At 45.9% G+C, this 60948-nt stretch overlaps 1 protein-coding gene across 1 annotated transcript; it reads right to left on the minus strand.

Moving 5' to 3' along the window:
- Positions 1 to 32332: 32332 nt before the first annotated feature.
- Pxdc1 (PX domain containing 1) lies at positions 32333 to 60306 on the minus strand. The gene is made up of 5 exons (XM_047558326.1): positions 59540 to 60306; positions 45531 to 45622; positions 44790 to 44907; positions 36529 to 36640; positions 32333 to 33496 (listed from the first exon to the last, which is right to left on the minus strand). Exons 1-5 carry the CDS (start codon positions 59793 to 59795, stop codon positions 33379 to 33381), a joined length of 696 nt encoding a protein of 231 aa, XP_047414282.1. The 5' UTR covers positions 59796 to 60306; the 3' UTR covers positions 32333 to 33378.
- Positions 60307 to 60948: the final 642 nt, after the last annotated feature.

Consider the following 60948-nt stretch of genomic DNA (forward strand, 5'->3'; position numbering starts at 1 on the left):
TGTCTGACATTTGTGTGCAGTTCCTAGAGTCGGCAGACTTACAAAGAAAGTGGAATGGTGTTTGCCAGGGGTGGGGGCAGGGAAATGAGAGTCATTATTGAATGGGCACAGAGTTTCAGTTTGGGAAGATGAAGACGGTTCTAGAGATGGACGGGGATGTTCGCTGCACAACAACGTGAATGTACTTAGTGCCACTGAATTGTACACTTAAATATGGTTAAAACAGTAAATTTTATGTATCTCCATATCTGTAGGTAGAGATACACAGATGCATATTGACTTAGGAGGGGGGTTACATCCTTCCCAATAAACTCATTTTAAGTTGAAAATATCAGAAGAAAAATGCATTTCCTGCACTTAACCTGCTGAGCATCTAGCATAACAACACAGTCACTCTAGATGGCCAGTTATTTTCCCTTCTGATCACAGGGCTGACTGGGCGCTGCAGCTTGCTGCTGTTGTCCAGTGTGGCAAGGGGGACGTGCCTGCCTAGGAACACGTGCAAATTCCAAGTATGGCTCTACTGAGTTTATATCACCTTTGCTTCAAAAATATCCTCGGATGAACCATTGTATAAGGGTGGGGGAAGAATAGGAGTTCAATGGAGTAGACAAAGGGGAATGAAGGGAAGGGAGGGTGGATGGGAATAGGAAAGACAGTGGAATGAATCTGACATGACTTTCCTGTGTGCATATATGAATACACCACAGTGAATCTCGCCATCATGTACATCCACAGGCTGGGGTCCTAATTAGAATAAGATATAGTGCATGCTTGTATAATTATATTAAAATTGATTCTACTGTCATGTATAACTAAAAGAGCTAATAAAAGAAGAAAAGATATATATTTTAATATGCATGTATAATGTATATGTATTATATATGTATCTATATATTTTATATTTTTATAAAATATGTTTATTGATATATTTTATACATCATACACAATTTATGTATATATATATTTTATATTTAACATTATTTACATTTATGTATATGTATGTGTGTATATATATATATGTGTGTGTGTGTGTGTAAACATATTTGATTGCAGTTAGAATCAGTACAAAAGCAAGCTAGAAAGAACAGGAGGTTGCTGCTCGAGGGTGGCATATTTCATTGAATTATTTTGGAGATCGCAGAGTTTCCAATGGGAGTCCAAGACCTGGCTTAGGAGTGGGTGTCTGAGGGCTAAAGACAAAATCACTAGAGACAAGAGAGCAAGGAACTAAGATGACGCTGTTAGCATGCCTATGAATGAGGCGGGACATGGGGGTGATGGGGATACTGAGGGCCCTGGTGGACCACCAGGATGCTCTGTGGAGCAGAGCAAGCCTTAGAGATACTGGCATTTACACAGGAGAGAGCTTGTGTCTGCACACGCTGTGCTCATGGTCTGCTGTAGGAAACAAGAAGCCTTCCTTGAAAGGGGTGCAAGGACCGTGGGAGTGAACCAGGCGGTGGCATTGAGCAAGGGAAGGGCACAGAGGTGCCAGAGAAGCTGCTTGAAGCTGGGCTATCTCTCCCTGATTCTGCCAATTTTCTGTTTCATGCACTCCACGCTGAGATGAGAATTTGTGCCAAAGTTATTCTTCATGACTACTAATGAGCACATTTCACCACAATGATCAAGAGGCAAAAACGGAAGAGATCTTGGCAGAGCTATCGTCAACGAGGTCAACACAGTCTGATCCCAGAAGCCATATCCTGGGGACAGGGCCTGGCAATGTTTCTCCTCCTGGTCCAGAAAGTTTTATCAAAGTTGCTCTTGATACCTACCAAGAGTGCAGCCCTGGAGGCCAAGCACAGGTCGGGGCTGAATGAACCCCTCTACCCGGGCACACAGTGAGTCATTGAGAAGACAGCAGGTCCTGCCTCTTGTGCCACAGACTGTTCACACGGGCTCGTGTTTCACTGGTAAACCCACTGACTGCACGTGGTAATCCATCCACTTGAATAATTAATCCAGCCCATGTGAATAATTAAGGCTCAGCTGAGACCTTTAGCTGAGAAATCCCACAGTTGTTAGGCTTTTTCCTGCCGTGTGAAGGAAGGCACCAATCATTCTTTGACAAGGATAGGTGACAGAGGGTAGAGAGTGCTCATCCAACCTAGTGGGTTCACCGGAAGCTTGCGGAGGCGGTGGCTCTTACTGTGCGTTAATGGCAGGATGGCATGTCCTCGTCATTTCCCAGACAGCGCTGGAGCTGACGATGCCTCCTGCTGGGAGGGGCTTCTGGCTGCCGAATCATCTAGATTCGAGAGCATTCACAAACCTTGTGAGGGGAGCAAAAAATGTGCTAGGGCCTTGTTAATAAGAAGGTTTGTGTTTATGATCCTTGGAAAGAGAAGAGACCTACTATGTGCCCACACTGGACAAGGAATTCCACGCCGTCCTTCTTGAACCAGCTTGGGAAGATGGTAGTAAACCAACGTGTGCCCACTTAGAGTCAAGCTCCTTCTTGCCCTTTTTCATGCTATTCTTGCTCGAGGGCTGCTCTTCCCTACCACCCGCCCCATCCCTTATCCTCTCCCCATATTTCAGTTTAACGTTCACTCAGGAGAGCCCAGCCAGGCCGCCAACTGCACTGGCTTCCCCTCTTTCACATGCTCCTCCATGGACACATAGGTCAGTTGCCATTGGACACTGCATGGCATGTCACTCCAGCTAGAACCTAAGAGATGGTTCTTCATGCCACAAGTAGGTTTTAGCACCTTAGGGTAAAAGAAATGGTGTATTTGCAACTTTCACAGAGGCAAAAATAAGCTGAGATGTCTTGATGGGAGAGTGGTTCTGTGTGCCAGGATATAGGCATGGGAGGACCTTGGGAGCAGACCACTGCTCAGGACTGGATTCCCAGGAAAACCCAGGGGACGGACAGAGGGATGGTGCCAGTGCTCCGCAAGTTCCCACGTGGCAAAGGGCTTTCTTCCAGCACTTTGAACAGAAATGAACAGAGGCTGGTTAAATCCAAACCAACTAGCCTTGCTTGCTGTCTTCACCGCTTCTCTCTGTCCTGTGCCTTGAGTGTATCCCTCTGGTACCTGCTGAGTGTTCTCATCTGAATTATCCATGCAGATATAAAAAGCCTCACTCAGTCTGACCGACGATCCACCCAGCTCACCGTCACCAACATTGGGCACAGGGTTCATTGCGGTTCGTTCTGACCTCAGAAATGAATGGTCCCTTGGGTGTACTCAGTTTCTCTTTGAAGACAGTCAAAGATGTGTACACGCTGAGTTGTTCTCACGCTCCTCACACTCATTTAGAAATATTAGTTTGTATTTTTAAATATGAACCACTTTTTCTTTATCCACTCATCTGTTGAAGGACGCCTAGGTCGGTTCCATAGCTTGGCTATTGTGAATTGAGCTGCTATGAACATTGATGTGGCTGTGTCACTGTAGTATGCTGATTTTAAGTCCTTTGGGTATAGGCTGAGGAGTGAGATAGCTGGGTCAAATGGTGAGTCCATTCCAAGTTTTCTGAGGAATCTCCATACTGCTCTCCATAATGGTTGCACCAATATGCAGTCCCATCAGCAATGTATGACTCTACCTTTTCCCTCACATTGCTGGCCAACATTTATTGTTACTCGTAATCTTTTCTTTTTAAATTTTTTTTTTAATTTTTACAGACTGCATTTTGGTTCATTGTACACAAATAGGGTACATCTTTTCATTTCTATGGTTGTGCACGATGTAGATTCATACCATTCGTGTAATCATACATGTACATAGGTAATGGTGTCTGTTTCATTCCACTGTTTTTCATACCCCTGCCCCGTCCTTCCTCTCATTTCCCTCTGTGTAATCTAAAGTTCCTCCATTCTTCTTTCACCCTCCATCCCCCCATCCCCATTATATATCATCATCCACTTATCAGGGAAAACATTTGACCTTTGGTTTTTTTGGGTTTGGCTTATTTCACTTAGCATGATATTCTCCAATTCAATTCATTTATCTGCAAATGCCATAATAATATTCTTCCTTATGGCTGAATAATATTCTGTTGTGTATATATACCACAGTTTCTTTATCCATTCATCTGTTGAAGGGCATCTAGGTTGGTTCCACAATCTAGCTATTGCGAATTGAGTTGCTATAAACATTGATGTGGCTGCATCACTGTAGTATGCTCATGTTAAGTCCTTTGGGTATAGGCCAAGGAGTGGGATAGCTGGGTCAAATGGTGGGTTCATTCCAAGTTTTCTGAGGAATCTCCATACTGCTTTCCATAGGGATTGCACCAATTTGCAGTCCCACCAGCAATGTATGAGTGTACCTTTTTCCCCACATCCACACCAACATTTATTATTGTTTGTGCTCTTGATAATAGCTATTCTAATTGGAGTAAGATGAAATCTTGGAGTTGTTTTAATTTGCATTTCTCTAATTACAAGTCTTTATAATTGAATTCTGACTGGAGTGAGGTGAAATATCAGTGTAGTTTTGATTTGCATTTTCTCTAATTGATGTTGAACATTTTTTCATATATTTTTTGACCATATTTCTTCTTCTGTGAAGTGATTCTTCAGTTTCTTTGCCAATTTATCAATTGGGTTATGTAGTATTTTGGTGTTAAGTTTTTTGAGTTCTTTGACAATGGAATGTTTCTCAACCATAAAGAAGAATGAAATTATGGCATTGCTGGAATTGGTGAAAATCATGCTAAGTGAAACAAGTCAAACTCAAAAATCCAAAGGCCAAATGATCTCTCTGATATGTGGATGCTAACCCACAAAAAGGTAGGGGGTGAGGGGAAGAATAGAAGTCCGTTGGATTCGACAAAGGGGAATGAATAAAGGAAAGGAAGGAGGGAGGGGTATAGGAAAGACAGTAGAATTAATCAGACATAACTTCCCAGCCTCGTACAAGAACACACAACCAAGGTAACTCCACATCATGTACAACCACAAGAACGGGATCCCAATTACAATAAGTTATACCCCATGCATGTATAAGATGCCAAAATACACTCTACTGCCATGTGTATCTAAAAAGAACAAATAATTTTTAAAAATATGAAGCACTTGCTTCATTTTTAAAGAAACAAAAATAAGTTGTTCCAGACCAAACTCTGACACAAATTGCTGAAAATATAAACCTAGTAATGGAATCTATCGTTTATCAACCACACTTTCTAGACATTGTGCTGAGTTTCCAACCCTTATTTAAGTCTCACAACCACACTGATTGGAGGTTATGGTTATCCCAGTTTTCAGTTGAGTAAACCGAGACCATGTGACTGGCTCAGAGAGGTCATATGACTGACTCAGAGAAATCATGTGAATGGCTCAGAGAGCTTTTTAGTGGTATAGTCAGGATTTGAACCCAGGTCATTTGAATTCCAGACTATTCAACCTCTGTGCTCTACTGCTCCCTAGGAGATTTACAACAGCAACTGTGAAATTTATTTATAAGAGAAAAATTACAGTAATAATTATTTCACTACTAAGTGTATAATAATAATCAAGAATAGTAGGTAGCAATTAAATAGCACCTGAACCTATGCTGGTTAAGATAATCAGGAATGAAAGTAAAAATAAATCATTTCCAAGGGTGGTCTTCAAAACTCTATGTTTGAGAAGGGGAAAAGCCAGACTCAAGAAAATGGCGGACATCCCTGGACCCACTCCACTGGACCAACAACTCCTAAGTCCTGGGCAATGTCAGTGTTTCCAACTGATTATTAATGTAGTGAAGTACATGACGCAGTCTAATCAAGCCTGTTAGATGTTCATAAAAGATTTGTGAACTAGAACTTCTTGGTGATGCTCCTGTCACTTCGTCTCCAGAACTGGCGTCTACTTGGCAGTGAGAGAGTTGGCCACACTGACTGGATCAGGTGGGTTCGGAGCTGTGTGTTTCAGAGAAGCAGACAGATAGACGTGGGGAAGGTACAGTAAACAAAACACACAAAGTAGTAGATCTACTGCAGATCCGGAGCCCCCTCGCAGCCATGCAGTGTGCTGAGTTGGTGGATGACAGAGCCATGGCTGTGCAGGCCCTGGGGTTGGACATGACCAAGAGCCTCAGCAGGGGTGATGGGCCTGGGTGCCTGGCAGGTGAAAGGTGGTTGTTGGGGCTCCACACGGAACAAGGTATATTCAGGAAAGGCCCTTCCCATCAGGCTCCTGGATGCCCCAGCAAACCCAGGCTGAAGTCTGCCTCCCCAGAAGCCCATGTGACAGGAGTTAGAGAAAAGCAAGCCACTCCCCAGGTCCATGTGGCTCCCGGCACCCCAGTCACCTGACCTGCCAGGAACTGGGGAGGAGCTCCTTTCATGGGAGTGCCATCTTCTGGCCAAGCTGGGACCTTCCGATCCTCAAGGGCTCCCATGATAGTCAGGTGGCATCCCTAATGACGTTCCTTTAAACAGCTAAGCCAGACCTGGAGAACAGGCCACAGACACGTCCCCATTCTTCTGTTTGATTATTTTTCTGGGGAGTGAGAAGAGAAACTCTTTCTGTCAAGGGAAAGGCCCAAATTTCCCCCAGGGACTACTAAAGATCAAGTTGAACCTGATTCCCAGAAAAAAAAATGGAGAGTCCCTGGGGACAGCTCTGGCACTTGGGAAGAGGAATTGACCTGTTCTGGCCCCATGGCTGGCTGGCTCAGTGATTGCCTAGCGCCTCCCACACGCAAGGCATCTTTCCAGAGGCTGTAATGAGACTGGTGGGCGAGACACGCTAGGTCTCTGATTTCACTTAATCCAATCCAAGGGACCCTGGAGGAGTTCTGGGACTGTCAAACTGCTCAGTTCTTGTGTGGGTGCCCATCACACACCAGAGAAGTTTAGGTCTCCTGAAAGGAGCTTATGCCTCACTGGACACCCAAGTCCGAGCTGGGAGTGCAGGCTAGGTGCAAGGTGAAGTCCACACAGGCTGGAGAAGGTTGCCCCTACTATAAGATCACCCCCTGCTTAGGTGCCAACATGGTGCTGACCGAGCTTCTCTTCCTAATTTTACTCCTCATAACTTCTTGCCGCAGGCGTGAACTCGCACCCAATCGGCGCTTGACACCCTACCCAGACCCTTAGCAACAAGGCTCACCCAATCACCTACCTTCTCCCGCTGGCACCCAATCGGTGCTTGACACCTCGCCCAGACCCCTAGCAACAAGGCTCACCCAATCAACCACCGCCCCGTCCTCCAGCAACAAGGTTCACCCAATCAACTCTCACCCCATTTCATGCCCCAACCAATCAGCCTCTTCCCGGTCCTATATAAGTGTGTGCATTTTTAAAATAAAACGGAACTTCTCCAGTGATTAGCTTTGGACTGTGGTTCCGTGCACTTCTTTCACCTACAACCAGGAATGCACTAAAGGCTCAAGCTCTCTACCAGCTGACTGCTCTCTTGAGGCTGATCGGAGACTGAAATAGTCCAGGACTTTTCCCTACGATGATTAAAGAGAACCTTCAAATGCTCCACCAGGGAGCTGTCCTTAGCACACCTTCTCCCTTCTCACTGTCCTTATTTTATTCTGATTACTTTATTTCTTCTCCTTGGCCCTCTTCCCTGTGTCCTCTGCCCTCATCTCTCTCTCCTTCATACTACGTTTGAGTGGGTTTTTTTTTTTTTTTTTCATGGTAACCGATGTCCATTCAGGACTGAAACAGCATCTCACATATCTCTGTACCTTCAGTATCTTTCACAGTACTTGGGATACTGTAGATGCTTAATAAAAGTCCCCTCTCTTTCTCCCCCTCTTTCTGCTCCCTGTCAAGGACCTTCCTTGGTTACCAGGCTTGGATATGGATGACAATTGTCAGGTCACAGCAACAGTCATGCCTCAGGGGCTCCGAGGTCATTGTTACTATCTGCCTAAATAATAATTTCATGGACTGTATATTATAGACCTTTCTCCCCTAAACAGCAGGATCGAGGGCTGATTCAGTCAAGTCAACTCTGCTCAAGAAATAAAAATCATAGGTTGGATGAGGGAGAAAAGTAAAGAAGACTGTTTTCAATGAGTCAGAATTTCAAGTCGTTGGGGAAGTTTTCAGTTCAGTCACCCAGCTGTTCCAGTGCATTTTCAAAAACCTTGTCTTGATGTTCTCTGTTTCCACCAAGATACGTTAGTAACCGAAATCAGCAAAGATCAAACCTGCCCTTGCTGGGCTGTGTGGAATGTCAAAGGGATGCCTGGTCATTAGGTTCCTTTTGAATGGAGAAAAGTAAACTGCTTTAGAATATAAAACTCTACTTTCCAAACTATGAATGTCAAGTATATCCCATATTTTGCTGTAGTCCTGCCCCTGGTTCTCCCAGACTGTCAGTATCACAAAGGCTGTCTATCTTTACAAGAAAAAAAGCTTCATGGACAGAGACTTACATTCTAGAACTGAAACTCAGTTGTGTGGAGGATCTTTGCCAATCCTAGCAAAATGCCTAGCTTTATTAATAAAGGGGTTGAGAATAATAACCCAAAATACGTGAAACAGTGGGTTAAGATTGAGCTTTTATGGGCTGTTTTGGATTGATTGATTCCAACAATGACTCCAACTCCTTCATGCCGCCTGAGTTCATGCCCCTGGGTAAGTCAAACTATACTGACTCTGGACGTGGTCGTGTGACTTGCTCAAGCAAAATGGTTACAAGTGGGTTGCAAACAGACTTGAAAAGCACTTGCATATTGAAGTTTGCCTTCTAACTGCTCTTGGAACCATGAGTTACCACGTGGAAAAAAAAACAAAAAACAAAAAACTAGCCTAACCGGATGGTGAATGAGAGATTACATGGAGCAGAGAGGATAAGTCATTCCAATGGAGTTCTCCTATGCTAGCTGATCTCCATGGACCCCACCAAGATCAGCCAAGCCTGGCCCCAAATAGCAGAACCACCGGTTAAGTTCAATCCACATTATGGGCTCACAAAGTGGAGAGCTAAAGAAGTAGCTAATTAGTCACCATGTTTGGAGCTTGGTATGCCACAAAAGCTGACCAATACAAGGTATCATTTCCTTCCTACACAAAGAACTCCTACTTATCTTTCTCATGCAAAGAATCCCTAAAAGTCAACAAAGAACTTCATTCTACAAATGCATTTTTGTTCATGGGAAAGTTTGTATATCCAAGTGCTTTGCTTCATACTTTGCAATAGAAATATATATGAAACGATCTAACTTTCAATCAATGGAGGCCTAACAATATTCACATACATTGCATACATTCATATGCAAACTAGAATGACCCCCTATGGATGGAATTTTGTCAAGATTCCCAAATTATAAGTTAATCTACCCTCTGACACAGAAATTCACGTTGGGGGAAATTGTCCTATAGATATACCTACATGTGTGCTGTGAAAGGCCATTCACTGAAGTACTGTTTGAGCAATCAAATAATAATTAAAAAAACATTGGGGTGTTGCACACATGTCCATCAACAGGGGAGCAGTCACAAGATAATGACAATGAAGCATTGTGCAGAAAAACAGAGAATGAGGAAACTTTTAAGATAAGGATCCTCAGGCTATCCTACAGAAAAACATCAGGGTATAGAGGAGTGTGTACAGTATGCTTAGATGTTAAAAAATGAAGAATAAGAATGCATATTTTCATGTAGCAATATCCGCATAAAAATTCTTGATCTATGAATAATAAATAAATAAAATTGCTTATTTAGGTGGGGGTAGAGGGTTCTCAGAAAATGAGAAGATGGTTTACAGGAGTGGGAAGAATTTTTATTGTATATTTTCTATTCCAATCATGTCTTTGTCCTCATCATTCCACTAAAACTGCCCTTATTAAGGTTGACAGTGACTTCCACTGTGCTCAGATCCAGTGATCTTTCCTCCGTCCTCACTATACATGATTATCAGCAGCAACTGACCCGCTGACTTCTCTGCTCTTTCAAACTCCTTCATTGGCTTCCAGGTTGCTATTTCCCTTGGCTTTGCTTTTACTCCCTGGCCTGTCTCAATCTACATTGTGAGAATCAGTAAAGGAATCCATAAAGTTCCTTGTGAATTCCTAGTGGTTCTCTGTAGGAGTTCTTTGTGTACGAGTCAGCTTCTGCTGTGTAACACAAGTCCACGAGCTTCTTGCCTTCCATTGCTGGTATCTGCTGCCATTGGAGAGCCCCAGGGCTCAGACCTCAACTTTTTCTATCTCAACCCTCTGTCTTGGTGTTCAAGTCCAGTCTCATGGCTTTACATATTTTGTATTTGTTATGACACCTTCCAAACCTCTACCTCCACATTTATTCTCCTGTCTGAACTCCAAACTCCAAATTACTAGTCACCTCAAATTTAACATATCTAAAATAGAATTTCTGATCTTCCTTCCAAAAACTTCTCGGCCATTGCAGTTGGGGTAAACTGAATGATCTTGGGCTCATACCCTACATCTCGTTGTCACCCTGAGTCCACCCCTTTCATGCCCATGGCAATCCTACAACTTATTATTCACAAAGGTTCCACCATGGTCTGCTTTCCTCTCCTACCTGGATAACAGTCTCCTAACTAGTTTCTGTGGTCTAAGTGTTGGTGTTTCCCCCAAAATTCTCATGTCAAAACCTAACCCTAGTGCAATGAAGAGGTGGGGGCTTTCGGAGGTAGTTAGGTCACAAGGGTGGAGCCCCCATGAACAGGATTAGCTCCCTTATAAAACAGGTCAGAGAGAGTCTGTGTGTGCCTTCTGCCTTGTGAAGGCACATAAAAGGTGCCATTTATCAGAAAAGGGACTCTCACCAGACATCAAATTTATCAGTGCCTTGATCTTGGGCTTCCTAGCCTTTAAAACTCAGAGAAAAGCTTCTGTTGTTCATAACTTACCCAGTTTGAGTCATTCTGTTATAGTAGCCCCAAGCAAATTAAGGCACTAGTCTCCCTGTTTCCACTCTTGCCTCTCTAATCTGCTCTCCACTCAGCAACCAGAATAATCCTTAACTGTGGCCTATACCATCTCTCTTCTGCCCATACCCTACAGTGGTTGCCTTCTCACTCAGAGTAAAGCCAGAAGCTTACAGTGGCTTCAAGGTCTCTGAGGCCACTCCAGATACCCATGTGACTTGCTCCCTCACCCCCTCTCAGTTTTTATTCAAACATCACCTTCTCAGATGAACCAGTCTCATCACCTTATCTAAAATTATAGTCACTGCCTCAAACTCTTCATTCCTGCTTGTTTTCCTTCAGGGTCTCAAGTTTACCTTCAAAGCTCTACATATATAATTTCCTTGTTTGTTTATTATTGCTTCCTCTTTCTAGAAATAAGTCATTGCTCATTGCTATGTCCCTGGCACATGGATCATCATCTGGCATGCTGTGGGGACTCGAAGTATTTTATAAGTGAATAGTGAGTCAATGGGCTAAAAGTTTGAAATATTTGCATGGTCTACCTATTTCCAAAATTACATTAAAATAGTAAAAGAAACAGAGAAGGTCTATGGGGAAACTAAAATAAAAAATAAAACAAAATGTAAAAGTAGCTTAGATTAAAAAAATGTACATAAGTAAAAAGAATGAGAGAGCTCTATGAATAATCCCCAACTAAATCATTAAGTGAGAAATCCAGGTGCATGAAAGTGTCTGCTACCTTTAAAAAAAAAAAAAAAACTGTATGCTTATGAAGTGTTGCCCAGGAAACTGATAGTAATGGTTGTCCCTTAATACAGGAATTGGGTGACTGGGGACAGGGATGGGCAGAAACAAGTTTTTCAATGAGCAACTCTTTTTACTTTTAAATTTTGTATCATGTGCAAATAATATCTAATCAGAAAATAAAATAAACCATAATAAAAGATTATATTTGCAGGTTATACTCTAAAATTAACACTCAATTGGAAAAGAGCTGTGCAAATTCTCTTTGAATTGGAAGAATGAATCCCAAAACATTAGTGTAAAACCTGTATGAATGTATTAAGCATCTAGGAAAGAATGTGCTGAAGAAGGGCAGTCAGCCATAGCAGCTTTGCAGAGGCAAGTCTGTTCAGTACCTATCAAGCGTCAGTTAATAGAGAAGAGATCTTGACCAAGCCAACCACCTTTTAGTGTCTGATCCTGCAGTTGGCCCCAGTGACTCCATCTAAGATGACATGGGTAAAGCCCCAAGACAGAGAAGTTCCCATTCTCCCACCAACACGCTCCTGGAAAGGCATTTCCCTGGAGAGCAACAAGAAGCGCATCCTCCCTCCCCATCCTCATCTGGACAATTCAGTCACAGCTGCCTTTAAGTAAAGCCACCCTGACTCAGGAGATGATAAAGTTTAGATCTCCATTGGTGAAGTCATCCCTATTGTCTCTCTGTTCAATTCAGGAATTTCCAATAAATTCATTCCCTATGTCAAATTTCACTTGCCCACAGAAAAATAAGAAAAGCACAGTTCTGAGATGTGAAAATCCCTTCCATGAAAACTCTAAAACCTTGATACCAGTGGTATTTCCAGTGGTGTTAATCTAATTAATGTCCTCTGTTTCAATTTCTATATTGATGAAGCCAGCTTCAGATCATTGTTTGACTTCCCAGTTGTAGGGATAGTGAATGCACTGGCCAGCCATAATTTCTACGTATTCTGATGTCTGAGTGAGTTGTGCCTATTGTAAAATAAATAAATGGGCAGCCATCATGGCATTTGAACATCTGCATCAAGATCATTTAAGGTGTGTGTGTCCACAGGAGAGGGATTTGCTCTTAAGTTTACTACCTGTAAGACCCTAAACTGTAGCAAACTCCCAACCTCTCCCACATTCTCTCCTCCACCCCCAAAAGATGGGAGCAAATAACAGAAAATCTAGCTTTATCTAGAACCCTAGCAAAATTAAGCATATCTGATATGTTATGCTCCACATCAGTCAAGCCCTTAAACCTTTCACATTTTTTGATTAGAAGCAAAATTTCTCAAATCTGAACAGATTACTTATTTCTGAAGTGCATATAGAGAACTTCAAGACGTATGGTTATTGACCACAAATGCTGAATTACATAGACTCCAGAGGAATTCATTCAGCTGTTGTTTGAAAAGCATATGGTCGTGCTTATTTGGTGTTCGCATGTATATAAAAATATAAAAATATTAGGAACATATCAGGGTTGGTGTTGGTGGGGACTACCATGGGACAGAAATGGGAGTGGTACTTGCTGTTGAAAATCTTTTACTTCATCCTATTTATTTGGACCATGGGAATATCACTCATTCAAATAAGGAAAAGCAGAGTTCATGTATTTATATGGAACTTTGTTTGCTGTTGGAAAATTGTATTGCATGAAGTATTCAGACATGCCACATTTGGGGTGTTCTCTGTGCTCCCAGCAGGGTATAAAATCAGATCTCTCCATAGACCAGGGGTCCATCATGTAAACATGTGTAATAATGACAATGCTTTCCAGTTTCTGTATTTGATGCTTTGACATCTTGGGGTCATGCTGATCCTGGTCTTCCCTTCCCAGAGTTATCTAATTCTTTTTTTAAATTTTTTTATTTGTTCTAATTACTTGTACATGACAGTAGAATACATTCATACATTTTGATAGATCATCCATAAATGGAGTATAATTTCTCATTTTTCTGATCATATATATTGTAGGATCACATCAGTCATGCAGTCATATATGTACATGAGGTAATAATGTCTGTTTCACTCTACTATCCTTCCTACACTCCCATACCTCTTCCCCTCCTTTCATTCCCTTCTACCTAATATAAAGTAACTCTGTTCTTTCCTATCCTCCCCCCACCCATCCCCACTTATTGTGAATTAGCAACTGCATATCAGAGAAAACATTCAACTTTTGGTTTTTTGGGCTTGGCTTATTTCGCTTAGCATGATATTTTCCAACTCCATCCATTTACCAGCAAATGCCATCATTTCATTCTTCTTTAAAGCTGAGTAGTATTCTATTGTGTGTGTGTATGTGTGTGTGTGTGTGTGTGTGCGTGTGTGTGTATACACATACATACATTTTATATGTATGTATATATACATACATTTTCCTTATTCGTTCATCTGTTGAAGGACATCTAGGTTGGTTCCATATTTTAACTATTGTGAATTGAGCTGCTATAAACATTGATGTGGCTATGTCACTGTAGTATGTTGATTTTAAGTCCTTTGAGTATACACTGAGGAGTGGGATAATTGGGTCAAATGGTGGTTCCATTCCAAGTTTTCTCCACACTGTTTTCCATAATGGTTGCACCACTTTGCATTCCCACCAGCAATGTATTAGTGTACCTTTTCCCCCAAATCCTTGCCAACATTTATTGTTGCTTTTATTCTTGATTGCCATTCTGATTGGAGTGAGATGAAATCTTAGAAGTTTTGGTTTGCATTTTTCTATTTGCTAGAGATGTTGAACATTTTTTTCATATATTTGTTGATCGATTGTATATGTTCTTCTGTGAAGTATCTATTCAATTCCTTAGCCCATTTATTGATTGGGTTATTTTTTTGTATGTGTGTTAAGTTTTTTGAGTTCTTTATATATGGTAGAGATTAATGCTTTATCTGAGGTGCATGTGGTAAAGATTTTCTCCCAATCTGTAGGCTCTCTCTTCACATTCTTGATTGTTTCTTTTGCTGAAAAGAAGCTTTTTAGTTTAAATCCATCCCATTTATTGATTCTTGATTTAACTTCTTGAATTAGGGTTCTTATTAAGGAGGTCAGATCCTAGGCCAACATGGTGAAGATTTGGGCCTACTTTTTCTTCTATTAGTTGCAGGGTCTCTGTTCTATGCCTAAATCTTTGATCGACTTTGAGTTGAGTTTCGTGTAGAGTGAGAGATAAAGGTTTAATTTCATTTTGTTATATGTGGCTTTCCATTTTTCCCAGCACCATTTGTTCAATAAGCTACCTTTTCTCCAGTGAATGTTTTTGGCACCTTTGTCTAATATGAGATACCTGTATTTATGTGGGTTTATCTCTGTGTCTTCTATTCTGTACCATTGGTCTACATGTCTGTTTTGGTGCCAATACCATGCAGTTTTGTTATTATAGCTCTGTAGTATAGTTTGAAGTCTGGTATTGTGATGCCTCCTGCTTCACATTTCTTGCTAAGGATTGTTTTGGCTATTCTGGGTCTCTTATTTTCCAAAAGAATTTCATGATTGCTTTTTCTAGTTCTATGATGAATGTCAATAGGATTTTAATAGGAATTGCATTAAATTTGTATAACACTTTTGATAGTATGGCCATTTTGACAATTTAATTCTGACTATCCAGCAGGATGGGAGGTCTCTTCATCTTCTAAAGTCTCCTTCAATTTCTTTCTTTAGTGTTCTGTAATTTTCATCGTAGAGGTCTTTCATCTCTTTTGTTAGATTATTGATTCCCAAGTTTGGTTTTTTTTGAGGCTTCTGTGAATGGGGTATATTTTAAACTTCTCTTTTTGTGGATTCATTACCGATGTATAGTAATGCATTTGATTTATTGATATTGATACATCCTGCTACTTTGCTGAATTCATTTATTAGTTCTACAAGTTTTTTTCATGGAATTTTTTGGATCCTCTAAATATAGAATCACATTATCAACAAATAGTGATAATCTGAGTTTTTCTTTACCTATTTGTAGACCTTTAATTTCTTTCGTCTAATTGCTCTGACTAGAGTTTCAAGGACAATGTAGAATAAAGTTAGTGAAAGAGGACATCCTTGTCTTATTCCAGTTTTTAGAGGGAATGCTTTCAATTTTCTTTGTTTAGAATTATGTTGGCCTTGGGTTTAGCATATATGGCTTTTACAATGTTGAGGTACGTTTCTACCATCCCTAGTTTTTCCGGTGTTTTGAACATGAAGGGGTGCTGTATTTTGTTAAAATGCTTTTTCTGCATCTATTGAGATGATCATATAACTCTTGTTTTTATGTCTTTTGATATGATGAATTATATTTATTGTTTTCCAAGTATGTTGAACCAACCTCGCAACCCTGGGCTGAGCCCCACTTGATCATGATGCACTATCTTTCTAATATGTTTTTGTATGTGATTTTCCAGAGTTTTATTGAGAATTTTTGCCTCTATGTTCATCAGGGATATTGGTCTGAAATTTTCTTTCCTTGATGTGTCTTTATTTGGTTTTGTTATCAGAGTGATAATAATCTCATAGAATGAATTTGGAAGGGTTCCCTTTTTCTATTTCATGGAATAATTTGAGGAGTGTTAATTCTCTCTGAAGGTCTTTTAGAACTTGGTTGAGAAATCGTCTGGTCCTGGACTTTTCTTAATTGGTAGGCTTTTGATGGTGTTTTCTATTTCATTACTTGAAATTGTTCTGTTTAAATCATGTGTGATCTCCTGATTCAGTTTAGGTAGGTCATATGCTCTAGAAATTTCTCAATGTCTTCAGTATTTTCTGTCTTATTGGAGTATAAATTTTCAAAATAGTTTCTAATTATCTTATATATTTCAGTTGCGTCCATTGTGATATTTCCTTTTTCCTCACATATTTTAGTAATTTGGGTTTTCTCTCTTTTTCTCTTTGTTAGTGTGGCTAGGGATTTATCAATTTTATTGATTTGTTTTCAAAGAACCAACTTTTAATTTTGTCAATTTTTTCAATTATTTCTTTTGTTTCAATTTCATTGATTTCAGATCTGATTTTAATGATTTCCTATGAGTTGTCTAACTCTTAAGAGATAATAATCACCTGCTAGCAAGACTTTCACCTGGAAACCAACCAATACAGAGCCCACACCCCCAGTGACCTTCTTTACTGAGCTCAGTACTCTGGTACACTATCTACCTGATCAAAACCGAGTCAGCCCATGACCTATGTACCAGAGACCACTGTTCAAACTGGCCAGTGCTAAACCAGCCTGCCTCCCCCTGTTACTTCCCAGAGAAACCACCATAAAGTTTCATGCTGCATTTCCCCTCTGCCCTCTGACCTACTCTGGTAACTTCCCTGCATGATTTCCCATGGTATGCCCTCTCCTCCTGGATTCTGCAAGGATAACAAATCATTTTTTTCAATGGCAGTCACTTCCCGATCTGTTGACCTGGCCATAATCAAATAATAATAAAATCTACATTTTAGTGATCCAAGATGGCAGCCTAGAGGGTGACTGCACCCCCAGTTGCTCCAGAACCCAGGAGTTAAGAAGGGGAGGGATTGAGAGACTCGGACTGAAATAGAGCCACAGGTGAGTCTGCCCACTGGGTAAAGCTCGGCCCAGGTGGCAGGCCCAGATAGAGGTGGCTTATCGGAGCCGGGCAGGGCAGCTAGAGTCTTCCACAGGCAGTCCTGCGCACTCCGGCGGTGGGCCCCGCCCACACAGCCAGCTTCTCCAGGTTCTCGGAGCGGGCCCCCTAGTGAGAGCTTTTCTGACCAGAACAAGCTCCAAGTCCCGGAGCCAGCGCAGCACAGCGTACTCCGGCATGCAAGCAGCTTCAGGGACCAGGATAGGGCAGCCAGAGACCTCCCCAAGTAGCCTGGACCCCTGTGGTGGGAGGTGCCTTTCAAGGCTAGCTTCTCGGACCAGACCGCCCATGAGAGGCTTTCTACATAGAACCAGCCACAAGTCCCCGAACCAACGGAGAGCTTCGATCCGCAAGCAGCCTCTGGGATCAGGGCAGGGCAGCCAGAGACCTCTTCAGGGGGCTCTGCCCACTCCGGCCACAGGCTCTTTCCACAGGGCGTTCCAAGATGGCGGCCTAGAGGGTAACTGCATCCCCAGTCGCTCCAGAACCCAGGAGTTAAGAAGGGTAGGCATTGAGAGACTCAGACTGAAATAGAGCCACAGGTGAGTCTGCCCACTGGGTAAAGCTCGGCCCAGGTGGCAGGCACAGATAGGGGTGGCTTATCAGAGCAGGGCAGGGCAGCTAGAGTCTTCCCCAGGTAGCCTTCCACACTCTGGCGGTGGGCTCCTCCCACACGGCCAGCTGCACGGTGCAGGCCCCCAGTGAGAGCCTTTCCGCACAGAGCCAGCTCCAAACTGTGGAACCAGTAGGGGGCTAGGGGCAGCTTTCTTCGGATGCACTGCATTATCAAATTCCTCCAAGACATCAGGCTACTGAAGGCTGGGAGGTGATACACTGGAAATCTACCGGGACACTATAAGCCAATAGCGGAAATCTGCAATATCTCAGGGTCCCATTGACAGCTGACCAATATGAGAAAACAAGGGAAGAAAATGTCCCAAACAAACCTAGATACTACATCAATAAAACCCAATGACAGCACAGCAGAAGAAATGTCAGAACGGGAGTTCAGAGTGTACATAATTAAAACAATCAGGGAAGCAAATGAGGAGATGAAAGAGCAAATGCAGGAATTGAAGGAGGAGATGAAAGAGCAAATGCAGGCATTAAATGATCGCACCAATCAACAGTTAAAAGACCAAATACAGGAAGCAAGAGATCATTTCAATAAAGAGTTAGAGATACTGAAAAAAAAACAAACTGAAATACTTGAAATAAAGGAAACAATAAACCAAGTTAAAAACTCCATAGAAAGCATAACCAATAGGATAGAACACCTGGAAGACAGAACCTCAGACATTGAAGACAAATTATTTAATCTTGAAAACAAAGTTGGCCAAACAGAGAAGATGGCAAGAAATCATGAATAGAATCTACAAGAATTATGGGATATCATGAAAAGGCCAAATTTGAGAATTACTGGGATTGAGGAAGACTTAGAGAAACAAACCAAAGGAATGAACAATCTATTCAATGAAATAATATCTGAAAATTTCCCAAATATGAAGAATGAAATGGAAAACCAAGTACAAGAGGCTTATAGGACTCCAAATATACAAAATTACAACAGACCCACACCAAGGCACATTATTATGAAAATACCTAACATACAAAATAAAGACAGAATTTTAAAGGCCGCGAGAGAAAAGAATCAAATTACATTCAGAGGGAAACCAATAAGAATATCAGCAGATTTTTCAATCCAGACCCTAAAAGCTAGAAGGGCCTGGAATAACATATACCAAGTCCTGAAAGAAAATGGATGCCAACCAAGAATCTTATACCCAGCAAAACTTACCTTCAAATTTGACGATGAAATAAGATCCTTCCATGATAAACAAAAGCTAAAGGAATTTACAAAAAGAAAGCCAGCATTACAGAACATTCTCAGCAAAATATTCCATGAGGAAGAGATGAAAAACAACGATGCAAATCAGCAACAGGAGGCGCTAGCCTAAAGGAATAGCCAAATAAAGGAGAAACCAAATCATGTCAAAAACAAATATGAGTCAATTGACTGGGAATACAAATAATATCACAATAATAACCCTGAATGTTGTCAGGGACCAAGAAGTTCTTATTCTGAGAACATTCTGACCTTTACAATAAGCAGCAGCGCCCCTCCCCCCCCTCCTGGCTGATAATTCTGACAGTATGGCACCTATGGCGCCCACGGCTTCTCTTCTGGGACTACACTTTCCCGCCGGCGCGAACTTCACCTTCCCGCCAGCGCGAATTTGCACCCTATCAGGAACCCAGCAGAAGAATACAACCAACCAGGCTGCACCTCGTCATACCCCTCATTCCCTCAGTATAAATACCCGTGAGAACAATAAAAATTTGCAGCTTGATCAGAATTCCTGTCTTGCTGTCTCTCCCTGCGTCTCTTGTCCCTTCATTCCTTCTCTCTTAGGTTTGCTGTCCGCGTTGATGTCCCGCGGGTCGGGACAGTTGGCGCCCAACGTGGTTGGCTCGAGCCTTTGTTTGAGAAGCGAACGCTGCCCTCTGGGGAAGACTTGGCCAAGCGGGATTCGGGATCGCCTCGGTGGACGTGACCGGGAGTCAGATCCAGGAGGAGAGTGAGGCCAGCGCAAGGTGAGTGACGCACCATGGGACAAGCAGTTTCGTCACATGATTTGTTTCTGACGGGTCTCGAGGAGGCCCTCAAGACTCGGGGAGCGCGTGTTAAGAAAAAGGATTTAAGATTATTCTTTTCATACATAGAGGATTTGTGTCCTTGGTTTCCCCTCGAGGGGTCAATTGATGGTAAAAGGTGGCTCAGAGTAGGAGACTGCCTCAAAGATTATTATGAGACTTTTGGTCCTCAAAAGGTGCCTGTCACTGCCTTTTCTTATTGGAATTTAATTAATGAGATTCTTAAAAGCTCACCCTTTGACAGTGGTACTTTAAAACTTGTAAAGATTGGGGAGCAGGCAATGCAATCCACCTCTCGCCCCCCTCGGCATGCCCTTCGGTTAGTATTCAAAATGCCCCCTACTCAGCCTTCTCAGGACCCTGGGACCCTCCCAGACCCCGGGAACCTCCCAGACCCCACCTTACCAAAAAAGTCCCCTAAAAGTCCCCCTAAGATTTATCCGGTTTTAAATCCCTATGATGACGTGACCCCAGAGGATGAGGCTACCCTGGAGGAGGCAGCGGCTCGATACCATTCTCCAGACCTGCCATCTCTTAAAAATCCACTTCCCACTTATACACCCCCTGCCTTTCGTGCTCCGGCCCTTCAGGGACCTACTGCCCCCCCAGACATTTTTTCCCCACTTCCCTTGCCTAATCTAACCCCTTTACGCGAGTCTCTCCAACATAGGCGGGAACAAATCCAACTTTTAAAAGAACTAAAAGCCCTTGATGCCGAGCTTCGCTCACTGGCCTTGGGCACGGAGTTAACACAAACTGGCCCAAGACCCCTCAATACTCGTAAGGTGAAGCCACGTGGTCAGCCTGTTCTTGCCTTTCCAGTCACTCGCAGTCAAGCAGATCAGCCCGCACAAACTGAAGCAGAGAATTTAGAAGGAAGTCAGGAAGAGGAATCAGGGGAGGAACAAGAGGTAGAACCAGAGAGGGAACAAGAGGAGGACCAGGAATCAGGGGATGAGGAGGAGCCCACCTCTGGACAGAGTGGAGCCCTTGGTTCTTATAAAAGGCTGAGCCTCTGCTTTCTTGAAAGACTTAAAAAGGCTTGTACACAGTATGGCCCCACTGCACCTTATACACTGGCCTTGCTAGAGAACCATAGTACACAGTGGCTCACCCCTAATGATTGGAAATTTTTGGCCCGAGCCACCCTCAGTGCGGGTGACTTCCTGTTGTGGAACGCAGACTTTAGGGAATACTGTCGGGAAACTGCCCAAAAAAATTCAACCAAGGCTTCCTCTAAATCCTGGACCTATGTTAAACTAGTGGGTAATGCGCCATTTGATACTAACCCTAAACAGGCACGCTTTCCTACTGGGCTCCTAGCACAGGTTCAAACTGCTGGTTTGCATGCTTGGAGACGGCTCCCTCAAAAGGGCTCGACCACCACCTCCCTAGCAAAATTCGTCAGGGTCCTGACGAGCCTTACAGTGACTTTGTTGCCCGGCTTAATCTAACTGCGGAGCGCTTACTTGGACCAAGTGAAAACGAGAGCTCCTTTGTAAAATATCTTGGCTTTGAAAATGCCAACCCAATATGTCAAGATGTTCTTCGGCCCCACAAAGATAAAGGGGACCTTTCTGACTTCATTAGGCTGTGTGCCGGGGTAGGAACAGCCCATGCCATGGGTCTCGCCATTGGTGCCACCTTCACCAAGGCCCTTCACAACCTTGGCCCACGTACTTGCTTTACTTGCAAACAACCTGGCCATTTTGCGCGAGACTGCCCAACAGGGAAACTGGGTCAAGGACCCATATCTCCTCAAACAGGGACTAAACCACCTCCGCTCACCCTTTGCCCTAAATGTGGTAAAGGTCGCCACTGGGCCAAGGAGTGTAGATCCAAGACCAATGCCCTTGGACAGCCTATTCCCTCTAACTTCTCGGGAAACTCCTCTCGGGGCCAGCCCCTGGCCCCGACCACCCCCAGAGCAAACCCAGGGGCAATAAGGTTTGTTCCCTCTCAGACTCCCAACCCAATCCAGGCTCCCTGTCCTTCTCCACAATCACCTCCCTCCAACGTGCTACCCCAGGCAGCGCAGGATTGGACCTCTGTGCCTCCACCGATACAATATTAGACTCTATGCAAGGACCTCAAATAATACCCACTGGGGTTGTAGGCCCCCCTCCACCTCATATGTGTGCTCTTATTCTTGGGAGAGCTCCTACCACCTTACAAGGTGTTCAGGTCTTCCCTGGCATCATTGATGATGATTACACTGGAGAAATTAAAATACTGGCCACAGCTGTTAACGGAGTAGCTGCCATCCCTGCAGGAATAAAAATTGCACAATTAATACTCCTTCCCCTCAATTCAGGAAATTCACCAGGAAACACAGCCTCCTTAGGTTCCTCTGATGTGTATTGGGTCCAACCTATCTCCCACAAAAGACCCACTCTTACCTTATTTATTGAAGGAAAGAAATTCCAAGGGATCCTAGATACTGGTGCGGACGCCACAGTTATTTCTCAAAAATATTGGCCATCAGAATGGCCCCACACCTCATCACTAACTGACCTTAAAAGAATAGGGCAGTCAAGAAACCCCTTAGTTAGCTCCAGGGTGCTTAATTGGACTGACACAAAAGATAACACAGGGAATAAAGGAACTGTTACCCCCTTCGTTGTTCCTGATCTCCCTGTCAACCTTTGGGGACGAGACATTCTAAGCCAAATGAAAGTTATTCTTGCTAGTCCCGACTCTTTAGTCACTCATCAAATGCTTCGTATGGGCTTTATCCCTGGTACAGGCCTTGGGAGGCTAGGACAAGGACAGGTTGAGCCTGTACAGCCCATACAAAAAACAGACAAATTTGGACTTGGGTATGTGGATTTTTAGTGTCGGTCCCTGACCCTCCTGTACCCCATGCAGACAAAATTATTTGGGAAACTCAAACTCCTGTGTGGGTGGATCAGTGGCCCCTTACCCAAGAAAAATTAGAGGCTGCCTCCATGTTAGTACAGGAACAGTTGACAGCCGGCCATGTGGAACCCTCAACCTCACCCTGGAATACTCCTATTTTTGTTATTAAGAAGAAATCAGGCAAATGGCGCCTTTTACAGGATTTGCGCGCTATCAATAAGGTTATGCGCCCGATGAGGGCATTACAGCCAGGCATCCCTACACCGGTAGCTATTCCTAGGGACTATTATAAAATGGTCATCGACTTAAAAGATTGCTTTTTTACTATTCCTTTACATCCTGATGACAGACCCTATTTTGCTTTCAGCCTCCCCCGCATCAATTTTCAGGGCCCTATGCAAAGATTTCAATGGAAGGTCCTTCCCCAGGGTATGGCTAACAGCCCTAGTCTTTGCCAAAAATATGTTGCTCAAGCAGTAGACCCTGTGAGAGAGCGGTGGCCACAAGTTTATATATTACATTATATGGATGATTTGTTAATTGCTGCACCTAATACCTATGATCTTAACAATTGTTATTTGGATCTCTATAAAGCCCTTACTGCCTTGGGACTTCAGATAGCCCCTGATAAGGTTCAAACACAGGACCCCTACACCTACTTGGGCCTCAAACTTCAAACTAATCAAATTCAAATCCCTAATATACAATTGCGTGTGGACCATCTCCACACTCTTAACGATTTCCAAAAACTACTAGGGGATATCCAATGGCTAAGACCATATTTAAAACTACCCACCTATGTGCTTTTGCCTCTTAATGATATTTTAAGGGGAGATTCTGACCCTTCTTCTCCTCGAGAGCTTACTCCCGAGGCACGGCAAGCATTAATTCAAGTCACAGAAGCCATCGCTCAACAATTTGTTACACAAATATCTTATAACCTTCCTTTGGTTTTGGTTATATTACACACCCCTCATACACCCACGGGACTATTCTGGCAGTGGGATCCACATTTTAAAAATAAGGGTTGCCCCTTGCTCTGGGTTCATTTGCCCGCCACATCCTCTAAAGTTATTGCTGTCTATCCTGCTCAGGTAGCTTCTATCATTATTAAAGGTCGCTTGCTTTCTCGACAACATTTTGGCAAAGACCTTGATAACATTCTGATTCCATACACTAAGGATCAAACCCAATTTTTGCTACAGACGAGGGATGAATGGGGTATTGCTCTATCAGGCTTTTTGGGAATAATCGATAACCACCTTCCCAATGACCCCCTTTTGCATTTTGCTCAGTTACATCCATTTATTTTTCCTCGGGTTACTCGGAAGGCTCCTATTCCACAAGCCCTTACTGTTTTTACAGATGGCTCCAGCAATGGCCATGCAGCCTTTGTTGTTGATAATCAGCCTACCACCTTTGACACTGCTTATCCATCAGCACAGCTTGTAGAATTGTTTGCTATAACACAAGTCTTTATGACATTTTTTGATAAACCTATTAATATTTATACAGACAGTGCTTACATTGCCCATTCTGTGCCCCTATTGGAGATTTCACCCGCCATTAAGGCTTCCTCCAACGCAGCCTTTTTGTTTAACCAGCTTCAACAACTAATTCAGGCTAGAAAACATCCATTTTTCTTAGGACACATTAGAGCACATTCTGATCTTCCCGGTCCCCTATCACGGGGTAATGCTCAGGCTGATGCAGCCACTCGGTCCCTTTTCCCAGTTCTTATTGGATCCATCCAAGAGGCCACAGATTTACACAAACTTCACCACTTAAATTCTCAGAGCCTTCGGTTACTCTGTAAAATTACCAGGCAACAAGCAAGGGAAATTGTAAAAGCGTGTCCTGCTTGCGTTGTCTCCCTTCCTATTCAACATCTGGGTGTTAACCCTCGAGGATTACTGCCCAATCAGATTTGGCAGATGGATGTTACTCACTTTCCTGAATTTGGGAAAACAAAGTACATACATGTTTCCATAGATACTTTTAGTGGCTTTATTTTTGCATCACCGCATTGCGGAGAAGCTACCAAGGATGTCATTTCTCATCTTGTCTCAGCCTTTTCCATAATGGGAAAGCCAGCACATATTAAGACAGATAATGGCCCTGCATATACCAGTACCAAGTTCAAACAGTTTTGTGCCACTCTTCAAATCTCTCATACTACTAGAATTCCATATAACCCTCAAGGTCAAGGCATTGTGGAACGTGCACACCTCACCTTAAAAACCTGGCTTACCCACCTTAAGGCCTCTTCCCTTGCATTTACCACTCCCAGGGATCGCCATAATCATGCATTATTTGCTCTTAACTTTCTTACCCTAGACAATGAAGGACATTCGACCGCAGACAGACATTGGCATCCCTCTTCTAATTCTGCTCGCCCATCTGTTATGTGGCACGATCCTTTAGCAAATAAATGGAAAGGCCCAGATCCCGTCCTCATTTGGGGACGAGGCTCAGCTTGTATTTTAGATCAAGAACAAGCAGCCCCAAGATGGTTACCAGAACGCCTGGTCAAACAGGTCAATGATTTACCACAACCCAGGGACGGAAACCTTCCCCCTGAGGATGAATCTTCCTCTCTTATAGATGCAGCCGACAATCTATGCGAAAAATCCCCTGAATGACAGACCCTGTGACTGCACACCATTGCTTCTCTGGATAATGGCTGCCTGTTCACTGCTCTCCCACAGCCATGCAGGACTTGAGGACCCTGCTAAGGTCCCCTCCTTTGCTTGCTGCTTATTGTATCTATAGGTCCTTTGATATTCAATAAGATCATGGCTTTTCTTAGAGCTCATATTGAGGCTATACTGGCGAAACCTATTCAGGTTCATTACCATCGACTGGAGATGATGGATCGTGATGGTGATCTTAAAAGACCATCACCCCTGTGAGCTGAACTGGACAGTCAATGACGGGTAAGATTCGTGAGAGCTCATACCAACCTAAGACAGAAAATGAGGGCCAGAGCCTCATTATCCAATGACGGGTAAGGATGTCGCTCTGCCACGGACAACCTAAGACAGGCGCAGTTCCCGAGGGATTGTCACTCCAGCGCTGTACCTGTTCGGGCAGGCCACGCCCCCGTCTCGCCACATAACCTCTATCACCCCCTTAAAATATGGCTATCGAAAAATGGTCAATAATTTTATATAAGAAAGGGGGAAATGTCAGGGACCAAGAAGTTCTTATTCTGAGAACATTCTGACCTTTACAATAAGCAGCAGCGCCCCTCCCCCCCTCCTGGCTGATAATTCTGACAGTATGGCGCCTATGGCGCCCACGGCTTCTCTTCCGGGACTACACTTTCCCGCCGGCGCAAACTTCACCTTCCCGCCAGCGCGAATTTGCACCCTATCAGGAACCCAGCAGAAGAATACAACCAACCAGGCTGCACCTCGTCATACCCCTCATTCCTCAGTATAAATACCCATGAGAACAATAAAAATTTGCAGCTTGATCAGAATTCCTGACTTGCTGTCTCTCCCTGCGTCTCTTGTCCCTTCATTCCTTCTCTCTTAGGTTTGCCGTCCGCGTTGATGTCCCGCGGGTCGGGACAGAATGTTAATGGCCTGAACTCATCAATCAAAAGACATAGACTGGCAGATTGGATTAAAAAGAAAAATCCAACAATATGCTGCCTGCAAGAGACTCATCTCATAGAAAGAGACACCCATAGACTAAAGGTGAAAGGATGGGGAAAAACATACCATGCACACGGACACAGCAAAAAAGCTGGAGTATCCATCCTCATTTCAGATAATGTGGACTTCAAACCAAAACTAGTCAGAAGGGATAAAGAAGGACATTACATGCTGCTTAAGGGAAGCATAAATCAGCAAGACATAACAATCATAAATATCTATGCCCTGAACATTGGCTCATCCACGTACGTCAAACAAGTCCTTCTCAATTCCAGAAATCAAATAGACCACAACACAATAATACTAAGCGATTTTAACACACCTCTCTCACCACTGGATAGATCGTCCAAACAAAAATTGAACAAAGAAACCATAAATCTTAATAACACAATCAATAATTTAGACTTAACGGACATATATAGAATATACCATCCAACAAAGAACAAATACACTTTCTTCTCAGCAGCACATGGATCCTTCTCTAAAATAGACCATATTTTATGCCACAAAGCTACTGTTAGCAAATACAAGAAGATAGAGATACTACCTTGTACTCTATCAGATCACAATGGTTTGAAATTAGAAATAAATGACAGAATAAAAAACAGAAACTTCTCCAATACCTGGAGATTAAATAATACACTATTATATGATGAATGGATAACAGAAGACATCAGGAGGGAAATAAAAAAATTCTTAGAAGTAAACGAGAACAAAGACACATCATATCAAAATCTCTGGGACACTATGAAAGCAGTACTTAGAGGAAGATTTATTTCATGGGGTGCATTCAAAAAAAGAAGTAGAAATCAACAAATAAATGACTTAACACTACAGCTCAAAGCGCTAGAAAAAGAAGAGCAGACCAATACCAAAAGTAGTAGAAGACAGGAAATAGTTAAAATCAGAGCCAAAATCAATGAAATCGAAACAAAAGAAACAATTGGAAAAATTAACAAAATAAATAGTTGGTTCTTTGAAAAAATAAATAAAATTGATAAACCCTTAGCCACACTAACAAAGAGAAGACGAGAGAAAATCCAAATCACTAAAATTCGGAATGAACAAGGAAACATCACAACAGACACGAGTGAAATACAAAACATAATTAGAAGCTATTTCGAAAATCTATACTCCAACAAAACAGAAAACCTCGAAGACATCAACAAATTTCTAGAGACATATGAATTACCTAAACTGAACGAGGAGGACATACACAACTTAAATAAACCAATTTCAAGCAATGAAATAGAAGAGGTCATCAAAAGCCTACCAACAAAGAAAAGTCCAGGACCAGATGGGTTCTCAGCCGAGTTCTACAAAACCTTTAAAGAAGAGCTCATTCCAATACTCCTCAAAGTATTCCATGAAATAGAAGAGGAGGGAACCCTCCCAAACTCGTTCTATGAAGCCAATATCACCCTGATACCTAAACCAGACAGAGACACATCGAGGAAAGAAAATTTCAGACCAATATCCTTAATGAACATCGACGCAAAAATTCTCAACAAAATTTTAGCAAATCGCATACAAATATATATTAAAAAGATAGTGCACCATGATCAAGTGGGTTTCATCCCAGGGATGCAAGGTTGGTTCAACATTCGGAAATCAATAAATGTTATTCACCATATCAACAGACTTAAAGTTAAGAATCACATGATTATTTCAATAGATGCAGAAAAAGCATTCGATAAAATACAGCATCCCTTCATGCTCAAAACACTAGAAAAAATTGGGGTAGTGGGAAAATTCCTTAACATTGTAAAGGTCATCTACGCTAAGCCCATGGCTAATATCATTCTAAATGGTGAAAAACTGAAAGCATTCCCCCTAAAAACTGGAACAAGGCAGGGATGCCCTCTTTCACCACTTCTATTCAACATCGTCCTTGAGACTCTAGCCAGAGCAATTAGACAAACCAAAGAAATTAAAGGGATACGAATAGGAAAAGAAGAACTCAAACTATCCTTGTTCGCTGATGACATGATTATATATTTAGAGGAACCTGGAAATTCCACCAGAAAACTTTTAGAACTCATAAGTGAATTCAGTAAAGTAGCAGGTTACAAGATCAATGCTCATAAATCCAATGCATTTTTATACATAAGTGATGAATCTTCAGAAAGAGAAATTAGGAAAACTACCCCATTCACAATAGCATCGAAAAAAATAAAATACTTGGGAATCAATCTCACAAAAGAGGTGAAAGACCTCTACAATGAGAACTACAGAACACTAAAGAAAGAAATTAAAGAACACCTTAGAAGATGGAAAGATCTCCCATGTTCCTGGATAGGCAGAATTAATATTGTCAAAATGGCTATACTACCTAAAGTGCTATACAGATTCAATGCAATTCCAATTAAAATCCCAATGATGTACCTTGCAGAAATAGAGCAAGCAATTATGAAATTCATCTGGAAGAATAAAAAACCTAGAATAGCTAAAGCAATCCTCAGTAGCAAGAGCGAAGCAGGGGGTATTGCAATACCAGATCTTCAACTCTACAACAAAGCAATAGTAACAAAAACGGCATGGTATTGGTACCAAAATAGACAGGTAGATCAATGGTACAGAATAGAGGACATGGACACAAACCCAAATAAATACAATTTTCTCATACTAGACAAAGGTTCCAACAATATGCAATGGAGAAAAGATAGCCTCTTCAACAAATGGTGCTGGGAAAACTGGAAAACCATATGCAATAGAATGAAATTAAACCCCTATCTCTCACCCTACACAAAACTCAACTCAAAATGGATCAAGGACCTCGGAATCAGACCAGAGACCCTGCATCTTATAGAAGAAAAAGTAGGTCCAAATATTCAACTTGTTGGCTTAGGATCAGACGTCTTTAACAGGACTCCCATAGCACAAGAAATAAAAGCAAGAATCAACAACTGGGATAGATTCAAACTAAAAAGCTTTCTCTCAGCAAAGGAAACTATCAGCAATGTGAAGAGAGAGCCTACAGAGTGGGAGAATATCTTTGCCAACCATACTTCAGATAGAGCGCTAATTTCCAGAATCTATAAAGAATTCAAAAAACTCTACACGAAGAATACAATAATTCTATCAACAAATGGGCTAAGGAAATGAACAGACACTTCACAGAAGAAGATGTACAAGTAATCACCAGATATATGAAAAAATGTTCAACATCCCTAGTAATAAGGGAAATGCAAATCAAAACCACCCTAAGATTTCATCTCACCCCCATTAGAATGCCGATTATCAAGAACACAAGCAACAATAGGTGTTGGCGAGGATGTGGTGAAAAAGGAACACTCATACATTGCTGGTGGGGTTGCAAATTAGTGCAGCCACTCTGGAAAGCAGTGTGGAGATTCCTCAGAAAGCTTGGAATGGAAACACCATTTGACCCAGCTATCCCACTCCTTGGCCTATACCCAAAGGACTTAAAATCAGCATATTACATAGATACAGCCACATCAATGTTCATAGCTGCTCAGTTCACAATAGCCAGATTGTGGAACCAACCTAGATGCCCTTCAGTTGATGAATGGATAAAGAAACTGTGGCATATATATACAATGGAATATTACTCCGCAATGAAGAATGATAAAATTATGGCATTTACAGGCAAATGGATGAAATTAGAGAATATCATGCTAAGTGAGATAAGCCAATCTCAAAAAACTAAAGGACGAATGATCTCGCTGATAAGCGGATGAGGACTTATAATGGGGGGTGGGAGGGGTTAGCATTAGGTTTAGGGTTAGGTTTAGGGTTAGGGATAAGGAGAGCAGTAAGAATGAAGGAAAGAAGGACTGTATAGAGGGAAAAGAGGGGTGGGAGGAGTTGGGGGGAAGGAAAAAAAAATAATCAGACATCATTGCCCTATGTAAACGTATGATTACACAAATGGTATGCCTTGACTCTATGTACAAATAGAGAAACAACATGTATCCCATTTGTATACAATAATAAAAAAATAAAAATAAAAAATAAAAAAAAATCTACATTTTAAACAGAATGAACCTATACTGGTCTGCAAGAGTATATTAGTATCATGAATGTGGGACAGAAATTGCATTTGCAATAAAAAAAAAAAAAAAAGGTGCTTGTGAATTGACAGAATGTCTCTTAAATGAAAGCCAAGAATGTATTCTATCCCCAGAAGGAGATGGTGCTGGTTAGGACACATCACTCAGGATGATTTGGCTGCCAACACTTCTGCATATATTTCTATTAGTAATGTTATAGCCATGAGAACTGTATGTTTATTAATGAGCCCACAGTCTGCTCCATTACCAGGTGACTTGTGCTTGTCTGCTGTTCCACAATGAGGGCATGTATTACATTGTGTCCATTCTGCAGAAATCATCAGAGGGTGGGCCTAATTCATGTTCACGTTGTGCATTTTTCTAAGCAAGGTTATGTGAAAACCAGCATTGATTTGCAAAACAAAGAGGAGATGATTCCTCAGCCTATAAATAGCATATGCCGAATGCTCTTTTCCAACAAGAAAATTAGGTAACTTGAGTAATTTGGTTTGCCAGAAAGAATTTAATTGCACATTACTTTGCAGGAGGATGTCTAATGTAGTAAGCATGGCTCAGGACAGTAGCTGTCACACAATTGTCAGTAATAAATGGCGTGTCCTGGCTACTGTGGCCTAGAGACTCTTGGTTACCAGAGTAGCATGAGGGATGTGGTCACAAAGCAAAGAAAGGAGAGGAACATGTCTCTGGAAGAAGGTACGGGCAAGAGTGCACAATTCACACTCCAACCCGAGTTCCTCTGGTATTAATCTCTGAATGATGGTTTAGGGCAGAGGCTGGAAATTGATGACTCTCTTACTTGGCTGAGTTTCTTGTTATTGTTTTATTGTTATTTTTTCCCCAACACTTCAAAGGTGGGATATTGCACATAGATCTGACTTTTGGCTTCTTTTGAAAAACCAGGAGATCTGGCCACACTGGGTCCACACTTCTGATCAACTAAACTGAGGAGCAGTAGCTGCTCTCCTTGTGCAGTGTGGGAGCTCTCTATTTGCTGTGGATGGTCCTTGCATGGCGAGGCTGAGTACTAACCATGTTTCATTGCACTAACATATTTATCTCTACTCTGGCTCTTTCCAAGGTGGGAACATAAAGAATAGCTTAGGAGGACAGAGTTCTTCAGAAAAAAAATGGAGGCTAGAGGATACTGTGGCATTGCTTTGACAGGTCAATAAACGTCCAAACATTTGATCCCTACATTAGAGCCTTCTGTGTGCACTGATTGTAAACAGTGATGCTTTCTCAATGAAGCTGAGGAAGGCTTGGGGAGCCAAACTCAGCTGTTAACGGATAAATACAGAAATACAAAAAAGGTGGGTGAGCTGAGGAAGACACCATCTCAGTAGCCAAGTGGCATCTTGTGGAACATGGGTGATTAGCATAATCCGTGGATCAAGTTTTGAAAGCTGCCTTGGGATTAACTGAACATGTTGATCAATTCACTTTAAGTGGAGGGCAAAAAGTTCTATCCTTGTGTAGAATTGAACTCAACTCTATTTTTTTTAATTTATTTTTATCGTAAACAAATGGGATACGTGTTATTTCTCAACTCTATTAAGAGAGAAAAACAAAAGAGAGAGAACTGGTCAACCTCAGACAGTCCCCTAAAGGTGTCCTGAAAATCAGGTTGCATGAAACTGAACAAGGCTGGAAGGCAGAAGGGAAACACAAAATTCAGGGAAATACCGTATGTTTTATAGCTGGGTCACCAGAGAGGTTTCCTGTGGCTGCCAAAGAGGAAAATGGAGAAGGGGAAAAAAAAAAAAAAAAAAAAAACCAGTCACAAAAAAGTAAAAACTGAGCTTGTTTGTTCATTTTTCAGCTTGGACAGATCACTCTCCAGGGTGAGAACATAACACATTTCCTAAATGACACTGTGACAAGGGGAGAGCTCAGAGCCAGGCACGAGGGGTCAGCCTTTGGTTTCCATCCTGTCCCTGGGAAGGGGACAAAATGAACCACAACTTTCTACACAAACATATTAGAGTAATAGATTTTATTTAATTAAAATAGATTAAAAACAGACTGTGTAAAAGAATTAGAATTCTCAATAATTTACTATTATTTACATTAGCAAATGCTGGTCGTTAGTAGACACTGTGGGGGGAGAAGCTCACAGAATCCAGACCCTCTCCTGTGGGCACAGAGCCCGGAGCTTTCCTCCCAAGTCCACCCTTTCAGGTTCGTGATGACAACGATGTCACTGAAACGATGTCACTGAGGGTACGAGAGGAACGTCAGCTGCCTGCAGGTGGTGGTGACAGCATTGCACCCCGTGGAAGAGCTAAGAGGAGCTGGTGGGCCGGGAAAGGGCTTCCTTTGCTCTTGAGAAGCATCCTTAACTCTCAGGCCAAGTTCAGACATGCACCTGGTCGTCAGCGATTTCACCTTTCTGAGGCCATTACTCCCATGTGTGCTTGACCTTCTGTAAACGCTCCCAGAACCTGGTTTCCAGAGAGATGAAACACAAAAACAAAAGCCATACATCCTGGTTCCCAGGGAAATCTGGATACTAAACATCCCCTGCTTATGTCATCCAGAACTTGGCAATTTGTCAAAATCTCCCTTGATGCCTCCTGCTTCTTGACATATGGTGGGGAGTCAAGGTAGCCAGGCAGCCTGAGGCCATCTGACCAAGAGAAATGCCCCTCCCAGAGAAGCAGTAACAGTGAGAGGGAGGCCAGACAAGCCTGGCACCCCTGCCCTGGCAGAGAGCACGCCCTGCGGGCACTGAGCATAGGCAGTGAGTCCCGGGAGTGAAGAGGCAGGCTGGTGTGTCAAGTGGAGAAAGAGAGGACCTCGCGGAAGAGCGGGCCGCGTCGCCTCTGGGACATGATCCCTGGTTGCTGGAGACCTACAATCAGCCCACAGCCACCAGGAGGCCCTGCAGCTCCACTCGCAGGACACGCAGGCTTCACCAGGGATGAGGTCTAGGACCCTGGGAAATCCAGAGCTGAGTGGCAGCTTTGGACAGCATCAAAACATGCAGTCAAGGGCTGAGGTGGGGGAGTCCCGATGGAGAGGCTCAGTCCAAAATGTCTGTCTCGAAGGGGACCAGGTGGTAATAGGACAGGTTAGTGACATAAGCTGCTGGGTCGTCGCCATTCTCCAGCTCTGTGGTAAACTCCCCGCCATTCTCAAACCTGAAACAGGAGAAAACAGAGGTGAGACCGGCTTGTGGAGTCCCAGATGGGGTGGAGAGAAAGGGCAGAAGGTGGTCTGTGGGAAGGGGTCAAGGGACCAACGGGGTGGGTCTTTCCGATGTGCTTAGGATGCAACGCATGGAAAGAACCATGGTTACAAATTAATTGGGTGGAACAGATCCCATTCTAAACCCATCTCGGCCTCTGGCTTCCCTGTGTGACTGCTGTCCATGTTGGTTTAGCCAACGGTCAGTGAGGCCCTCGCTCACTCCCCTCATTTTCCTCATTTGGTGCCAGGCACGTCGTCACTTCTGGGGGACAAGGCAGGTAGGACCTGTCCTCAGGAGGCAGGAGTCTGCTAAGGAGACCACAGAGGGGCAGGAGACCCAGGAGCCCAGGGAGGCTGTGGAAAGGGTACTTGTAGTGGGGAAGCCTTCATGTGGGTCGGTATTGACTCAGGCTCTGAAGCACAAGGCCTACTGAATGTGGGAGGCTGACGTGGGGTGAAAAGAACTAAGTACTTCAAACGTAAAGAAATGTAAAGTCAAGTAAGTACCCTCCTGCTGGTTTTCCCCATGAACTGAAACTGTTTCTGCCACCTGTCCAACCCAGATGTGACCTCCTGAGCCAGAAAGACTCCAATTTTTTAAAAATGCATAACAAAGAAAGAAGTGTGATTGCTATGATTTGCGTGTGTCCCCCCAAACTCCTGTGCTGGGCACTTAATCCTCAGTGCATCAGTGTCAAGAGGTTCCTCTGAGAGCTGTCTAGGTCACCAGGGCCCTGCCCAGTGCATGGAGGAATGGAATCCTGGGAGTGGGCTTGTTACAAAAGCCTGTTCAGCACGCTGCTCTCTCCCTTGCTCGCTCTGTTTCTGTCTCTGTCTCTCTCTCACCCTCTCATACCCTCCACTATGTTCCAGTGCAGTAAGAAGGCCCTAGTCAGACATCTGCACCTCGAACCTGGGCTTCCATCTCCAGAACTGTGAGAAACAGATTCCTTCTCTTCAGAAATGACCTGTTCTGCAGTGTTCTGTGATGACCACACATACTGGGCACCTCACCAGGGAGGGAACAGGTCCTGCTTGTGCTGCCTCCACCTCCCTAGCCTGAGGAGGAGGGGGAGGTGGGCAGGAGGGCAGGAAGGGACTTTTGGGGTTCACTTCTCATGCTGAGTCCCTGGGTTGGTTCCCACGACTGGAAGATGCCACTGACCACTGGACAGGGGTGGGAACGTGATTCTACCAGGAAGTCCATGAATTGTCCAGACCGCAAAGTCACCACCATTGATGTGAACATGCTGGAACACAATGCAATGGGCCCGAAGAGGTGGGCCTCCCTGCAAGCTGAGTACACTGCTGTGTGGAACCCAGCTGACCTCGGACAATGGGGCTTCCTGGCAGGCTTCCTCTAAGTTGCAAATTAAGTAATTTGTGGTTAAAAAAAAATGGAGAGGAGGAGATGATAGCTTTAAAATGTCAGAGTAGGAAGGGCCGCAGAGGGGGGCTTTCCTTTAACTCCGGTGAGGCATGAGAAAGACAAGCGGAGCCCCCCATGCCTGCGCCCAGCTGGGGAAGGATGCAGGGCCCAGGTCCTGTGTCTGGCTCCTCCCTGTGGCAAGACAGTCTCTGACCACACGGCTTAAGGACTCTTTCCCTCCCCGACTGGTCCACATCAGTGGTGCACAGTCAGCACAGAGGCCCCAGTGAACTGGCAAGTTATAGAGGGTGTCCTGGCAAGGCATGCCAAGCAATGGAGAAGACCTCGCCAGCAGTACCGTTTCTCATGCCAGCATCTCCTGACACATCCACTGTGAAGGATCCTAGTATCAAACACCCAAGAGACACCTGAAAAACTGGAAGGAGGGGACTGCAGGCTGGTGCCAGTCCCCCAGGCCTGACAGGGGCCCCCGGGCCCTCAGGGAACAGGAGTGCAGCACAGGAGGCTCGGGCCACCTTCAAGAGCCCGGGCTCAATGTAGGTCGCAGGGTCTCCCGCAGCTGACTGGTCCAGGTGTGTCACCGGGGTGCTTGGCCTTATCCTAGGTCGTTTTATTTATTTATTTGTTTATTTTTCCTTCTGCCTTTGAGGGCTACCAAGTGGCTGGGGCTGGACATGAGCATTCCAGCTACCATCTGCCCCCCTGCTGTGCCACTCATGGGGCCCCCAGGGAGACTCTGCAGCCCGGGCTGCCTCTTCAGGGGCCCCCGAGCTGGACAGTTCATGCTTGTCATCTGCAGTCTTCAGAGAGCCACCCGTGAGAGAGCAGAATGGTCCCCTGAAGATAAGGGAAGCAGAGGAGGCTAAATAATTTCCTGAGCTCACACAACCAAGAACCTGGACCTGACCTAGAGGTAAACAGAATCAAGGTGCAACTCCCGTCCTGCTGTCTGGGGAAGCCGCTGCCCCACAATCCACCAAGGAGCTGACAGCAGGATCCCGCAGAAAGGCAGCTGCGCCTCGGAGCCCAGGTGTTCGCGCTTTCCGGAGCACATGTTATGGTCAAGGGTTCTATTTTCAGAGGTGGAAAGAAAGGAGGAGACAGTGGCGTGCTTGTCCCTTGAGCCCACAGTGACGGACACGTCCTCCATCTCAATACAGGGCTGATGGCCAGGCTCTGCCTGCGAGCCACTGAGGTGAGGCCAACACGGGCGCTACCTCCCCAGTCTCAGGAGATCGGCTTGTTTTCAGCACGAAGGTGTGTGGCCCTCTCAGACCTGGAGCCTGGGCCTAAGACAGGGTCCTCCCCAGCACAGCACAAAGCAGATCCTGAGGCTCTGCAATGCCTCCTGAACATTCTCTCAGAGTCGACGACTCAGCCTTCCTACAAGATGGGCGAATTAAGGTCTCGCCAAACTCTGTCAAAGGGCAAATTTTTAAAATAAGTATCCAAATGGCAGAGTCTGCTGCTGGGTATCTCTGGCCACTTTCATTCCTTCCGACTGAGCCTGTTTGGGCCACGAACCCCAGCCTCCAGCATGGCTGGCAACCTGGGGACCCCTCTATAAAACCACATTCAAGTGAAAGTACTTACAAATGCTCCGTGGGATCCACGCCCAGGTGCTGGTCTTTTCCATTGGGTATATTGTGGTCAATAACTATCGTTTCTGTGTTCGCTAAACAAAATCCATTGGACCTCATGATTTCTGCAAACCAAAGCAACCAAGTAAGTATTTGGGAGGGACAGAGTTTGAGGCTTTGAAGTTGAGGGATTACACCAATTTCCCTACTGTCCCCACCACCTACTGTGTCTCTTTTCCTCCCACACTGCACCATGGAGGTTCATTCTTACGCTCTCCCAGAAACCAGCACCTGTGGGAACCATGTGGGCTGACCCTGCGTCAGCCACGGTGTGTCTCTGGAGAGATGCTCTGGTTCTGTGGCCACTCCCCCCACGTCCCTCCCATGGGCTTAAAGTGACATGCAACATCACACAGGTTACCCAGCCTTTCTGAGCTCTCCCCTGTGGCTAAGGCAGGGCTGACAACAGCCACTACCGAGGCTTATTGTAAGGATCAAATGAAATCAATGTGCATTTTGAACCAAACAGCAGACTTTCACTTTTAGTCTTTATATAGTTCTTTAAAGACATTGATTTTTTCCCCCCAATAAGCACGGATGTTGCTAATTCAGAAGAGCTAACAGAGACAAATGACTTCCTGTGTTTATATTGGCTGCACGGCATTAGTTTGCGAAGGTAGAGGTCTGGGGCTTGTCCAGGGCTAGGAGAGTTGGAATGAAGGCTGTGGGGCCAGCCCGGGGCTGGGGGCTGGGACACTGCAGCTGAGCCTGACAGTGAGTTCAACTGGAGTTTCAAAATTGTATTAGATAATCTCTGAGGATCCTTCTAACTCTAAAGTCTCATTACGGGATATGATTCACCATGTTGTCTTGTCCATTTAAGTACAGTGGTCCATGCAGGGTTGGTTCCAGGACCTCCGAGGATACCTAATCCAAGGCTGTTCAAGTCCCACATGTGACATGGCTGAGCACCTCATGAGACCTGCACGTATCCTCCTATATGCTTTGTATCAGCTCCAGAAGATTTAAACTACCAAATACAGTCCTTAAGTAGTTGTTATTCTGCATCATTGAGGGAACAATGACAAGGAAAAGAAGAGTTTGCAAGTGTCTAGTTTCTTTTCTGATACTCTTGACCTGTGTTTGACTGAATCCATGCATCCTGAGGGTCCACTGTGTAAGAGCCAGGTGTGGCTTGACTCTCTCCTGCTGTAGTCTTTATTTTTAATTCCCAAGGGTCTGCCTTCATCCCTTCCCTCAGTAGAGGAACAGATCTGGTGTCCATTAATGGTCCTTGGCCTTGAAGTCCTCCCCTCCCTGCAAGGCTGGCTTCCCTACCCTCCTCAGCTCCGCACTCAGGACCACGTCATCTGTCCTATGGAATCAGGCTAACCTCGGGGTAAAAGACATGCTTACAATACACTTCAAAGTCCTGGTGCATTCTCAAACCAAGAAATCACCATTCCACCAGGGGGAGCCAAGTACGTGCTCCCACACTGCTCCTGATCAGCCTTCCCATGATCGGAGCCCGCCATACCGAACCACAGCATCAGCCGTGGCCCACAGTGTTGATGGAAATCGGATCCCTTTGTTGTCTGGAGAACTGTGTTCTGTTATTTTTTTTCTTGTCCCTTACCATAGTTTAGACTAATTTCTTCCAAAGGATGGAGTTGCTTTTTTCTAACCGAAATTGTCACTTCCTGTACAGCTTTAATCTTTCTAGGCATTCAGCTCTCAGTTCTTTGAACTTTGCTCCATATGAAGAGAATCAGGGAAACAACACAATAATGATGAAAGAAAAAGAGATTTTTCTCCCATAGGATCAAAATGACAAGTCGTCAATCGGATGAGTCAAGTTCTTGCTAGGATTGATGCCTCACTTTCTGGAGAGGGGGCCGTTCATGCTCCATGGGTCTCCCGTGACACTTATTACACCCCATGGGGCATCCACTGGTGGCCTGTTCCGCACTCCTCCCTGCTCCACTCTGGTGAGGACTTCGGTCCTAAAAGAGGCTCTGTACACTTATGAGGAATCGGTCTGGGAACTCTGGGGTCAACTACATTTCTAGGTGTGAAAAGGGCAAAAAGAAGATTCTTAGCTAAATCTGGCTGAGCAGGCAGACTCTGAAAATTACTAAACCTTAATAAGGTAGGTTCGGATTCCCTTGCCTCTCAATTTAAAAGGTGCAGCAGGAAAGAACCACTTTCTTTATTGTTTTTATTATCTTTGACCCAAATCTGTCTGTCTGAGGAAGCACATAAAACCTGGGAGCAGCCTCCATACAGAGAGCTGACAGCCCTCATCCTCCTTTCTCCCCACCCCTCTGCCAAGGGAATTTGGGGCGGGGGGACCCTGCAAGTTCAAACAGATGTCACTGCTGCAAATCATTTCTGAACAAAACTCTGAAGTTATCTTATATACCTAATAGTTCTTAAATGGGAACTCTGGAGTTCTAGAAAATGGAATCTTTACCAATCACTTCCAAAAGTATTTGTAACAAATCATTTCCTAATTGTCTGTGACAAAAAAAAGCCTTTGTGCACATAAATGTTGCTTAATTGTCTGCAAGGCCAGCTGGACCCCACCAGACACTGAGGCTTGGCAGTGCTTAAAGCCTCAGACCCAGCCCCACAAAGGGACCTGGCTCAAACTGTGGGCCTTCCTCAAAAGAGGGCCCCTGAGAAGCTCTGGTTTCCACCGGGTCCCATCTCCACTCTGTCTGGAATAACGTAGGGGCAAACCAGGCTGCAGAGCTCGTGGGTTTGCAACAACTCTAGGGACATACCTTCCAAACTCTGGTTTGGAAAGGAATGGCTTACTGAAAGGCAAATGATCTTTTAATATGTAAACAAGTATCAGACCATGCAGCCTGAAAGTCTAGGAAACATACGTGGTTTTTGTATGCCTGTCCTAGTTGAAAATGGAGCACAGATTCTGTGACAGTTTGTATTTTTATTTATGCCATCACTTGGGGAAAGTCATAAGAAGAGTTGTACAAATTAGTAGTTGTCCAAAGTTGAGAGAGAGAGAAAGCGGTTTAGCTGTAAGAAAGTTCTAGCAGGGACCACCAGTTTAAGCAGCTCCTCTTTGCTAACAACGCAGGAGCTCTGCCTTTTCCTACCTGCAGGCAAACAGGATAGCAAACGCTTGAACAGGAGTCACCCTGGTAGGTCAATTTTCACAGGAGGGTGGCATGGACAGGGGACTCAGACCTTTAAGCAAAAGGTTTCCTTGAGATTCGTGGTTATGTAACAAGGCCCTCCTGTTAATATGCCTTTAATACAGAATCAGCAAGCGTGGAAGGCCTGCCGCTTAGAAGATTGGGCCCTCCGGTGCCTGTGGCATGTTGAAAGCACACAGACTGTGAACTTGGGTAGGGCTGGTTCAAAGTTCAGACCTCCTCCTCATGTTTAGCAAGCTTAGTTTCCTCATCTGTAAAATGGGAATATCAGCATCCATCCTACAGGGCACACACTCGGATTAGGGATGACACATGTAAAGAATCTAACAAAAGCTGGGAGCTCAAATAAATTTAATGATTACTCTCACTGTTAATAATGTCTTCTTGCCTGTCATGACACGTGGAAAAAAAAAAGAGAGAGAGACCTGAAGGAAATGTTATGATTAAAGAAAAATCATAGCACCTGAAGCCTATCTTCAAACACATTGAAAATGTGAATTTCTTAGATGTCAATTTAGCACCTACAGCAAAAATCATTGGCCAATTTAATTACTTTGATCATATATATGACTGACTCCATAAAACACTTCATTTTCATTTCAAGCTTTTTTTTTTGCATTCGTATCTTCACATGAAGAAGAGTCCTGCTTTAGCATGTCTTTTTTTTTTTTACAACTTTTAATTTTGAGCTAATTTTAGAAATACGGAAAAGATGCCAAGATAGCAAGCAGAGAGGGTTCTCACATTCCCCTCAGCAGCTTCTCTGATGTCAGCATTTTACACACCGATGGTACACTGATCACATCCAGGGATTATCGTGTGGACAATACTGTTAACTAAGACCTCCTTTACTCAAGTTTCACCCGTTTTCCCACTAATGTCCCTTTTTTCTGTTCCAGCTCCAATCCCGAACACTGTTCCATTGGGCTGTTGAGTCTTGGTCTCCTGTGACCTGAAGGTTCTCCGTCTTTTCTTGTCTCTAATATCTATGACTCTTGTAGGGAGGGTGAGTGATCTATTGTATGGAATGTCCCTCCACTTGGGTTTCTGAGCCATTAGATAGAGGTGACACACCTTTGGCCCAGATCCCACAAGTGATGCTGTGTTCTCCTCAGTGCAGCACTGTGTGTGTGTGTGTGTGTGTGCGCGCGTTCACAGGCCCTAGTACCTGTGATGTTGGTAGGGGTTACTTGAGAAAGGAGTGTTCTGTCGTTTGTCTCCAAAGTAAGTTTACTCCCTTTTCCTCTGAAGTTAATAAATATCTCAGAGGACCAGGTCTTGAAAGCATGAAAATCCTGTTTCTCCTCAAACTTTCACGCACTAATCTCAGCCTGGATCCATCTGTAGATCTATTTTGCAACAACTACCACTGTGCATATTGTGCTGATGGTGAACATTTTTTTTTAACTGCTCTAAGTTTTCATATGCCCCCTTAAGCCACCACCCTGTCACTTCACTGACTCTTCTATACCTGGTATTCAGCAGACACTAAGTCTCAGAAGCATTCATTATATAGCTTTCCTTGCTTGCAAATCCTCTCTCCCATTATCTTTTCCACATACTCCAGCAACAGGACAAAAAAACAAAGCAATGCCTTTCTATTAATTTGGCTGCCTGGGCTAAAAATTAAATTTACCTGTGTAAATTACCTGTGTAGTAAAAATTAAGGCTGAGATTGTACAGATGCCAGAATAATGAAAATTAACATTATGTTTCATTTCCAAGTCTCTCAAAACTGCGTGATGAGGTTTTGTGGCTGAAATCCCTCTGTCCAACTAGCCATAGCAGACGAAGGCTGAGAAGTAAATTTTCTTTTACGCAGCAAAGCCACAGCCAGCACAGAACACTAGATTTTTGCTTCCTTAGATCTGATGGGCATTTAGATTAACATGGGGCCAAGAAGGTTTCAGGCTGCACGGGCTGTCCCTGCTGTGGTCCCAGGAAATCGGCAAATTTCTCACCACTACTAGTGCCTGGCGCCATCTAGTGGACAGCCCTGACCACTAAGCAGTTTTGCCATTTGAAAAGCCAGGGCATTCAGAGTCTGGGTGCTGTCTAAATTATGATGGTAAAGAGAGGGTCAGTGCCCTACCTGTGGCACCTCCTCCCTGAATGACACATTGGCACAAGAAGGCCTCAAGAAATTTGGGGCAGGGGAAGAAGCATAGGTGTAGGTCTCAGCCATGAAGGGTGATTTCCCAATGAGTGGAATTTACCAGAATAGCAGTGGATGGGAGGTTTCACCTGAAGGACCCTGTAGGGTCACAGGGCAAGCAGCAGCTGGTCAGAGTCCAGACTCTGACACATCCAGGATGGCCAAGGGACAGGCTTTTTCCTGAGGGTGAGGTTTTGATGAATTAATGAACCCTGAGAGTTAGTTTGGGAGGCCTCGCATCAGCACTCAGGGTACATTTCTGAAGAAAGAGGAAAGCGGCAGGGAACGCCAGCTATGTAGTTGTTTCCTGTGAGGCCAGCACACTCTGGACCCTGAGCCTCCACCTGGGGACCCAAGAGTCCACCCCAGAGACTGATGACCTGGTATGTCCATATGGCAGCTATATTCTCAGAGATGTTGTTACTACTGGGATAGTAGTTTCATTAGAAAGCATTCCGGAAGCTGCCATAGGTCATTACCAAGGTTATTTCCTCATTCAATGAGTAATGAAGCACTTCCTGCACCCAGTGGGTGGGGGCGCCAAGGGGCATGCACTGATCTGTAAGGAAGCCCTTGCTCAGTTGGGGGCCAGACCACGAGGGCAGGTTGCTCTAGAAGCCAAGCAGGAGGGTTGGGAGAGCTCATGGAGAGAACCCCCTGGAAGGGCGGGAAACGTCCAGAGGGGTTGAGGACACTTCCCCCTGGAAGGAGGCTGTCCTCAGCCTGCTGCCTCATGCAGCAAGGCCCTGATGGCTTCCTGAAGCCCCCAGTCTCAGCACTGAGCTTTAGGCTGCAGGCCACATACGCTCCCTGGTTGTTAGCCAGTATTCTGTGCTGAACCGAAGTCAGCAGCACTTATTCCCACCTGCTGGCCCCACCGCAGAGGGGGCCTGCCCACACCAGAGTCACATCCTCTTCCTTCCAATGGCTCTTTTCCATTCTTCCCACTCTTCTAACCCATCCCCTCCCTCTCTTCTCTGGATGTGATGACTGTTTTGCAATGATTCCAGGGCTGGATATGACATCCCACATGACCTGGGGCCTCAACTGGCACAAGAAGGTCAAAACCCCTACCTTCCTAGACCTAGATGCTGGGCCCGAGGCATGCAGGAAGGCCACAGGGAGGCTCCAGAAGGCTCACATATGGCAGGGGGCTGAAATCTGTTCTTAGTCCTTGCAAAAAGACACAAAGAACATACTTAAAGCCCCATTGTGGGACTCCATGTTTATCCCTTTTAATTTCATCTCATTACTTTCAGTCCTTTAGGAAAGACATGGACCATGTGTCAACCACAATGCTGATAAAAACAGGACAGAAGGACGGGGTTTAAGGGGCATTGCAGGTTGTTGCTCCCAAGGAGTTATTCCCCAAGAAGCAGCTCCACACAGCTCCAGTCTGTCCCCTCAACTCTGGAGTCTCTGGGTCATTCCAAAACAACAGCCCAGTTCCTCCCATGACACAAGGTTCTATGAGAATTCTGCTATTCTTCTTTCTCATTTGCCTAAAACAGAACAAAACAGAGCAAAGCACAGACACTAAGATTCAGTGCAAGAACCCATCCCACCCAGACTAAAGAACAGAAGCTTCCCTGTGCTCTAGGCTATGAACTAGGAAGCCCCACATGGCCAATGCGGACTCCAGAGCTCTCTGTTATCCTGCAAAATGAGGGTCTGGATAAACAACATAGCCATTTCATTTTGCTGTGAAGTAAGTTCTGGAGACCAGGTGCCAGCAAGGAGGGTCCTTCTACTGCCTGCTCCTCTAAGAACACTCAAAAAGTTATCATGGGTGTCAAAAGTGCCAGAAAGGGACAAACCCAGATGTATCACCTCCCTGCACTCCAGTCGTATCTGCACACAGCTCTTCCACTCCAGGCCCCAGAACTGCCCACCCACCTAGTTCACCCCCACACACAGCTGTGAACTCATCCCTGGGTGACTGCAGCTTCGTGAGGACCCTACACCTGGACGTCATCACTCTGTCCCTGAGTCCTCTCTCCCCGATTCCTCTCCAGTAGACAACTCTGGGCTCAGGTGTTCCTCAGCTTCCCACTGAGTCGCCCTTCTCTTCATCCCACCTTCTCCTGCATTCAGAAATGCAAAGGTGGTGCAGAGTCCCTCCTTCCTATAGGTCAAGACGTCATGCAGAATCCCACCCTGAGCCAAGCAGTGTCTCCTCTCATAACTACCTTCCCTTCTCCCACTGGGTAAACTCCAGCAAGATCTTCCTCCAATGCCACCTCAAGAGGTCACAAGGTGACTGCCCTTTTCAGAGGGAAACCCAGCCTTGGGAACTCCCAGGACAGGACTCTTTGTTTTGTTTTTCTGTAAAATTCTCTTCAGCAGCCTTCATGGAAACAGCACTGCAAAAAAACAGTGTTCTCATGACACGTGCCACCCAGTCCAGGAGGTTACCCACAGTGCTCCTTCCTCACCATCAGCAGAGCTTCTCCTGTGGGCGACCCCACCTTACCCTGCCTGACTTTACTGACCTTTACTGCCACAAAGCACGGTCCAATGTCCACACTAACTATACCCAAGCTTTCTACTTCCCTTGTGTTGGCTGCCCTAAAACCAAGTTCAGCACCACACAGTAACTACCTGACTAGAGCAGGTTGGACTACTGACTCTGGAAGTTCCCTTCAAAGTGTCTTGCTAATATTTTTGTCATTATTTTACTAGTTCTTCAATAAGTTCAAATTTAAATGCAACATAAATTCCTCTGGAGGTTGGGAGAAGTGAACTGCAGGGCGACAGGTAGAAAACACACAGCTTAATAAAAAACAGAAACAGTCTCTTAACCACTATTTTCTCAACATTCCTTCTGGAGCCCAGAAAGGTGTATCCAACCACAAAGACACAACCTGGAAGGGCTTCCAGAACACCATGGCCAACAACAGTGGTACCTCCCCTCCACTCCTTCACTGTGGCTCTTACCTGATATTTTGACCGGACTTTGAAAGCTGGGTTGAATCTTATGTACGTTATCATTTTTTAACACCTGATCCAGTGGAGATCTTTCAAAGAAGGTGAGCACAACTTCAGACCTAGAATACTGGGAGGAAACACAGTAACTACCCAAACTGAAAAGTTCCCGTAAGTTGGACGCTGCTCCTGGTAGAGGGGGCTCCTGCCTGATGCTGTACAACTACAATGTGCCAATTAAAAAATATGGAAAGAAAAAAAAGAAGTTTATAGTTCTGCCTGACTCTCAAGTCCAGGTACTTAATCAGTACTCCATCCAAAGCTCATAAACCACTTAATGAGAGCCAAGTCCCAATAATGTCACCTGCCAATGTGGGGGTGCTAGCGCTCCCTGGGGCCTCTGTGTGCATGTTGTAAAATCCCCTGGGCAACAACAGGTTCCGAGCCGAGGTAAGAAAGCAAAGACCCCCACAGTTGAAGGGGGCCCCTTCCTGCTCCACTCGTCCTGGGGTGTTTTGTTTCCCCTTTGTCCCAGGGACAGAAAAAAAAAGGAGTAGGGAGCCCACAAAAGTCTTCCTCTCCCTGATTAATCTGCCTGCTTCCCTAGCACCTGGTACTCCCAGGAAGGGAACAAAATGCCCAGCAAAGTCCAGCACATAGGCCAGCTGCCTGTGAGGGTGGACGTCCTAGAAATATGGAAGATGACAGGCCATCTCCCGCCCTCCTGCCCCATCCAGACCCAGCTGGACTTACTTTACAGGGCATGCTGATGATAGTCTTGAGCAACTTCTCCACCTCGTTGAGCCTGGTCTCTATGTCCTGCGCATCCTTTATGGCAACCAGTCCTGGAATAGAGATGGACATGCCCGAAGTCAGAAAATCAGACCAGGACACACACACTCCTAATGAAATACACAACAGGAGCCCCAGGACAGGAACACCACCCGCTGGTGTCATCCTCTGCAATAAGATGTCTGGGAATACAGAGTCCCCCCACTATCTGAGGGAGATATGTCCTAAGAACCCCAGTGGATGCCTGAAATTATGGATAGTGGCAAACCCTATAATTTAATGTCTTTTCCATCTTAACTAAGCATGTATCCCACACTGTGCCTGTAATTTTTGCAGTTTGAGGGAAGACAGCAAAATTAACAGAGATTTCAGAGATTCCCTCTTACTGTAATTTTTAGCAACCTCAGCATAAGATTGTTTTTCCCCTTTTCTTATTAAGTCGAGAACTTTCATCTTTTCATGGATAGGAAGCACTTTACAGTTTCTCTTTAAAAAGATATCTGAACATCACTACTCTGTGCTTTGAAGCCATTATTAAGTAAAATCATGGTTACTTGAACACAAGCACTTCAGTATCACAGTAGGTCTGACTGAAATTGTTACTGAGTGACTAAACAGAGGATAGCATATACAGCATGGAAACACTGTATAAAAGGAAGATTTGCATCCTGCGTGGAATAGAATATGATGGTTCAAGATTTTATGATGTTACTCAGAAGTGCACATGATTTAGAATTTACAAATTGTTTACTTCTAGAATTTTCCATCTCATATTTTGAGACTGTGGTCCATCAGAAGTAAAACAACAGAAAGTAACACCTTGAAGGAGGAAGGCCTACGGTACTCACTCTGCCACATGTATGGGAAGCCCTATTTTTGAAGTTCTGCTCTGAACATTTCAGGTTTTATCAACCCAATGAATGGTTTATGGCTCTGCTGGGATTGATACTGTAAATCCAAAGAGAGACCAGTGAAATGAAAAGCAGGGGCATGAAAGATAACCCCATGTGAGACATCCTGGGACCACTCTGCAAACACCCTGGACGTGGCCAGAACTTGACCCAGGACCACTCTGGCTCTACCAGCATGGTGGCTGCAGCAAGGGACAGCCGGCCCAGGATCTGCCACCCCCAACAACACAGGAAAGGACTCACTCTGCTGGTCACGACTGCCCAGACCACAGGGCCCAAGTAAACGGAGCCCATATTTAGACAAGTCATGTAAAAGCTGTATTTGGAAGGAAAGAAGTCAGATTTTTGCCCAGAGAAAACCAAAGTGGTCATGACTCATGGCACTTTCCAGGAATCTGAGCGTGGATGCTTATTACAGTCACCAGAGGCTGTGATTGGCTCCTGGGCTGCACAGTATTTTATTTTTACAATACCATGGCTCCAGGACATTCTTAGGAGACATGGGGTGCTTCTCAGTCTCCCCATGAGCAATGCAAATGTAAGATTTCCCGTTACAATTTCTATTCATCGGATTCCTAAGGGTGGGAATTAGATTCCCAAGGACACTGGCTTTTCCCCGCGTTTTGCTCGATCTAGGATATTCCTGTCCTGTCCCTGTGAACTACAAGCAAACCACAGAAGCCTGAATCCCAGAACTATGATCAGTCACTGAAAAGTTCTTCAGAAGTTTTTGTTTAAAGAATGGGCAACTCATTGCCTGGATCTACAAAAGAGATAGAAATAAATTTTTTAAATGGTCTGATTGAAAGTAAGAGGCCTTAGTAGGCTGGGTGTGGTAGCGCACACCTGTAATCCCAGCGGCTCAGGAGGCTGAGGTAGGAGTTCAAAGCCCGCCTCAGCAATTTAACGAGGCCCTAAGCATCTTAGAGAGTCCCTGTCTCAAAATAAAAAATGAAAAGAGCTGGGGATGTGGCTCAGTGGTTGAGCACCCCGGGTTCAATCCCTGATACCCCCCCCAAAAAAAGGTCCCAGCATCCAGCCCTTGAGAACTTCCACCAGGGACTCCCCAGACATAGCAGGGTGCATTCCTGAAAGCCAGGACCTTAGCAGGAGGATCCCTCACAACTGGATCAAGGTCAGAAGTTGTGCTTCTACTTCCCAAAGCACAAGGCAGGACACCCGTCACCTGGCCCACCAGAGAGCACAGGTCTGAGAAACAGCAGGGCAGGCTCCTTCTGACCACTCTGCTTTGTTGGAAAGAGCAGGAAGGAGAGCGAAAAATAGAAAATCCCAGAGTGCCGTATTCTATGGATGACTCTGCCCAAGCTCGAATGCCTTGCACAGAATTTCAAATAGTTGTGGATCTGGGTTTTCACATATATACCATCATGTGCCACATAATGATGTTTTGATCAATGGTGTTGCATACATGAGTGGTTCCATATAGTACATCACCTAGTGATGTCGTAGCTGGCTCAGTCTATGTAAATAGACTCTAGGGTGTTTGCACAATGACAAAACCACCTTATGACATATTTCTCAAAACAACCCTGTCCTTAAGCAAACCATGACTGCCTGTTCATGCAGGCTTGTGTGTATGTGTGTGTGTGTGTAAAAGCTGCTTTTTGTACCCAAATGCTTGGATCTCCTTCTTGCTATGCAGAAGTCTACAGAGGAAAAGAGAGTCAATTCAAAATTCTCTGAAAGATTGTTTTTAAAGAGAAGACAATTATATAACTCCTTTCCACAAAGTGCTTCTTTATTCTGAGACAAACTACTGTTATTCTTTGGCTCTTAGAATACTAGCTTTGAACCCAGCAAATTGATGACACAGTAGTCGTACTTTTATGTTCTGAAGATTATCCTCTTGTACAGTCAATGCATCTGGCGTGTTTACACCCACTTTACAGGATGTAAAGCATTGCATGACAATTCTACAACACTACAGGATTTTATAGTCTTTGCATGCTTGCTTTGATGACATATTTCCGGCTACCTCTTTGATTTTCTTGGGTGGGTTTCCAGCCTCCATGGACAACTCTTAGTGAGATTAATACATCCCACTCCAGATTTATCTTTTAGGGTAGCCAGATTTCACAAACAAAATATAGGACGCCTAGGTTAAATTTGCATTTCACATAAACAACACATAATGCAATAGTAAGGCCTGGAACGCTAAAAGCGTGTTTGTTGTTTGATGTTCAAAGTGAGCTGTGTGCCCTGTATTCTGTCATCTCTGTGACCCATTTTCTAGATCGAAGCAGAGAAAGGCAAGAGTGCCCCATCAAGCCTCTGGAAACAGCATCAGTATTTTGGCTGGGCCGGCAGACCCTCCTGGACTTGACCCCAGGCCACTTTACCGTTCTGTGCCCTGCAATTCCCTCACACCCTCAGGGCAACACCAAGGAACAGGTCCCCACTGGCCAACACGACCCCCACAATTGCACAGTGCTCCTCAAGGAGATCCATCCCCAGGAGCGAGCCGCTGAGGGCAAAGCGACATTAAGACTTGGCCAGTCTGCTTTGGTTGTATTTGTGGAAATGTACAGAAGCACAGTGCTTCCTTTTGCAGTTTTTATGTTTCTGAATGGAATCCAAGTGTCACTCCTTAGAAATGCAAACTAAAAGGAAGTGCCTGAAAACTAAAAGGAAGGAAGCTTAGCACATTCAAATGGGGAAGGGGAAGAAGCTGGACCCTGACATGCAAGCACAGAAATGGCAGGTGATTCTTCCTGAAGCTCTGGCTTTTAGGGGCATGTTAATCATTTAGTTCCCCCTCCTTGCTCCAGGGTGACAATCAGGCTAGTAATCCAGATCAGCTTTCTCAAGGGGTTGTCTTCCTTTCTCCAAGGAACCCTCCCTCCTGATACTGTAGATTCTGTTGAATTTACTGAAACCCACCTAATGCACAGCACTGCACCTGGGCTACCATTGCTTCAGCTGTCACCAGCAGAGCTGCAGAGCAGTGATCAGAAAGTGGGCAGGAACCAGCAGGACTGGCCCTGGGCCCAGGCAGGCTGTTCGGCCCAGCACAGGCCCCACCCCAGGCATGGAGGAGTCACCACTGGCCACGTGGCTTCTGCTTCTGACAGCCCAAACACCAAAGTTCACAGCGCCCTCCTCTTTGGCCTTGGATGTTACTCCCCTTCAATTGTTTTAGCAAAGTTTTCCATGGATGTATTTAATGTGAAAGGAAAACACTTAGGACAAAGAAACTGTACTCTGGAGCCGCAGTGCAGAAATGAATTAAGTCTTTTGAAATGTCTAATTGCTTCATATTCCCTGGGGTTTCTGGTTTCACAGCTGGTGGGAACCTCAACACCTGCTGCCCAGGCCCCAAATTATCATAAGCTCTCAGAGTGACCACGCTGAAAGATGGAGTTCTAAGGAATCCGCGTGTGAGACACTGCTTTATTTTTTTTTTCAAGAACAGAGGACAAGAGCTATGAGTCCAGTAAGGACTGCTAACGCCAAACACACTACTTATGTGCCTTTGTGCCTTGGTATCCTCCCTGTTGTACTGTCCCTTTGTGACTCAGAACCAGAGTTCTTTATGGCAAGTGCGGCTATTCCAAATGTTGCTCATTTATCATAAGAAACACTTTTAAACATTATTTTCTAAAACTGCTTAAATACAATAATTCAGTATAATCTAAACCTTTTGTTTTTGTATTGTAAACACTACTGAAGGCATTAAAATTTTTGAGGTCTTTGTCTAACATAATTTTTACTATGTTGGATCATAATAATAAAAACTGCATGTGGGTGGGATGGCTGTGAATTTGCACAGTTGAAAATTAAAGAAAATCAACCCTCTTGATTAGGAGGATGTTGTTCCAGGACTGGTCAGCAGGGGGCGCAAGCACTCTGTGGAAGCTGCAGGGTTTGGTTCAGGGATCCTCACCACGGAAGAGACAACTGTCCACTACCAACATTTAGGTTAGTTGGTCCAGAAGATGTCACAGCACCTGGAAATTTTTCTAATTTCTGATGAAAGTATATTCAGTAATATAATCTCAAACTTAAAAATCTCACCTCACACAATTTGTGATAGATTTCTATCCAGGTTTATCCAAGCAGTTAAGAATTTGAAACTGAAAAATTATTAACACTATGACATATAAATTTCAGTGAGTCAACTGCACTTACACTTAGGGGTTAAATATCAGTCTGAAGCAGCACTGGGTGCCCTTTCTTCCTACATGACTTGGGCCTTGAAAATTGAGAACACAAAGTGTGGTTTCTGTCAGTTTTAGTATTACCCACTATGTGCAAATGCAAATAACAGGTTTATTCCTGGAACCAAAACTGAATAAAGATCTATCAGCAGAAGTGAACATAAACAAATGCAGTTTCCTAATCTCAAACCAGGGTGCAAAGTCCTCCCCCAACTGCCTTTGAGACTTTGGGGGTTCCACGCTTCTGACAACCGCCTCAGGCTTCCTGGGTGGAGGACTTGGGCAGTTCTAACCCGAGTGCTTGTGTGGCTGAAGTCTGGAAAGAAAGGCGAGATGCCGCGTGGGTCAACGGAGAAGAGCACACATTAAGGAACGTCCGAGGCCCAAAGCGAGCCTCTCTTATGAGAAGAGAGGAAGCTTTATGATGGGGACACAATGGACAGCCCAGGGGGAGCTTTCTACCCGGGGAACTTTCAAACGGAGTCAAACAGCAAATTGCATTCAAATCATTTCTTTTCCATTTAACAAATGTGTCCATGGATGTACTGTGCTCAGAAGCACACTGCTCGGGTAAAATGCGGAACGATGTCATTGAGAGCACATATACATGGAGATGTATATATATACATATTCATATATATGTATATATGTAGGTACGTGTATTCTTGGGGCTGAGGGTGTAGTTCAGGGATAGAGCACAAGGTTAATCAATCCCAAAAAAGAATATATATCTCTACATCTTTTTTTTTCTTTTTTTGCAATTCTAGAGGTCAAACCCAGGGTCTCATACATGCCAGGCAAGCACTCTAGCTCAAAGCTACACCCTCTGGATATATACCCTTGAGAGGCTGAGTGTAATTCAAATTTTGGAAACATGATGTTTTAATTTTTTAGGAAAACTTTCAATACTTCCTAAGTATCTTTCTTTCCTTTTCTTTTGGGGGGAGGGTAGTGCTGGTGCTGGGGATCAAACCCAGAGCCTCAGGTACACTAGGCGGGGGACTCGCTCTACCACTGAGCTATAGCCCCAACCCCCAATATTTTGAGCAGGTAATTAATACTGAAGAAGTAGGGAGTAAGGAACGGCTAGCTCCTTGTCTGCATGACTGGGGCGTCCCAGTGGAGGTTCTAGTATCCTGGAAAATGGGGCTGCTCTTCAGCATGCGGTCCCACCCGCGTCCCCTGTGGTGTCACAGTGTGTACCTGCAGGGCAAGAGCAGTGCACCTGGCAGCGTTGACAAGGACAGGACACACTGTTCCCCCTCCTCACGTGCAAGGGGACACTGGCTGGCTGGTTCACCCCTCCTCTGTGGCTCCCCTTGCACACGCAGTGCGGGGGAACAGGGTTGATGGTCGATTCTGCTCAAGAATCGTCCCAAGAATGAAAAGTTGGGCAGAGAATGCAGGGCAAAGAGTCAGAAGAGGCAGAGGCAAAAGGCGAAAGAAAACTTCCAGCGAACCCTAGAAGAGGAAGCTGTGCTTCCTTCCCCTCCAGGACAGCTTCCTGCTCTGGGGAGGGGCCTCTCTGAGTAAGTCAATTCATGAAATGGGAAGAAACGTATCCGACTTCACTTTTCTGGTTTTTACTGCGCTCTCCCCTTCTTTCTTCCTCACTGGGCCTCTTCATTGTTCTCCCCACCTAAAGCAAAATTCCATCCTACACTTCAGACTTTTGTGTTGAAAAGCCACTCAGTTGGCTAGTCTGTCTTAAGACCTGAAAAACACCAGAGGGTACCAGCCCATCCTGGGCTCCCCACAGGAAGGAAGCACTGGCTCACTCAGGCATCCCAAAGCACTACCTGTGGGGCTCACGGGTCAGGCACCCCGCCACCAAGACAGGCGCCAAATTCTAATTTTTGAACCAACAAAGCCATGGGCCAGTCCATGAGGGTCCCACCAAGGTGGGGTGGTGATCCCCCTTTGTGGGCGCTCCCCTCAGTCCAGGCAGGGCTACCTTGAAGGATGGGGCGGCCACAGCTGCAGGGGGTTTGGTGGGGAGCAGTAGGCAGGCACATGGGTGGGTCAGTCCTGCAGGACACTGTGCTGCCTCACTCTCCCTTGAAGAGGCTGTCATCAGGAACACCGCCTGTGCCAGGGCAAAGGACAGACAGCCCAAGTTCAAGGCCAGCTACTCACAAGGTCCAGCCGGGTGCTGGGCACTCTGTGGCCGTCAGTGCTTAGCAGGACTCCCCGTAATGCAGGTACCATTATTGCTATTGTATCCACAGTGCACGGAGCCTTGGAGATCTGAGCAATCTGCTGAAGTCACACAGCAAGGAGCTGGTGGCAGGGCCAGGGTCTGCGACCAAAGCCAGCACTTTCAACCAGAGTCCGATCATCACGTGGCTGCGTTTCCAGGAGGGTGCCCCCCAAGCCTGACTTCTTCCACAGTCACCAGGCTGTCCCCCTGGTTTGCCACTTAACCTCGCAGGGCCTGGATTTGCTTACATAGGAGGCAGGAAAGGCGACTGCTGGGACTAAGAGACACTGTGTGTCGAAGGGCCTTCCTCCCCCACCCCTCTCCCCTCTCTGTCCAGGTGCGGCTCTTCGTGTTTTCCCAACTCGATTCTAAATTACATGTCAGCAAAGGATAATTAAGACTTTTGTTCTTAAAATGAATGGGGAGAAACCCCTGCAAGTGTGAGTTAGCAAAAGAGGAACGATGTTCTGTCCACCATCACCACCCAGCTTGGGGGTGGGATAAGAAGAGGGCAGGGCGGAGGGTCTGTGTGGAGAACGGTCACCAGCACGTGGGTACGGCATCATGTAACATTTGACATGGCACAGATCCCCGGGCCTCACACTCCCTCCTGCCCCTCATCCCCAGGGAGAGAGTTCACATCAAGGCACTAGGGGCTTCTCAGGCCTGTTATGTGAGAAAGGACAATATTATTAGGTGAAACAACCAAAAACAGTCACTGGATACCTTCTGTGAACAAGAACACCAACCAAAGGGGCTGGGAGTACAGCTCAGTGGTAAAGCAAGTGCTCAGCCTGCATAAGACCCTGAGTTCAATCCTCAGCACCGCTAAATAAATAAATGAGAATAAAAGTCTTTCTGTGGGATGGCAATGCCAACAACTGATAGCAGATAGCAACGTACCCTCTTATCCACAGTCTCCAGCCTGTAGCTGCTGCAGAAAAAAAAAAAGTCACAGCTCTGACGACGTCTGTTATTGAGGCCCCTCAGAGACAGTGTGCCTTGGGCTCAGGTTTGCAGCCTCCCAGGCCCCACCCCTGAGCATGACCTGCATGCTAAACTCCTGCAAAGGTGCCAAACTCAACAGGTGTTTGACAATCTGCTTGGTACAATCAGTGCTCACTGGAACTTCGACTGCCCCGATTTTAACTATTCACAATGCAGGATCATCTTTTGACTCTGGGAAAATGTCCGTCAAAACAGCACAACCGCACATAGCGGTACACGCCTATAATCACAGTTATTTGGGAGCCTGAGGCAGGAGGAGACCAAGTTCAAGGTCAGTCTGGTCAGTTTAGTGAGACTGTGTCTTAAAATTAATTAATTTTTTTTTTTTTTTTTTTTTTGGTGCCGGGGATCGAACCCAGGGCCTTGTGCTTACAAGGCAAGCACTCTACCGACTGAGCTCTCTCCCCAGCCCTTAAAATTAATTTTTTTTTAAAAAAGGGTTGGGGATGTAGCTCCATGGTAGAGCAGCCCTGGGTTTAATCCCCAACACCACAATAAAAAAAGAAGAAAAAGCAAAAACAAAAAGACAGCAGAGAAATATCCGGCCCAGACTTTTTTAAAGCATAGGGTGCCCATATCCCTGGGGGTGGTGCAAGGGCAGCCCGGATGCTGCCAGCGGGTTCCCAGTGGCTTCTGATGGAGAAGCAGAAGCGAGTTTCTGCCTTGAGATCTGGTGGGAAGTGAGGACCTGGCAGCGAGCTCAGAACTGTCCATGGAAGCCCCTGGAAGCCCCTGGCTGGTTCTTCCACGACTGGCAAGGTAACTAACGCATGTGTCACTTGGGGCAGTGTGAGATCTGTCAGCATGAAATAAGGGGACCAGAAACCAAACCCAGCCAAGTGGTCACTTACAGAGAAAGGAGTAAGGAAATCAGAGTGGAGCCTGGCCTGAGCAGCAGGGTGTGGGTTGGGGAACGGAAGCAGGAACAGGAGTGTGGAGGTGGGTGGTCCCTTCAGGGGTCCAGCAGGCCACCCAGCACAGGACTGGGATGGACAGTGGCTCAGGTCAAGAGAGTCAAAAATAGGTCTGTGAGTTAGAAAAGATGCTGAGTCTCTTGAGAAGGGAAAACTGACCACTGAGGAGGGACAGGATGCCCAAGGATGGAGCTCTGTAAGGAGGGGGGCTCCGGCAAAGCCCACCAGGGCCAAACAGAGAGGGTACTTCTGTGCCCTCCACTGCTGCTCAGGACCTACGTGGCCACTGTCTCTTTTCAGTCACTTTCACTAAGTGACTCTCTGCAGCTCTGTAGCTGGTACCCTCCAGGAGGGCCCTCTCCCTGTATTTCAGGGTAACACAGAGCTTCTCCCCTGACTGTCTATGTGAGCACAGAGTGGGCATGGTCAGGGTCTGGGAACAGAGTCCACGTTGTCCTAGAGCTGCCAGGGCAGTCCCATCAGCCTCCAGCCCATTCTGGTACCATCTGGGATGCCACGGTCCCTGTGATGTAGTTCTCAAGTCTAAGCAGACAGTCTACCAGCATGCAGGTAGATACCGTCGTCCAGGAGGAGGGGGACGGAGAGGAGAGAGCACCACACGCCAGCGTGCTACAGAGCTTACTTGGAGAAAATGCTAAATGCCACGTTCCAAGCCAAGCTCCTGAGCCACCTCCTGCCCACACCAGCTCATGGCAGTTCCCTGACCCACAATAAATACTCTGGGCTCATCCTGAGGCTGCTCACACCTGACCTCTATCCCTCAGTGTCTCCTGTGGCTCTCCCTAGACCAATCAGTTCAACACCTTCGACACCTGCCCTGCCACACCTGGCCCCAGGCTCAGTACCTCTCGCCTGTCTCCCTGTCTCCCCCTTGTCTTGCTCAGGGTCTTTCTCAGCACAGCAGTCTGAGTTCAACTCAGACCAAATCAGACCTCTGTTCAGAGGCCTCCAGCGATGATGACCACCTCTGAAAAGATGCCCACGTCCAACTGCAAGCTTCCTCACTCCTGACCCACGCTCTCTACTGCAGCTGCAGTGGCCTCTTCACTACTCCAACCCAGCAGGCACACCTGGGCCTCAGGGCCTTTGCACTGGTTCTCACTCTACCTGGGTGTCCTGCCCAGACATCCACTGGCTTGCTCCCTTCTTTCCTTCAAGTGTCTACTCCAAGGTTATTAGTCCTCAGACCATCCTTTACAAAGGCTGAGCCCCTCCCCTTCTCCTTAAGTCAGAGTCCCTTTCTTGGCTTATTTATTTTCCTTCTGAATGTTTATCACTATCTAACATTACTTTATCCACTTGTTGATCTTGTTTATTATTGGATTTCTCCCAACCGGAATATAAGAATCATGAGGACCGGGTTTTTGTTTGTTTGTTTGTTTGTTTTTCCTGTCCATTCATTTCATTCTCCCCAGTACCTGTGCCTGACACAGGATAGGCACTTAGCAGATATTTGACTGACTGAATGAATGAATGTAAAATCAAAATGTTGATGGTATAGTCCCCAAGTATCCAAGATCAGCCAACTACTTAGGATCTGCCCCAGCAGATGTGACCAGGCCAGTTCAGATATGACAGGCCTGAAATAGGTGCTACTTAAAAAGGACCAAAATAGTTAAAAAGACTCAATGAGGAAATATTATATGTTTATATTTTAAATCCCAAATTTTCCTAGATGTGAGAAATGTTAAAAAGGTAAGAGGCCTTGGTCATGCTCCAGGGAGGAAACCCTGAACCATGTTAGGTATTGCATAGAGGGGACTGAAATCCAAGGCGTGGCCCCACTGGTATTAGAGTGCGGAAGAATTGAGAAGGGAACACCTTGTTAACCCAGAGATAAGTAGCTACCTCCCTCCCCTAGGGCTAGGAGACTAGAAAGGAGACTAGAAAGGAAGAGGTGGATGTATCAGACTCAGGTCAAGAAGAGAGGGTTAGGATCTAATGAGAGGCCCAGATTCCAAGAGGACACAGGACTGAAGCAAGACAAGACCCTAGGTCTTGGCAGGAAGGGAACATGGTGAGCACTGCATCTCTATCCCATACTAGGGTTAATACCCAGCAGATGTGTCACCAAGACACACACGAGGCCCAAGGACTGCTACCAACCATGACTCCAGAGTGTGCAAAAGGACAAAGAGTGTAATTTTCTCCAAATGCACACTGTCCCCCATTGAAATATCTCAGGGACCAAGAAAAGGGGCTCTGCGTCATTTTAATTGCACACAGACAAAGCGGGGGACCAAAGCTTCCACACCCTCTGGGAATGTGCAGCCAAACACTGATGAGAGCGATCAGCCTGCTGCCAGCAAAGCTCAGAACTCAGATTTTCTCTCCAAGCTTTTTCATGAAACCAGAGAGTGCAAATTTAACACAGCCCAAAAATTTCAACAAATACAGACAGAAGAATCTAACAGGGAAATTATAGTGAGAAAAGCTGGCATCGCCAATACAATACACACATCTGGTTCCCTTTGGTGTTTATAGTTTGCAAATTCAGATAATCTTTGTATGCAAATAATAAATCTGCATGAGAAAAAGGAAGAAACTCCTTTTCTATTTCTATGATATACTTTGCTTAGCAAACAATTTCCCTGGACTTAAAAGAATCCAAGAAAGTAAAGGGACTTCCCTGGTGTGGCACAACAAAATTCCGGTGGCACTGGGGCAGGACCAGCTTGCCTCTAAGCAGGGACCAAGGACGGGAAGAGAGGCTGAAGGTTACCCCTCCAGGGGGCACTGGGCTGGTTCTTGCAAGAGGCCCCCACCCAACAGGTCACCACCAGCCACCACAACAGTTTCAACAGTTACATGGCAGGTTGTCAGGAAGTCCTTTGTCCTCTAACCGCCCTCTGCCAGCTCTACCACCTTTGCCTCTAACCCCTATTTCTGATTTTTGTTCCCTTTTTAAAAGTTAAAGGCATCGTATACTTTCTTCTTTTTCTTCATGATAATCAAACACTTCCTGAATATTTAGTCACTCTGCAGAGACACTCCAGTCCAGGAATTGACCCCAGCACAAGTTACATGAGTGGCAGTGCTGGGGCACGTGCATGACAAGGCAAATTGTCCCCACTCCCCTTCCTTCTGCTCTGGGGAAGGTGTTTTCATCCGGGCCTCCACAATGAAGCCACACCCCTTTCCCCACCACCTGGAGCAGCCACCCTAGCCAGAAGCAGCTGATGCTGACAGGAACGAAAGCAACTGGTATTTACCAGGGGTTTACTATGGTCAGACACTTATCATGCATTTTAATCTCTGCAAAAGACTCGGGGCAATCCTACTATGTCACAGGTGAAGAGCTGGATTCCCACCAGTCTGCCTGGGGTCACAGCTGAGCTCAGACACCTGGCCAGAGTGAGTGAGACTCAGGAAGTCCAATTTGTTTATGGTCTGCCTTGTTTCAGAAAAAGTCACTAAATAAACTGCTGTTCCTTCATCATGCTTTACAGATTTGGCCATTCATTTGTTAAATTACAAATATTATTATAACAAAAACAACAAATCCAAAGAAAACTGTCTCCATACTTGAAATAATACTCTAATTCAAAAACAGCTATACATTTAAGAATCTGGGGAGCAAAGAGAAGTGGAGAGGCAGGCTTTCTCACTCAGGGCCTCCGAACTTGCTGACTTTGGGAGCCTTTCCAACTAATGTGTCTGCCAGAGGACTTGTCATGAGAACTGAGCTAATTATCCACATAATTCACACATGGGGTGGGGCCTATTGCCAGGGGAAAATAGAGGTTATCTCAAGACCTCAGTCAGACAGGCAGCCAAGGAGACTTGTGCTGGCTTCCCAGCTCAGGTAACTTCACCTCAAACTGCCAGAGGTCTCTGCTTAGAGGATGACTACAAGTGACCACACAACTCCCCAGCCTACTCACCCCACATTCTTCCCCTTTCAACTTCAGCCCCTCTCCCTTCTAACGCCCTTCTTCCAGCCCCCTCTCAGGCGGTAGGAAAAGGGAAGCCACCACAGTTTCTGAAAACAAGAGTCTTGGCCAACCCAGACCAGTCACAAGGCCAGGGAGGAGGCGGCCGCAGCTAATCAAACCCGAATGTGGACTCAGCCCTGGGGTGGGGACCCTGGGCTGTCCATGCAGCCGCAGGCGGGGCGGCCCCCTCCTGAGCAGGAGCGAGAGGGCTGCTGCGTGGCACCTCACACTGGAGCTCAGCTGTCTGGGGCGCGGGGCGGGGGGGGGGGGGGAGGCGCGGTCTCCCCAGGGAACAACTCAAGGGCAGCTGCCAGCCCCGCTGAGATCCCCTATTCGGACTCGGGTTAACTGTTTACAAACACTTCCCCAATCCTCCTCCTGCCACCAGCTGCCTCTTCCGAGGATGGAGGTATGGGACCACCGCTCCAGCCTAGGGCTGGGGCTGAGTACTGATGAGCCCTGGATGTCCCCTTCTGAGACCGTGACTTCTCAGAAGTGACTCGTCCTTGGAGGCGGTCAGGGGGCGCGTCTGCCGGCCTCGGCCCCTTTCCCATCTGATCTCATTTCTCTGTCAGGAATGAGTGCCTCCAGGATCCAGGGCCGGCACCAGGTCTGCGTCCTTCTTTTAGAAGCTCCAAGTCTAAGTGCCCCCTGTCCCGCGCCGGGACCGGGGCAGAAAGACGCACTCTCAGCATTAACTTATTCTTCCCTGCTTCCTTCACTGATCACCTCGCCACGACGCCCCCTCCCCATCTCCCGGTCCTCCCTGCCCAGCCCCCGCCCGGTGCCCCGCGACCCCACACCTTGCCGCAGCGGCCCGCGCGCCAGCTCGGGCCGGTCCTCGGGGAAGGCGTCGCGGAGGCGCTGCCAGAGGCGGCCGAGGTCGGCGAAGCTGCGGTGCAGGTAGAGCACGCTGCGGTCCGACCACTCCGTGCGGATCTCGAAGAACTCCTCCTCGTCGCCGCGCCGGCTGACGATGAGCCTGCGGATGCCGTTCACCCAGCAGCCGCGCACGAACATGTTCACAAGCGACGTGCCCTCAAACACCGCCGAGGCCATTCCGCGGGCCGTGCATGCCCTTGCCGCCGGGGGCGCCCTCGGCCCCTGCCCGCCCGCCCGCCGGCAGGAGGCGCGCCCGCGCCGGGGGTCTGTTTGGAGCTGGGGTCCGGCCGGGGGTTCCTGCGCTGGAGGGTGTCAAGGGCAGGGATCCGTCCAGGACCCGCGTCCGAGCGAGCCTGGACTCGACTGGAGTCCGTCCCCAGCCGGGTCGTACTGGGGTCCCAGGTCCGTCCTGGGTCTGCGGAGCTGCCGGGGTCTGTCCCGCGCCTGCCTGGCCTCCGCGCGCACTCCCGGGAGACTGCGCGTGCTGCCCGCGTTCCCGGCGCCGCCGCGACACAAGTCGGTCGGTCCGGCCGGGCGGCGGCTTTATAAGACACTTCCCATCGCGGGCGGCGCGGTCGTCGACGTCCAGTCCAGGTCGCGTCCGCCTCCCTCCCGCCTCCCGCTGAACAGCCGCCGCGGGCCGCGCGCGGAGGGGGTGGCCTGGCCCGCCTTGCCCCACGCCCCGCGCTGCCTCCGCGGAGCCCGCGCCTCTGCGGCCGCGGGGACCCGAGCGCTCGTCCCCGCCTCCGGGCCGCGCCGCCGCTTCCTCCCTCCGCGGCCCCTCAGCCGCCGGTCGGTGACTGGACGAGAAGCTGGAAGGGGAGGGCGGGGCGGGCCCTCCGCTCACGGGGGCGCTTGGTGGAGACTTTTTTCTTTTTCCGTTTTTCGATCCTCAGGACTTCTCGGTTCTGGGAGCTGCGGGCCCCGCCCGGCCCGCGAGGGGATGGAAACAGCGCGTCGCCGGGCTCGCGGGTCGGCGTCCGGAGGCCGGCCAGCGCGTGTCGCGGTGCGGGGCGAGGGAGACAGGACGGTTGGCGTTGCCTGGGTCTCCGCGCAGTCCCGGGTCCACCCGGGCCCCGTGGCCCTGACCAGGGCCGGGACGCCCCGTGTCCCCTCGCTGCCCGGCGTCCCCGCCCCGCGTCCTCCCGCGCATTCCGGTCGTGCCTAAGCCAGGCCACGGCCCGGGACCCTGCGGGACAGAAAGACCAAAAGCGTGGGTGGAGGGGCCCTAGGAGCTCAGTCAGCTAGCCCAGGGGCTGCGCTCTAAAAAAGGGAGGTGGGACAAAACGGTAGTGGGGAAAGGGGTCCCCTCGGAAAGAGCGTCTGGGGG

The sequence above is a fragment of the Sciurus carolinensis genome, chromosome 7 (assembly GCF_902686445.1).
Source record: "Sciurus carolinensis chromosome 7, mSciCar1.2, whole genome shotgun sequence".
In the NCBI taxonomy this organism is placed as follows: Eukaryota; Metazoa; Chordata; class Mammalia; order Rodentia; family Sciuridae; genus Sciurus; species Sciurus carolinensis.

What these genes read in the sequence shown, in the direction of transcription:
- Pxdc1 (XM_047558326.1), bottom strand. Translation starts at nt 59,795, where the DNA reads ATGGCCTCGGCGGTGTTTGAGGGCACGTCGCTTGTGAACATGTTCGTG. An exon ending in TCATCAGCATGCCCTGTAAA is followed by an intron (nt 44,908 to 45,530) that starts GTAAGTCCAGCT and finishes GTTTCCTCCCAG; the next exon opens with TATTCTAGGTCTGAAGTTGT. An exon ending in GTGGATCCCACGGAGCATTT is followed by an intron (nt 33,497 to 36,528) that starts GTAAGTACTTTC and finishes CTCCTGTTTCAG; the next exon opens with GTTTGAGAATGGCGGGGAGT.